The sequence below is a fragment of the Numida meleagris genome, chromosome 6, assembly GCF_002078875.1.
Source record: "Numida meleagris isolate 19003 breed g44 Domestic line chromosome 6, NumMel1.0, whole genome shotgun sequence".
Taxonomy (NCBI): Eukaryota; Metazoa; Chordata; class Aves; order Galliformes; family Numididae; genus Numida; species Numida meleagris.
In genome coordinates this window covers 13855674-13926191 of record NC_034414.1, presented here as the reverse complement: position 1 = coordinate 13926191, position 70518 = coordinate 13855674, and the positions used below count along the sequence as shown (strand labels likewise).

At 46.3% G+C, this 70518-nt stretch overlaps 2 protein-coding genes and 2 long non-coding RNA genes across 7 annotated transcripts in view; 2 read left to right on the top strand and 2 right to left on the bottom strand.

Moving 5' to 3' along the window:
* LOC110400780 overlaps nt 1–1602 on the top strand; it is a 13805-nt gene extending 12203 nt beyond the window's left edge. For both annotated transcript variants that reach the window (XR_002440065.1, XR_002440064.1), the window contains one exon: nt 1–1602. This exon is cut by the window's left edge and continues 3216 nt beyond it. This is a non-coding gene — a long non-coding RNA (uncharacterized LOC110400780).
* On the bottom strand, nt 1747–11764 carry INS (insulin). Of its 2 annotated transcripts, XM_021400969.1 has the most exons (3): nt 6322–11764; nt 5372–5575; nt 1747–1962 (listed from the first exon to the last, which is right to left on the bottom strand). In XM_021400969.1, the coding sequence occupies exons 2-3, from the start codon at nt 5556–5558 to the stop codon at nt 1826–1828; spliced, it is 324 nt and encodes a 107-aa protein (XP_021256644.1). In that variant the 5' UTR covers nt 5559–5575; nt 6322–11764; the 3' UTR covers nt 1747–1825. The 2 variants fall into 2 exon arrangements, with proteins under 2 accessions (XP_021256644.1, XP_021256643.1); XM_021400968.1 differs by lacking the exon at nt 6322–11764 and having other exon boundaries at nt 5372–5595.
* LOC110401821 lies at nt 17945–46674 on the top strand. 2 transcript variants are annotated; one of them, XR_002440633.1, is made up of 4 exons: nt 17945–20810; nt 22247–22411; nt 36599–36798; nt 43998–46674. It is a non-coding gene; the product is annotated as an uncharacterized LOC110401821 (long non-coding RNA). The 2 variants fall into 2 exon arrangements; XR_002440632.1 differs by lacking the exon at nt 36599–36798 and having other exon boundaries at nt 17962–20810.
* TH (tyrosine hydroxylase) lies at nt 20818–37848 on the bottom strand. Its single transcript, XM_021403323.1, has 13 exons — nt 37751–37848; nt 33485–33688; nt 29772–29946; nt 29460–29548; nt 29192–29259; nt 27457–27507; nt 26831–26976; nt 26349–26484; nt 26171–26240; nt 25065–25121; nt 24377–24472; nt 24080–24213; nt 20818–21667 (listed from the first exon to the last, which is right to left on the bottom strand). The coding sequence occupies exons 1-13, from the start codon at nt 37838–37840 to the stop codon at nt 21508–21510; spliced, it is 1476 nt and encodes a 491-aa protein (XP_021258998.1). The 5' UTR covers nt 37841–37848; the 3' UTR covers nt 20818–21507.

The window sequence follows — 70518 nt, the reverse complement described above, 5'->3', positions numbered from 1 at the left end:
TCTTCTTGTCTTGGCTAGGAAATTATGTAGCAACAGGTGGCACTGTAGACACGCTCATGCAACCTCCCTTTTACTCCCACTGACTGGTAGTAAGGATCACAGCAAAATATGTAGCGCTCTTGAGAACATGAAGAGGATTGGATGTGGTGCATGCTTTCCAATAAAAGCTGCTAGGTTATTCACTAAATACAATTACAAAAAATTTTCCATCCATAGACTGATCTTCCATTCAATCATGCTGAGACAAAGTGGTTTCATTACAAATTTCTGGTGTTTGAAGACAGTGGGATAAGTGGGTGGAAAGTCCATGGTAGGAAGAAAGTATGGTCCACCTACCACCGCTGGAAAGGAAGAGGTATCTCCATGGACTTTGCTCCTGTTTCTGTCCCCAGAGTGCAGCACTTGGGCAAGTGCTGGACCAGCAGAGCAGTCACAGAGACAATGTTATCTCCTACACCACCTCTTCAATTTTTCTTACTCCCATCTTTTGTCATCATTAGACCTGTACAGTTTTGGCAGGGCTTAGTGATGGAAATCTCAGATTTCCAGTAGCAAGTCTCAGTCTCATCACAAAATAACCTCTTTGCTTACTTGCTTTCTACAGACCCTGGCTACTTAGTCCAGGATCTTGGTCCTATGTGATGCAGGACAAATCCCAGTGACTCCACCAAGTCTCGGGTTTTCAGCTGTAAAGGGGAACAGTGCCTCATGATCCACAGCAAGTGCTAGTTCTCTTGGATCTGCTTTCCCTCCAGACCTTGCAAGCAGGCCGAACCACAGAATTTCTTCTCTGCCTATGAGCTCAGAGTGGCTTTTCCTTGGGATGGATGTGCAAAAAGTTGGGATTGCAGGTGCAAAAGCAGGAAAGGAGTTTGAAGCAGCATGTGTCAGCATCTCAATAATCCTGCCTGTCTGACTGCCTGGAGGTGCTTTGTTTCTGACAAATTTCAGGCTTCTGCAAATATCTGGTTAAATGAGGAATGAAATTTGCAGCGTGAAGTGATGGTTGGCAGCAAGGGAAAGCAGAAGGCAGTCACGGAGGGCAAGCATCTGGTCCAGGACCAATACACTCAAAGCACAGCCCCGAGCATCAACAGTGATGGATGTTGCACTGGTGGCAGACAGCTCAGGGAAACTCTTTATGGTCAAAATCTGCTTTCTGCGTCTGATTTGTCAAATACTTGTGGATAGCAGGCACGTCCCATAGTAAGGACTATGCCTGGGCCTCTGACAAGCAGAAGGGAGAATTGGACACACTTTATAAATTGGTTGTGGCACTTGGCCATGATTCTTCTTGTTACAGCTAATGGGTGACTTAATTCTTTGCTTAATCAGGACTGTTTCCATTACACAACTGAGGAAGTTCCATCTCCCAGCCGCCTCGCTATATTTAGGCGGTGAACTGCAGGAAGCTGACCAGCATGTTGCTTTCGCATGTGTTCCCCAGTAACATTTCCCTAGAAAGTGAAGTCTCTCTCAATGCTTTCCTCCCATTCTGCCTCGTCCACCAGGCACCGAGGGTAGGGGATGCTCTGTGGGTCCCCCCAGACTGTGCAACCTGCCTCCCTCCCTCGCAGCCACTTTGGATGTTTAGTGATGAGTTGCTCCAGGACAATTTAAAACTGCCTCCTCTGAGCACAGCCAGCCAGCCCCTAAAGCAAACGGTGGTGTCCCTTCCCCAAGAAATGGACACAGAAACAACGGACACACAAACCATGGACACATGAAATGGCGCGAGTCTTCCCATAGATCAACAAGGTTTATTCAAATGCTTTGAAGGTGCAATAGAGTAAGTGCATGTCTGTGCCCACCGCCAGCCTCTTGGCTAGTTGCAGTAGTTCTCCAGTTGGTAGAGAGAGCACGTGTTATGGCAGCATTGCTCAACAATCCCTCTCTTGACCTTCTCGTATTCCTCCTGCTGGAAGGGCAGCACTCCTACCTCACCACGCAGGGGACTGCTCACTGCCAAGGGAGAAGAAAGTAAGTCATGGTTCATCCTACACCAGCCCTAGCTGTTGAGCCCCATGGAGACCCCCTCATCAGATACCAGGTGCGTGAGCCAAGAGCTGCCTGGGAAATGGGGAGCACTTGCAAAGGTTTCCCAAAGCTGATGCTCTCAGAGCGTTTTAGGCTCCAAGTTGCCTCTCCCCACATAACCCCCTAGTGTACAGGGAAGCCACATGGAGTGGACAAAGGGGTACAGGGGCTTTAATGGGGTAGGCATGTGGAGAAAAGGAGAAACGCTGTGTGCTCCCTGTGTTGAGCAGCTCGTAAATAAGATGATAGTTATTCTGCTCAAAGTGATGAGCTTGAAAATGTGAGCAGAGCTGTTCAAGTTTTAGATGCCCAATGAAAATACAGAAAATGGCAAATAAAACAGTGATTTTTTCCTATAGGAAGAAAAGATCCACTAACAACCAAAAGCAAGAGTCTGGAAAGCAAGACTGAAATGTGGTTTCTAGGGCAGCAGAAAAGCATAGCACAAGATGCAAAATCCCACAGCACCCAAAGTGTGATACAATGAACAAGGCACATGAGTAACAAGAAATCATTATGCTCATTTGCTAAAGGGAAAATTTAGAAAAGATTTAGCCCAATATTAAGTAGAAGAGGAAATAGCTAGTCAATGTTTTGTGATTTATTTGTTTTCATCCTTCAAGCCAGCTGCAAGCAGACTGCAAACACAACAAACTTGTGTGACAGAGAGGTAGTGGCTCTATAAAAAGAGGTAGAAAATCCTCACATATTTTCAGACAGGTTGGCCCTGATGAAATTCTCCATACAACATTTAAAGAGACCAACTCATTCATCATGGACTTCAGAAGCAAATCATCAAACGAGTAAGAAACTAGCAGCCTGCCTTGCCTTTCAAAGTAAATCATGGCAAACTCTCTGCTTGCCTTATGTGACATTACCTTGCTTCACCTCCCAGAAACCACTGAGACTGTATTTCACAGGGCAGTCATGTATGCAGGAGAAGGATGCAGATGCAAATGAAATCAATCTGTGTTTGGAAGAGGACTGGTGGAAGAGCTGTACCATAGTTAGGGGAGGTTGTTCTATCATGAAACTGGAGAGTTAAAATGATTGGGACTTGGCAGGAGTCTCTTCTCCATCTATTCAAAATCTCCACTAGAGGCTCAGAAGATGGAGGAGAGAGTGTTTTTGCTGGTTATAGAGGACCCAAAGCTGAGAGGAATTGCAAATACTTATCTCCAGGAGAAACAACACTCGTGCATTACAGCTGGTGCATTACAGGTCCTGGCCCCATCTGGATACTAACAGCATGCTCAAGGACTTGCTGGACTACCTCATCCCACCTGCTTGAGAAGTTGCAAAGCTTGCTGTTGCGCTTAGCTGAACAATGCTAGGTTGTGTTGCTGCATATTTCCAGATTTCCCTCTTCCTAAGAGCAGTTTTTATGAAAGTTAGTGGAGTGTGGGACATGGCTGGTGGCAATGAGTGGATGTAGCAGGTGGGAGAGATCTCTGCCTTGGCAGAAGCTGTGGTAGCCAGATAAGAGTTGGACTTCCCAGCCATAAGAATGGCTGTGGTCCTTACACAATGCTCCCGCCTCTGGTGTTCCCACACCTGCACCTCTCAGTGATCACAATGCTGAGGAGAGGCAGCATTTCCAGTGGGTCTCTGTGTGGCACACTGCTCCCCACACCATTCCTAAGTGACAGCTCAGGAAGGAGATTAGCAGCAAACAGAGAGCAGAGAAGTTGTGCTTTTTAATGTTATGCCTCTCTTTTGCAAGTCTGTTTCCAATCTTGCAGTTTAACTGCTGATAGGAGCTATTCACTTTGCCCACAGCTCTGCTGGATCTTGGGCTGGATCACAAATGAATGCGAGAAGCATAGGACAGGCTCTTTCCCCAAAGAAAATGTTCAGACAAAGAGTTCGAGACAAGTTCAGGAGTTTCCAGAGCCTGTTGGAGCCTGGTAGCTTCCAAAGCCGGATCAGAAATGCCTCCTTTGGTGGGAATGAGCTGCCTCATCTGGGGGCAGGGCAGGTGGCAGGGAGCTGAGTAGCTCTGAGCTGATAAAAGTGTTTCCTGTGTTACCGATTTACAGAAGAACTGCTCTGCTAAAACAAAGGGCAAAGCAAGGAAACCAACCTACCGCATTGCTGTGGGGGCTGCAGAATGTCAGCTTTTTGTCCTCTTAATCTGCTGTACAAAATAAGGTAAAGATGGACACTGGCTGCATCACAACTTACTCTGGCTAATCCATTTACCACCATGAAATAAGAGACAATATAAAGCTGTGGGGGGCTCCAAGCCTGCTGAAGGGCAAGATTAGTACTCAAAATTACCTAGGAAACTATAGAAACCCTTTGAAAAGATGGGATGCTGTTCATCAAGGAGTGGGAAAGATGCTAGAGGAAGGCAGGAAGACAGTGTTGTGCAATCAAGACAAGGGGTAGATGGGGTGGATTGCTAGTAGTGCTCTTGCAAGGACTGCTCATTCAACTAAGGGGTGGCCAAGGCATCCAAGGGAGACAGTGAAAGCAAGTGTGGTGCTGCTTTGAAAATGATAACACCCCTGTATAGGAACACGGTGTGAAAAACATACAATGCTCTTCTTCCAGTTTGCTTGCTCTGCTTGTAGTTGGCAAGACTTCTCCAGCCATCCCCATTCCGTAAGGGTGTGGGCCAAATGCAAAATAGTTTGCATGGACAGAGATCTAGAATATACGATCTAAAAATGAATTCTGGGGCTGTTGAGTACTTTTGGGTCACAGTAGGTTTAAACAAGTCATGGAAGCAGCCTTTAAACAGTTCGAAAATAACCCATAAAGGAGAAATGGTAGACTCTTCTTTTTGTCCACTATGGAGAAGATGAGGAATAATTTATGGCAAGAAACATTCAGGTTAAATATTAGGAGGAAACATTAATGAAAAAGTCAGCTAAGCACAAGAACAGTTAGTTTCAGAAGACAAGTTTTTATGACCATACTTGACATAGTCATAGAACAGGAAAGAGGTAGTGTGGGTCAAGAAGAGGTGCAGAGAGAGTCTTCTTGATTTTCTTCCACCTTTGTTTTTCATGATCACTCCCAGGTCAGTGTAATTGCCACACAAATTTTGGGATAACACTGTTCTCAGCATCTCCCTACCAAGAGAGAAGCAAAAAATTTGGAGCTTTCTGTGACAATTCCTTCTGCCTCGTAAATCCCCTTCCCTGCTTGCCCTCCTGCCTGCCTTTTTAGCCTGAAGATCTTTCCATGGGCGATATGATTCTGTTGGTATGTTAAAGGTATTCCTGGCATTCCCCATCAAGGACATTCCTTGTGTCACCATCAAAGATAGGCTGTTGCCTTTTGCATCACATAGTGTATGACTGTAGTCATGGTCAACCTGACTTACCTAGAGGCTGCTCGACATCCCGTCGGGCTTTGGGGGAGTAGAAGAAGCCACGCTCTCCACACACCAGGTAGAGAGCCTCCACCAAGTGGGAGCCACAGAGGTGCTGGTTGGCAGCTGCATAGCTGGTCCCGGGGCCAGAAAAAACAAGGAGGGCCAGAAGAGGCAGTGATCGAATCCAGAGAGCCATGGTGAGCTGGGGGAGGCCTGGAGGTAGGAAAGAGAGGAGACACGTGGAGGGTTGCAAGGGAGGAATAACCTGTCATCAGGCATTTTATGTCCCTCAGCTCCTTTGACATGAAAACAAGACTACAGAAGCAAATGGACCTTCTAAAGAGGAAAGGAGTACTTTATGCATCAGGCTTTGAGTCATATTAAAAGACCAATTATAACCAGAAGCCTGTCTCCATCCACACACTCACACCAGTGCTGGCCTCCCTGCTGTTTTCTCATAAAGAGACAAACCAGACTCCAAAATCTATGTATGGAATGGCTTTTCATAGCACAGCCTTCAACTCTTGAAGACATTTAAATGTTTAGGGTTTAAATCCACGGGCTTTTATTAGTCAGACTCAGTGGATGCAGAGGACCCCTCTCAGGCTGAGCAGCAGAGGCTGCAGTGTGAAAATCTGTCTTGGACATAAGAGCTCTTGAAAACAGAGCTCACCCTGGAGCAGGGGTATTTGTGTTGGACATCATCTTACTGAGCCCTGAGGCATACCTGCCCAGGAGAGCAGAGATCAACTGGCACTTTCAGAGAAGAAACCCACTCTGCCAAAGCAGAAGGGGCTGTTCTTTATGCCGACCCCAAACAAGAGTAATGTGCTCAAAGGCCTGAGGAGAACTCATTTTCCTGGACTATCAAGCCAGCTTTTGTTACCAACAGCTACATCCACTTAAGAAAACAGCTACACAAACCGGTTAGAAGATAAAAGGAAGGCAACTGGACTTACCCAAAGAAGAGACAGCAAGAGACGGAGAGAAGTTTGCTCTCAATGATGAAGACTGGTAGAAATTTCCCCATTCTCTTTCCCATATTTATATGATTCACACTAGCACAACTGACACAAGAGCTAGGACAAGCCCCACCTTCTCAGTGACGTTCTAGCCAAAATTTTTGCTGTTTGTGCACATTAATTTCCCTAAATGTAGCATCAACAGGTCTTTAGGCAAGTTAAGAGAGAAGCATCACTTTGCAGTTTCCATCTCATTTCAGCTGACCTGCTTTTCCTTACCCGGAGATCTGTCCTGAGCCATCAGTGACCCTTTTAGCAGGAGATAATAGTGCTATTACAGCCGCAATGATTACTAACGACACTAATGCTGGCAATAGGCACTGCTGGCATTGAGGTGGCCAGCAGATGTTTCTGAAATGTAAAATTAAAGGCAAACATCTTAATATGTTTGATTAATATCACCTTGGAAAGTATGCAGCAATGGGATGGAGTTGTCAGTGCGACCATGCTGCTGTCAGGTGCTAGAGGAAGGAAAACACATTACTGCATGAAGGCTATCCAAAGCCTCGCTTGCTGCACACGTGGCGGGTGGTGAGACACGTGCCCTGGGCTTGGGCTGAAGGAGACAACATCTGCATTTTGCAGGAGGCCTTGGATGACTGTGTTAGCTCAGTGTGGGGCCAAAATCAGACCATTTGAAATTTGGTACTTTGCTGTTGAGTGCAACCAGAGCAGCCTCCATATTTAGTGAGAGCAATTGCAGTGTGCTCGCGTTTTCTCGTGTTCATGGAAGTTAAAGCTGGCTCATGAGAGCTGGTTCTGTGATACTGATATATTTTCTGAGTGCATTTGCTGTGGTGGGCTATTGAAATTCAATATCCTGTTGGGGAAATTGGAGGTGGTTAACAGAAACCAGGAGATAGCTGGTTATCTCCATTCTGTCTGCTCCTTCTCAGGGAAACAAATTCTTATGGCCATGACCTCATAAATTCTCTGTCATTTCACCTTTCCTTCAGAAATTAAATTACAAGCATAATTTGCATGGTCAGCACTCATCACTGTGAAGGAGAGCTTAGAAAAATGACTTGAGTATTAATCAGTGCAGCAATGTCTCCTGGTAGTTCACCAAAGCAGGGCTCCAGTGGAGTGAGGACATCATTGGTTTGTCAAGTCAACAGTCCTGATGGACACGAGTCCCAGATTCTGGAGGTGTTTTATGGGAAGGGACCACATCTCTAGCGATGGTGGCTATGAACGAAAAGACAAAGCAGATTCTGAGGCTATGTCTACCTTAGCTTGCAAAGAGCCTGAAACAGCTGAGGTTTGTGATTCTTCATGATTTCAGTGTGTCTGAACTCAGACACAACCTGTCCGAACTCCACTGCCTGCTTAACCTAGAACATGCCTGATTCTCCACACAGAGTATAAATCAGAAGTAATTTCACCGAAGTCAGCAAAATGCTATGAGATTTGATCCAGACTCTCCATTTCTTTCATCACCAAAGCAATTCCTCCCAATTACTTCCACCAGCATGTAGGAGGTAGGAAGTCCCATTTACCTCTGCCATGTCTTTGAGCGTGAAGTATCGTATGTTTGCTAAAAGGACTGTGCCTGCAAAAAGGCAAGTGAAAAGTGCTAAATCTCTGATGAGCACAAAGGGAGGGGACTCATCTCCTCAAATGGATGTGACAGAAGGTTATCAGTTACATCCCCTGCCATGTAGGTCTTTCATCCTCATGCTAATAAATCCAACTTGTGATGCTCAACTACAGTTAATAGCATCTGCGCAATGTGTAACACTATCTCTGTCTCCCTTCCCCTCAAAAAAGATACTTGATGTACTTGAATGACCTAGTGCTATATCCATGAAGAGGGTCTCAAGTTTCAGGGAGATAGGAGTACTCAGACCTTCTCTGTACTAGGAAAAGATGGCAAATTAGTGGCTACACAGGATGAAACTCAACATGTTATCAAGTTACCCTCAGAGCACTGAGCCCCCAGTCAGAATCTAAGGGGATCATTTGCAAAATTACCCTATGAATCGCATCACCAATCAATTGTATGTGTCCACGATAAGCTGTAAGACCTCTTTCTGTAGAAAGAAACCTCAGTCCATGGCTGCCTTGGGAAGGCTCTGAAGCAGGGTGTTCCCCGGGTTAATCATACACTGAGATTTACCATTTAGGGTTTTCCTTCTTGCATTTTTGAGTGTTACCAGAGCATACCTTAACTTGTATTTATGTTACTGACAGTGGGAGTTTGTAAGGAGGCTTTTTGTCCACTATCTTCTCACTTTTAGATAACTTCCCTGCTGGGCTTCCCTCTTCCCAGGGGCAAGGCTTACCCCATTGACATAGAAAAACCTATTGTCTTTTGTTCTGAGAGGATCAAGTTATTAGTCTGTCACTCTCCTTGTTCTTGGCCAACCAAATTCTGAAGGCAGCTTTGAAAAGCTCAGCCCATTTCCACAGCATGCCCAAGCAGAGGAAGGTCTGGTGGTACCTGAGTGCTCAGGAATCCTTCTCTGCTTGCTGTAGTGTGGGTGCAAAAATAAGGATGAAGGAAGGAAAAAAAGATACTGCACTGGATCAAGCTTCAACTTTGCTGCAGATATTTCCTACTAGGAATTTTTTTCCTTTCCAAAATATGATAACTTTGATTATTTATTGGAAACTGTATTTTTTTTTACCGTAAATGGGCCTTTGGAATACAAAAAAAATGCTAGCAGTGATATAAACAGATATGAAATGGATATAAACTGTGGAAAGTTTTGTCTCAGAAGGAAAGCTCCCATGCCAGCAATGAATTCAGAGAGAGGGGCAACAGGGGAGCCCATTTTCCAATGGAAAATCTATTTCTGTAGCAAAATCTCAGCCCACTCCTTCCAGGATGGGATTTCCAGTGGTTTTCACATGATGAAGCGGAGATGGGACAAACATTTGTCCATTGCTTTGGCTGACTGGATGACCCCTGCTCAACTCCTGCTCCTCAGCTCCACATGGGGCTCACTTGGCTGAAGAGTGGAAGTGGGCTGCTCCCAGCTCTTGTCCATCGTGCTAAACCACCTCTGGACGTGACTTGAAGCCACCTCCCTTGCTCACATCCCCTCAACCCCAGGCAGCTGCACCAGTGGGAACAAGGTTTAGGCAATCCCCAGTGTCATGTAATCAAGTTTTACAGTCTGCTTCCAGCACAATAAAATCTTTACTACTGTAGATGTCTTGCATTTTCGAACCCTGTCCAGCAAAAATAACAAGCCCGTTATGGGGGAACTAGTTAACGATTACAAGTTTGTGCAAGTTTTACTGAAAGCAAAGGTCAAGTTTGGAGGTGTACAAGTGCTCAGCCAGTACCCAGCATCCCCAAAACACTGGCTACTACTGCTGGGGGTGGCTTTGCCTTGTCCTCATTGGTAGTTCCTTTGCAGCTCCCATCTGTAAGATGAAGGAAGTGGGGATCCCAGCACTGGTGATAGTGCGTAATCACATGAATTCTTGCAGCTGAGCCCTGTGATGCCTGCAGAGATATATGGTGGCCCCACCAGACAGGTGGGGCAGCTGCCATGGGCTTGGCAGGAGAGGGGGGCTGCTATAGCAAAGGGTGAGGCTAATCTGGAGCCACACAATGAGAGGTGCCCTTGCTTCAAAAGAGGCATTGTGCAAGCAGGCAAGAGGGTTGCTCATGAGGATAAAAGTAATCTGTCATCTCCTTCTATAAACTAATCTAGGTGGTTGTCTGGGTGCAGGACGTGTGAGCTGTCCTCATCTCCCCTCCAGCCACGGGCCCCAAGGGTGATGCTTCTGTCGGACTGCAGATTTCACAATTTTCTGGGCTCTCCTTGTCCCACAAACATTATCTCTCTGCTTAGAACACCGCTGAATCATGGTCTGGAGGGTATAACCCAAAGCCCAGTGTAACCAACCAGGTTTGTCCCATTGGCATCTGTCATCTTTGGGTTAACCTTTAACAGCCAAGAGGCTCCAAAAGAACATGGAGAGGGTCATGAGTATATCCACACTTCTGGAGATACAGCTTGCTGGTAGAAGATGTTCCAGGGAGCCTCTCTAAGTGCCTGTAGCTTTCATTAGAAGACAAGAGAGTTTTCCAGCTGTGCTGAGGCTCTGAGAACAGACACAAACCTTCTGTCCACTCTTCCTGAGCACTTCGCACCTCTCAGCAGTGAAACCCTGATTCAAGGCAGCCTCACTCACCTGGGATCCCCATCCCTGGAAATCGGTTTGTCTGCATCTTGCCCAAGCTCCTTTGGACTCTGCCAACTCAAACCTCTACAGAAGTGCAGCCATTGAGCAAAACAGACAGAATTTAATGCCCTTTAGAATAAAACTCCCATCCATCTTGGGAAAAGCAAATGCAAGGTTATATATAGAGATGGATAAAAAAAAAAGGTATGCCCCTTTTAACCTGGTAAAATATTACTGGACACAGACTTTTTGAGAAGTTAGAGGCTGAAATAGAAGCTAAGAGCTGCTAATAGTTCCTAGACACAGCTATTAGCAGATGCAGCAGAATAAATTGGTTTGTTTATCAATGAGGAGAAGATGAAATCTGTGGCTATTAATGGCCCAAAAGTAATCCTTGGTTTAGATAGAGAAACATTAGAAGAGGCAATGACACCCTGCTAGAGGACAAGTAATGAACAGCAAAAGCAGCAAATAACTTCCACAGAGTTGAGAAGCCTGAAAAGGGAGCCTGGTCAGCACCAAAGCAAGAACACATATTTTCAGAACTGTTACCACATCTGTCCACAACTGTAGGCAGTAAAGATTCATGGTGCTACTACCATGGCTTCCACAGCAGGTGGCAATAGGCACAATTTGGAAAGCGAAAACAAGGACATAACATGGAGAAGCCTTTGGTAAAGCAAAGAAAGAGAAGACCTGGTCCTTTGCCACCACACTGGGCAGGCCACCAGAGAGCAGCAGACGTAGCAGAAAGTGATAAGAGCTATAGCCAGCCCATGCAGCAAGGCGGTAAGAGATAAATAAACAATGAAGGGATGGTTTTTGCTTGCTCAGACTGGATTTGTCCCTTGCTGTAAAGTGGTCTCACAAATTGAAAATAAATTACCTTGTCAGATATTTCTGTTTTCTGCTGCTGCTCTTCTCTGTATGTGTTGGTGCACTGTGGACATCTGCCATGATTTTCCCCATGATAAAACTGGGGACTGTACTTGACACCATAAGAGGACATTGAGGCAGAATGTACTGTTCTCACACAGCACTTCCTGCTGAGTTCCAACAGGAAGCTTGGAAACCCCATTTTCTGGAATTAACTTCCTCCTTCCCCCTTGCTTCCACTTTGGGGCTCCTGGCTCTGATGCTGTTAATTATCCCTGGCTAAGTGGATCATTTCGAGCACTTAAAGCCACTTTCAGGATTTGGAGGCACACCGGTAACCAGTCCATGGGTTTGCCTAGGGGCTCCTAGACAAGGAGGTGCAAATCCTACCGATAAGACTTGTTAGTGTTATGGGGCTTGGGAAGGGGGGGGTTGGAGACAGGCACATGGATCGCGGGGCCAGGAGGGGCGAGCAGCCCCCCCTCCTGTGGGGAGCCCTGCGGGCAGTCGGGGTCACACTGATTTACGGCAGCAGAGGAACTGGGGCCGTTAATTCAAAGTTGCCGCTTATCGGTGTTTGGAAAGCAAGCTCCGATCTGTTCGTTAGCGATTTGGCCTTTGCTGTAAATAGAGGGGCCCTTGTGCTTTGCTCTGACATTTTTGTTCTTATTATCTTGTCTCGGCCTCAGAGGGAGGTGGGAGAGTTATTTAAGGTTGACCTTAGTGGAAGGAAAATGAACAACTCCCTCTCCCCACCCTGTTTTTCTCTCCAAAGTCCCGGGTAACAACTGTTGCGTTGAACTATCTGTGTGAGATACTTAATCCTCCACCATCCCTGCAAATATTTTGTAGATCAATTCACCCTGCTGTGCCCAGAGAGCTGACAGAGAAAATAATCACAAAGAGACTGAGCAGAACTAATGCCAGGAGTGAAAAATGGATTTTGCATCATTATCCCTTCAGGAAAATCAATGAGGATGGACCATGACCACATTGGCCATGGAGCTCACTGCTGAACCTGTCCAGGCTTGCATCCCTGTGGCTGACATTGAATTCAAAACTGTTATGAACAAGTTTCAAAACCAGTTGCTCCATCCCAAAGTAAACCCATGAACATAACCTGTAGGAGCACACGATAGAGGTTGGTCAGAACAGGAGGGAGTACAGGACTTACCTACTGGAAATTTAGACCAGGATCCAAACCTTGCACAGTTCTGGGATAGAGGACTTGGGGGATGTTGGTTCAAGGTGGAAATATGCCCAAGCTCAAAACACTCGTGTTCTTGATCTGCCACCATGAACCAAACCAGCTGTGTGATGGGAGCTCCGCTAAGCTGCCTGAGCACAGACCCTGGGGTGCGATCTCATGCTTACCTGAGCATTGTAAACTTCTCTGCTTTATGAAAAATCTTCCAAACAGTTTTCAAGAGATTTCAGACCCTTTCTTATTTTGCTCATGCCAGAAAAGTTTCAAAATACTGGATTTCCTCTAGAAAACTTTGAATTTTCCTGAACATTGCCATTAACAAGTGTAGGAAAAAAATAATTTTTTTTTAAAAGAAAACACTGAAAAGTGCAGTATTTTGTCTGGTCCTTGGGGAAAAAAATTATTTGAGCTGGATTAGAAGTACGAATGACAGTTCGGGTCAGCAGCAGTCTTATCAAAATCGATTCCCATCTCTGGGGGACGGGGATGTGTCTGCATACCTGCCACTATAGGATCTGTAAATAATTGAGTTTTGATCCATGGCATCACGGCACAAGAAGAAAGATTGGGTCCTGAGGGAGCTGACAGAGGTTCAAGCCCCAGATCTGCCACTTAGACACTTTTTCCCAAAGCTGTTTAGGCATGTAATTACTTTTCAGGCTCTGCGCCTGGTCTGCGTCTCTCTGATTCTCTGCTTCCTTTTATCTGTCAGCCTTTTACAGGGACAAGAGCACTCCTCTACCTCCCAGGCGTGTAATGAAGATGAATTCATTACAGCTGTAACACTTTAATGAGCGCTATGAAGATACGGGGTATCCTTACAAGTCCTAAATGAGGGAACTCCCTCTCAGATGGTGCTGGAGTGTCTGGATGCATGGTCCAGACCTGTGTCAGCAAGGCATTAATCCACCTCTGTCAGCTATTCTGGATGGGATATAACCAGAAAAAGATCCTGGCTTTCCTGTAAAAGCTGAACTGGTAGCACTGGGTGGATTTTATTTCCTTAGACATAGGAATTGCTCTGGAGTAGGAAACATTTACTAGTCCTTAGGCATTTCTTAAGATCTCCAGGGGCCATTGTGGTCCCTAAGCACTCTGTGTCTCATCTTCTGCTCCCACATGGATGCAGCAGGTAGTTCAGGTCATCTTAAATAATCCCTGTGCTTTAGAAAGCAGGATCCACCCCCTAATGACACTTAGGAGGATGTTCAACACATTTAGGACCGAGGTTGCCTAACTCAGTCACTTGCAATCCTGACTGTTTAATGCCTGGGAAAATCATGAGTACCCCCACTGCCTGAGGGCATATCAGTTAAGTATTTTTGTGGTCACAGAGGATTGCTGACAATTTTATTCCGTTATTTTCCTCGAGTGACTTTTTTTTTGTAGCAAATCACATAAAGAACTAGGTGCTCACATCTCTGTATAATCTCCTGGAGCTGGGGACCCTCAGTCTAAGGGAAGCTTCTAAGAGGGTTGCCCTGAGTGGACTACAGGAAGAGGGATCTGGCATAGGCAGAATACCCATTTGCAATCTTCACTAAAGGCATCTTCCCAGTGTTGAAATATATCCTCCTCATTTCACATTACTGGAACTAAGCAGAAATAGTGGGAAACACTGGGAGAGAAAGCATGTAGTGAAGGCAAGACTCCTGTTGTGTTACTATTTTAAAAGGAAAAAGACCTCCCAACTACTGTTCCATGCATAATTTCACAATTAGTAACAGACCGGCAAAGAAAGGCTTAGATCAGCTCGACCACAAACAAGGGATCATTTTCCATCTCAGAGTTCATATTTTGCACGAGTGCAAGTTGCAGCTCTCCTGCCCTTATGGGCCTCGGGCTGTATTTTGCCTGCAGGCAGGATGGCAGACCAGGACCTAGGAAGCAGAAGGATACAAGAGCCAAACTCAGGGTGCTAGACCAGAAATATAGTTTTTATTCTTAATATCATGTCAGCAGCAGCACGATTCCAAGATGAAAAATAATTCTGTTTTGTATTTCTTTATGCAGAGAGACAGAAAGACAGATCCATCCACAGCAGCAGCAGTGACAACAGCAGAGACCGCTCAGCAAGGCACTGGGACGCACTGGGACACACTGGGAGGGTATGCCAGGGCTGGCTCAGAGGAAAGATTTTGTCTTGTCTTCCTCCCTTGCCTGCCCAGACCATGCTTCATGTACTATTACATCAGCTTTCTCCTGGTCACCTTTCATAGAGCTCACATTTCATGAAGTCTAGGAGAGTGGCACAAAGGCTCCCATGGAATCATTAAGGTTGGAAAGACCTCTAAGATCATCCAGTCCAACCATCAACCCACTACCATGCCCACTAACCACATCCCCCATGTTACATCTTCACAGTTCTTGAACACCTCCAGTGATGGTGACTCCACCACCTCCCTGGGCAGCCTGTTGCAATGCCTTGCCACCCTTTCTGGGAAGAAACGTTTCCTAATATCCACCTGAACCTCCCTTGGTGCTACTTAAGGCCACTCCCTCTCATCCCATCTCTGTTACTTGGGAGAAGAGGCTGACCCCCACTGTGCCATAAACTCCTTTCAGGTCGCTGTAGAGAGCCATAAGATCACCGCTGAGCCTCCTCCTCTCCAGACTGAACAATCCCAGTTTCCTCATAAGACTTGTAATGACCCATAACCCAACCCAAAGGACATGAGCTCATTCTTAGTTCTGAGAAGCCACATCATCCTACACATCTGTTCCACTGTCAGAAAAAGGGACTTTATTATAGCATCTTTTGGTGGAGAGTGTGACTGGGGGACACATAGGTGCTCACCAAAGTCCTTACTTTGGAGCGACGTTCCTCAGTGCTGCCATTATGCTCCCAGAGCAACTCTCTGAATCCAACCAGCCTCATGCACTGAATGTAAGGGATACGTTAAGATGAAATTGAAAGCTTGGGAAAATTCTGACAAGACTCAGGAAAAGCTTGAAAATGGAAATAGCGGAGGGCTGCAGGAAATCCCAACAATACCAGAGATTACAGCCCGGGCTGCAATGCCTCTCCTGGTGTCGCTTCAGCCCACAGGAAACTGATGGGTGATACAAGCCAAATGTTCCCCGACATGGGAGAGCAAGACTCAAGGATACACCATCTCTGTTAGGGGGCTGTTATAGGAAACAGTAACAATAATCTGAGTTGGCTGAGACAAGGTAACGCCAGGATATCAAATGCTCCAGTGTTAAAATTGTGCCTTTAAAAGGGTCTATCAAGTGACTTAAAATAAGTTGTCTTTAGAAAAGGAATACCATCTAGTGGCCCAAGAAGGCAATAAGGCGATGCAATGGCAATTAGAGAAGCAGATGAGTTTAGAAAAAGGGAGAGAAACTGCAAAAGGAAGGGATTAATGTATATAGTGCAGTGAACCACCCTGGAGCAAGGGAGAGCTCAAAAGGGACCTGATCATAGTGAACGTGAAGCTAAAATTAGACGCTTGCAAAAGCAGATTGGGATATAAAGATTAAAAATAACTGCTGGATCTGCAGGAAGTGATGGAGAGAACTGGACTGGGAACCATCCAAGGAAGATGATTTCAGGGATGATATGAACAAATGGGAAAAGCACAAGAAGATGAGAATAGCAGCATATCCCTCAACAAAAATGACTGCCATCCTGGGACAGGCAGGTACAGCAGAACAAACTGCCACAGCAGATGTGTCAACATTAATCAGTACTCTGGGAAATATGGAGAGCTTTTGAAGAACTGACGAAAAGTTGCTCGTATATCAGCAGCACCATGTGTCCACTGCCCAATCCCAGCAGAGCACTGGTGTCTCCATTCCCCTGGCAGCCGCAGTGCAGAGTCAGGCTCCTTGGACAGGGGATAAATTAGGAGAACTAGCGGCACAATTGCACTCCATGATTCACATATGGCAAAATGAAAGAGAAGAACCAAATTATAGAGCTGCTTTCACATTAAGAGACAAACAATAATTATTTGCATCTCACAGGGCCAAGCACCTGCCCTGCTGCACGCGCTTTTGTTCAGAAAGTGTTTGAATGATGGTCTCTGGAGGACACAGAAAAGATATTATGTAGATGATATTCTGGGGACCACAGCTACAGAAGAAGAGTTACAAGAAAGAGGTATCTGAGCTTTAAAATTAATAGACCAAGAGGGATTCAAAGTCAATTTGAATACGGCACATTTAATGCAATCCCAGGTTAACTGCTGGGGAATTGGAACTGGCAAAACAAGATAGATGTGAGGAAGCTTAAACTTTCTGTGAAATAAAGACTCCCATTACTCAGACTGAACTCTGGAGAGTGCTGGGAGGATTGAATTGTGGTACCATATCCGTAACTTTGCTAGTATTATCAAAGCATTATGAAAATTACAGAAGAAACAGGAATGGAGCTGAAGTAGGAGTGCAATGACAATTTACCTATAGCGAAAGAAGCTGCTTGAAAAGCTCCTACAATAGGACACGCAGTTGAAGGGAAGTCCTTCATAGTAAGAATTTCAGCATGAGCTCATTCTGTGGGAGCAGTACTGTTACAGAAAAACAATGAAGAAAAATGGATACCAGTAGAGTATGTATTTCCCCTTCTCCAGGGGCCAGACCAAAATTTCCCTGACAATGAGCAAGCATGGTCTGGTCTGTGACGGTCCTTCTAGCTTTCACCATTGATACTTTGATTATACCCCAATCTACTCATACTCTGCTCTTAAGCACAAAGAGAAGAAATGGGTTAAAATGTGGATGTTCTTTGAAAGGAAACCAGCAATGAACCGAAGGTGCTGTGCACCCATAGGAGTGCTAAGCTTGTGCAGAGAGGAAAAATAATTGAGGATAGTGTTATTAGTGGAACGAGAGAACTAGAGAAAGGATCTTGACAAGGAGCAAAAGCACAAGCTGTCATAGAAAGCAGTAAAAGACATAAATCCAGTATCTCTTTACAGATAGCTACTTTGTTGATACTAGAGTGAAATACAGGTTGTCTTATAATGAGAAGGGTGATGGTAAGCAGATAATGGGACACCCACAAAGAAAACTGGATGTTTATTTTGCATGCCTAGAGAGTGGGAATAAAATATATGTGAAGGAAGCTAAAGCATGTAAGAAGACTGAACACAATGCTAAGATACAACTTAATGAACAAGTATATAAATCGACTCTGGGTTTATTTATGGCAGCTCCAACCAGGAATCGGCTAGAAGAGAAGGGATGGATACTGTGGCTGGCTGAATGAGATCAAATCATCTCAGACTGTTATAACATTACAAAAAAAAAAAAAAAAAGAGAGAGAGTGAGAACAGGGTACTATAAAAGGAATGCAAGGAATTTATATGTGGCCCCAAATGAAACAAATAAAAATGGCATGAGGTGTGCAATTTACTCAGAGGGCAGTGAGGCACTGGTACAGGCTGCCCAGAGGAGCTGTGGGTGCCCCATCCCTGGTCTCTTTCAATCCAAGCAGTTCTGTGATAGTATGATGCAAAAGTGAAGTAATAGAAGAAATATGCCAACACAACTGCATTAGCTAAACCAAGGATATTGACAGATACTGCAAAGGGATCATGCACTTAAACTGCCACAAGCAAAGGAAAGATGTCTCTATCTGACACCATGAACATCTTTTCAGGATAGGTTGGGGCTTTTCCCACTAGGAGGAATACAGCCACTGTAACTGTAAATGTGCTATTGAAGGAGATTGTCCATAGATTTGGAACAGCAGTTGAGATAGGATGAGATAAAGGAGTTTTTTATAAGTGAAGTAACTCAAGTCTTATGAGTAACCAGGAGATTAAACAAAGTCTCAATATACACTACCACTTGCAATCTTCCAGACTGGCAAAAAAAAATGAGTCAGAGTATCAAAAATAGGATAAAGTTAATTGTAGGGCAATATCCAAAATGATGGACTGAAAAATTACTCTTGATCTTAGTAGGATTGAGAAGCAGTGACAAATGAGGGACTGGTTTACAACAGTACCATGTTTTGTTTGGCTAGTGTGTTCCTTGGTGGCTCAGTGTCCAAGACTCTAAAATACTGAGGCAAGATAAGGCAGAAATAAGGCTCAAAAGCAAGGTGAGAAGAATAGGGAAGCTGAGAATGAATAATAAAATTCATACATTGATTATGAAGGGTCAAATAATATATCTGAAATTGGATAGAAAGAAACAAGCCTTAGAGACAAAGTGGAAGGGGACCTATTATGTTACTAATAGGATAAATCCTCTAAGATATTAAGTAGATGAGGGCAATGGTAAATACAAATGGGTTCATGTTTCTCCAGTGTCTCCCTAAGAGGCCAAGTCATTCTGGAATTTGACATGGATTTGCCAAGAGCACGGACACGGAAAGCCCCCCCAGCACTCAGCCTGCTCGGTGAGCCCAACCCTGTCCCAGTTCAGGAGTAAGGGACTGCCACTCACTTGTGCTGGCGTGCGTAGCTGCAGCAAATCTGTTTATGTGCTTGCGTACGAACAGTGCTGGTTTATGCCTTGAGCTTTGCTTATTTTCTATTTTTGTAGGGCAACAGATTTTACTACAGCCCCACGAGCAAGCAGCAGCTGAGAGAGTCATGGTGCAGCGATGCAAACTCCGAAGCAAAGCGGAGGAGTTGAGGTCTCCGGCAGTTTGCAAGAATTTTTAACTTGGCTCCTCACTCCATATTAACAGCTTTGTTCTTTTTATATATTGCATTAATTATAGACATTTAACAAGGCAGAAAATGACTGTGAAGTGCCTTGGAGAATCCAAGGCGATCACCCTCAGACCTTTATGGGCTTTGAGGCCAAACCAGCGTCCTTTTCTTAGTGATATGTCTAACCTGTGACCTAGCCTGCCTTAGCGTCGATTACCTTGCTGCAGCTTCTTAATGTGATAGTAATAACTTAAGATCCCAAATTAAAAATTGTTACAGCTCTTAAGGGAACCTTGAGAGTTACAGCTCAAAGATCTGGATCCACCCAGATTGGGAAATCATAGCTGAAGCTTTGGAAAAATGTTCTAAAATTACAACAGCTGAATGAAGTAGGTAGTTTTGTTCATTTACGGGACAATTCTCCAAGGAGGACTAACTCGAGGAGAAACAGATTTCTGTAATGCTCTTTTGAGCAAGTGCCTGAGTGTGGAGGAATTCAGGAGGGGGTCAAATAAGAGAGGAAGCAGAAAGGATGCTTGAAGCGAATGGGAGACTGTGCTGTTAGCAGCTAACTAGATACAATTTGAGAGAACTGAGGGTTAAATATACCTATACAAAAATCTGAAATGGGAAATATGTATTGAATTGTAAGGTATTATGACTGAGCGACAGCAGAGGTAACACAGAAGGGTGATAGCATTTGTAAGTAGTGGAACATACCTAGCCAATAACCAAAATTATCCACTGGGCCATGAATTTCTTTAAAGAATAAATGATAAAAATCCATATACAGAGGATAAGAATGCTAGAAGTCTGTACATAAATGTTACTATTGATTGTGCAAACAACTACTCTTACTTTCCCAACCTGTTGTCCCCCTAACTGTTGTGCTGCCTCCGCACATCCCAAGCCTAGCTCTGATACTGCCCAGCTGCATAACCTTGGGCCACATTCTGAGCAAACTGCTCAGCCATGAGACAGCTGGCAAGAAGATAAGAAGGGCAGAAACAGAGGGAGTAAAACTGAGAGCTTTGAGCCAGAGCAAGTGATTTATATCAACAGTGAAAGCTAGATGAGACCGGACTTGAGGACCCTAATTGCATGCTACCTTCCTCAGAAGTGAACAGTAATAGAATTAGTCATGCTTCTGAGCCACATCAGGTGACAATGATATTGGGCTATGTAAGAACAAGGTGATGCTGTATTTGTGCAATACTGGAGAAGTGAAAGCCTGTGAAATTCTCCCACAGGACTTGAGTGCCAGAACCGATAAACTCAAGCACCAAGGCTGCCCAAGGCCACCAGCACACATGAGCATCAACAGCTGTGGCTGTAAGCTGCAGTAGCTGAGCTACTGAACACCAACAGCCCAGCTGGTTGTGATCTGTGTCCCTCCCCTCATCAAGAAAATTGCTGCCCAGGTGGGGCTAGGAGGGTGAGAAGTGGGAGGCATTAGGAGTCAATTGAAGCTGACAAAAGGGGCTGCCACAGTCTCAGGTGTGGGAGCTTTTAAAAGAGTGTTTGGAGGCTCTGCTTCTGGTCTTGGGATTGTCCTATGATGCTTGAGTTGGGGGGGGAGAATGCAGGTAGGTTGGGGGTTCCTCTATGCTAGGTAGATACAGTTGGTTTAGGTCAGTGTAGAGCTTTAAGGATATTCCAGTGCTCCTTACGTCCTGATGGGGTGGTGAGCACATGGACTCATGTGCAAGAAGCTGTGGGGAGGCTGGAGCTGATATCTTGAATCTCGTGATCTTGGTTCCAGCATAAGTGCTCCTGAGCAGCTCTGCTTTTCCCGAGTGCAAGGGACTGTAACAGGCAGGAGGTGGTGGAGACTGACTGTCCTTTGTGGAATTGCTGTAAGGAGTTGCTTTGGAGCTAAAAAGGCAGGCTAATTCTCTCAAACTACAAAGAATAGCTTTTTACTTTCTTCTTATTCTTTTCCTTTTAATGAATCTGGTTTTCAATAAAGCAGTTTTCTCCTATTCCTTGCATCCAGGGGCCTAGTACACAACTCTTGACTTCAAGTTTGTAGCCTGGCCCATGTCTTTGGACTGTGTTAAGCCTCTCCCAGCAGTCAGAGGCAAAGCCACCCAAGATGCCAGCAGGCCTTGGGTTTATCCCTCTGCCTTCCTCTGAGCTGGCCCTACATTCCAGTGTGGCAAACTGTTGGGGTAGCACGGGGACAGGCAGCAGTGCAAATGTTTGTAGACAACAGGTAGAAGTTATGGGCTAGGAACGGGGGGTGGAGGGGGCAGAGGGGAATGGAGGAGCCCAGTTCTCTTATTAACTGATCACATTAAGAGCATTAATCAGTGAATGAAGCTCGTCCCTTACACTCTCCAGGGAGTGGCAGATGGTCTGGGGGCTGTCCAGGAGCTCGATGCTGTGGGTATAGGGCTCATATTTCACTGAGAAGGGCCGCTTGATATGTGCTGCGTAGTTCCTGTAAGGAAAGGATACAGGGTCTTGGTAAAAGAGACAGGTCCTGAGCCTGGCTCCTACCGTCCTCCTCCCCATCACCGTTCACCCAGATCACAACAGACAAATGCCTCTCTTAGTCAGAACATCCAACTTAATGCAAAAGCTTTGGTTTCTCATCTTCCCAGCTGCACAGGTCTATAGAGGTCACTGAGACCGCTCCATCCAGCAAGGAGGACACTGGGTTTGACAACAAGTTTCTTGGGGCTGAAAATATGGGCTTGTATCAAACTGGAGAGTGCACTGAACTTGTCACCCCTGTGGCTATCTCCAGACACTTTCTACTTAAATTGCTTTTCTTTTTCTTTCAAAAATACCAAGGAGATTTAGACACTAATTGCAGGGGAAACCTCTGGCATTATAGTATTACATTCCTAAATCCTTTCTGTCATTCACTTGTTTACTAATCTCTGCTTGGGAAGGAGATGGCTAGCTGCAGGCCATGTTAGGGTAGTACTGAGAGGCAGCAGATCAGACCTGTGCATGGGGATGGGAATAGCATCACCAGGGTGAACTGAGTAAAGCTGCACTATTTCATACCCAGGGCCAACTGGAGCCTGAACCTGAGTGACAACCCTGACTTCTCCTGGCACAGACTTTATCACCAGATGTACATGGCTAAGTGCTCATGAAGGTCATGGTGAAAACACAGCAAGAGGAAGGTTTCTCTTATTCGGATCCAAGCCCTTATGTCTGTACACCTGACAAGGTAGGTTTGTGGGTTTTTCTTCTTTGACTTTTGATATTGAGTTGGGAATCTACATTTGTGCACTCAAGGCTAAAATCTCAAAATGAAAAGACCTGTGATGATTGAGGGAGAAACAAGCACTGGGGCAGGCGTGCTGATTGCCAAGGCTTCACCCTTCTCCTCCTGAATTGCTTAGCTTAGGGTACCCTCTTGTGGCTACCGCGGGTCTGCACGGACTGGAGAGTGCATCGCTTCCTCTAATGCTCCCTGGGCTGATTCTGCGTGCTGCGGGTAGTCTGATTACTGGGATATGGGGCAGAAGCACCCCTGACTTTGGAGAAGACCAGGGGTCACATGGCCAAAGCTTCAGCCTGGTGGAGGATTTTTTAAAGTGCCTGTCACTGTCAACATTTTCTAGCGAAAGCTTGAATAAGTAGTGTATTTTTCCCCTTTTAAATGCAAGGAAATGAGCCGTGAGCCAACAGCTGGGTGATTTTTTTTTTTAAAGCAGTGTGTGTGAGAGGAAGAGTGCTAGGTGCTTGCTTTTGAGCAGCTGGACCCTGGGTTATATGAGTGGTGCAAGTGAGTGCCATAGAAGCAGAAACTGAAATATGACAATCCTTGCTGTGTTACTTATGTGAAATACCTCATTTGTGGGATCTGCAAAGTCATGCATGTTGTGTGATGCTTTGTCTCAACATACACCCTATCTATGCTAAGACAAAATGGTATAGGCAAAAGTTTTCTCTTGCAACTAAATGTGACAGGACTGAGTTTTCCTCCTATAAATTACTGTATGGCCAAGATGATGTTATTCTGAACTGCCATTTGTGAGTAGAGCTACCCCTGCAGTCTCAACCTGTTTGCGGTTGCATGCAGCATGAAAACCAAATTAATACTAGCGAGATATTGCGTGGGGTCTGTTAACCATGCTATAGGAAGAAAAACTTCCTTTTTCCAATGGATCCACATTGTGCAATTGTTTTTCCTTGTGACTAAGCTACTAATATTGCTGAGATTTTTGCTGGTTGAAAGATGTGTAAGTTGCCCAAGTTCTACTCTGACAGACAAACACTTCTTCTGCCTCCTAAATTCAGAGATAAAAAAAATATTTTGAATAGCTCTTCACATCTCTCCTAAAACTTTTATATGACACAACTGATGTGTTCCAGAGGGGCACATGCTTGTGGGGGACTACTGTTTTGGTTGGCTAGTGCCTGACATGGCTTTCCTTTGGCAAGGAAGCAGAGGAAGTCCTGAAGAGTTCTTTGAGACTCTGTCTTCTGGACTTCCCACCAGTGCTCTACTATGTTTCTCAGCCTCTCTTGGGAACTGGAGATGGTCCTTAACTCCTTCTTCTGAGAATTAGGGAGATATGCTAGATTTGTCCCCTCTTTCACTCCCTCAGCCTTGCCTCGATGAGTGCTTCTCTCTCTGTCCCACTCCTCTCCATCCAAACCTTCCAGCCCGCCTTTTGCTGGATAGTTTGTGTGCCAGTCAGAGAGAAGCTGGGACCTGTAGGAACTGATAAATCACTTTACTCCATGTGAAAAAATGGGTGAATGTTGAACTCTTTCCAGAGCTTTTCTGAGATTATATACTGGAAGCAGAATATGGTGCCAACCTCTGTTTTGAAATAATATAGCTTTGTGTTCCTCTGTTTGGGTCTCCCTCAGTGCCCAGTCCTACCTCAGCTTGTTTTTGGCATCACTGAAGCTCTCAGACACAAAATACACAGGCTGGTAGTTCTGGTCCTGGTAGGGCTGAACAGCAGCAGCGTCGGGGTCAAAGTCCCGAACCTCTGGTTCATCAGACAAGGAGTGCTGTGGACACAGTGAGAAAAGTGCTAGCGTGAAATGAAGGAATCCAGAGAAAACATGCTAAAAATGGAGAATAGATCTGCAAAAATTATTGCAGCTATTCAGAAGAAGAAGGGTTTTGCAGTAAAAAGTCTGGAGCAGCGAGGTAATTTGTGCTGGGACTTACTATAAGCTCCCCATAGGAAGACAGGAGCCCTGCCCCATAGGCTTTGACTATCCCATTCTGTCTGCAGAGTCCAAACTCCACTGTGAACCAGTAAAGCTGTAAAACAAAAAGGAAAACATGTGGTGGACACAACTCCTCATGTTCATTTCCCTGTCCATGCGCTGTGGTGAGGGTTTGGAGATGTTTGAATGAAAGGGTGCCTGGCATGGCCACCAAACTGCATGCAGGATAATCCTCTGCCTCCTTACCCTGCAGCCAGCCCTGCCAGAGTAGAGTGCTAAACTAAACCACTGCCATGCCAGGACAAACTGTGCCCCTGCACTGGTTCCCTCTATGCTTGGCCACTGCATGGTGCTACCATTGGGTGCCCTTGGAGCAGGCCAGTCACCTTGCTGAGGTAGAGCCAGAGGAAATGAATGCAATTTAATCCTGTCCCAAAGAATCCCAGTGATGCTGTTGTTAGAAATATGATGCTCGTTGATACTCTGGTGCCTCTGAAAACTGGGTTAATGTGCAAGTGAGCTCTGCTGTTCAGCTGATCTCTGTTCTGCACGGTCACCTGGAGGCAGCTTGTTTGGGGACCCTAAACCTGCAAATGCAGGGTTACCAGCCTGTACCATTACCTCTAGCACCACAGACATTCTAATGGAGAACCTGGGGCCCCTGTGGTGCTGACAGAAAAGCTTACCGTTGACAGTTTCTCAATTTCTTCATCAGTTGCTCCCAGAGATGCAAGCCCAATGTCCTGGGAATGTAAGAGAGACATCAGGACAGATTTGAGGCAAGATCCATTCTAAACACATAGGGCTTGGTTAATTATCCAATTCTCTCACAGTACAGATATCCAGTCAGCAGTTATGAAAACTCATAGAGCGTTTTTTTTTTTTTTTTGGATGACAAGAGGATAAAAGGAAATATTAAGATGTTGCTGTTGGAAATTCCTGTCTATCTCATAGCCTGTAGCTGATGTCAGGGAATTCACATTAGCCAGTGTTTCTACTGGAACGATTTGTTTGAAATGCTTGTTTTGCTCGTCCTTTTTTGCTCTCTTCTTCTCCCTTCCCTGCTGCCCATGTCCCCTGCCTGGTGGCTCCTGCTGCAGTCATTCTCCATCTGCCCCACTGCACCTCCAGGCTGGTACTCCCATATTGCCACTCCTGGGGTCTCCCTTCCTTCGTCACCATCAAATATGACCATCTTTTCCCTAAACCCGCCTTTTTCTTGATGACTACCAAAAGACAATTAGTGATGCTCTTACACACAAATTGCCATGTTTTTATTGCCTGGAAACAAAAGATATAGTCTACTGAAACTGTCGAGCATTTTCTGTGGCTTAGTTGCACTCAGATTAAAAGGCTCCCAAGTATTCTTCAATTTATAGCATAGAATAAGGGTGTAAGATTAGTAAGAAAAGGCAAGACTGAAAGCAAAGAGGTATCAGCCAAGGCTGGAGCTGAGGCAGTCACGTCATATGTTGAAGGAATGAGTACCAAACCCAGATGTGCTCATATATTGCAAAATCTGTCCCTAGTTGACATCTTCATCACAAATAAGTGCTGGATGTGCTATCATGATAGCAATTGATTTGGAGTACATTGTTATGTCCGGTAGAAGCACCTTTTAGCAAAGCAATGCTCAACTGCAGGTGTGGTGCAGCAAAAACCTAGGAGAAGGATGGAGAGGAGAAAATCTCCTCCAGGCAACATCCTTGCCAGGAGTGTGACAATCAGGCCTGTTTGGGTTCTCACCTACTCCCTTATGCTCCTGGGGAGAAGCAGCAGAAAACTACCTTACCTGAGAGAACTGGGCAAACGTCTTGTCAGCCAGCATTGGTACGTGCCCCAGTAGCTCATGACAGCAGTCCCTGCCATTGCCCAGGGGAAGGAGGAAAATGCAGTCAGCAGCAGATAGCTTGCCCATTAGGGAAAATGCCAAATGTTCCTTGCTGGCCACCAGGGCCAGCACTACTCACGGCTCAGGGGAATGCATGGGCGAAGATGCGTGGCGGATGTACTGCGTGCACTGGAACACACGGAAGGCCAGGCTGGCGAGGAAGTCGCGTGCAGACAGTAGGCCGGCCACGGGCCGGAGCTGGAAGCCAGTCCTCTCTGAAACAGTGCACAAGACTTGGCGTGAGAGGTCAGCTCACAGGCTGTGCTGTCTTATGGTTCCAGCAACAAAAGAGGAAATATTCAGTGCTGGAAGCTAAACAGCTCCTTCACTGCCAAAACAAATGTTTCTGCTTCTACTAAGGAGGTCATTAGGTTTTCAGTGGGGTTGATGATGGTCTTGACCTTGAGTTGTACTAACCCTGTTTAGTTGTGAGTTCAAACACCTCACCTCCTCCATATTTAGATTTCTCCATTGCAGCTGCCACCACTGTGCTGGAGCCCTGGCAGCCCCAGATCCGGGTCCCCTGGGCTTTTCTCTGCTCCATCTGGGACTTGCACTCACCTTTCAGGAAGCGAGAGACCTCCTCCAGCTGGGGGATGTTGTTCTCATTATAGCCGCAGAATTTCTCCAGTAGATTAAATGCTTCGAGGTACTCCTTGCAGGCATGGGTTGGATACAGGCTCTTCAGAGTGCTGTACACCTCCTTCCTTCAGGACAAGAGGTGACACAGTCAATGACTTGGCCACTTCTTCCTCTAGATGTATGCTACCAGGTTCTCATGTCTCTAGATTTCTGGTCCTTTGCTTTCTGCTGGACTAAGTCTGTCTCTTTGCATGTTTATAGGGGTATACAAATGTACATATTCATAGAAGCATGTAGCATCAGTCGTATCTGCACCGACCTTCAAGGTCAGAAGATGGTATTTAAGGCATTAACTGAAATTCAAGTATTTCCTGTATGTCAGTTCCTGGAGCTGCACTATAAAGACAGTCAATATAAACAAAATGTGACCTTGTTTAGGAGTCAGAGTGCTCAGTGGTACCCCTAAGCTGATATAACTTCCTCTCTGGGGAAACTCTCTTTGAGGAAACTCCTAGGGTATTTTGCAAATCACTACAACAATCTAGGTTTTGATTCCCAGCTTCTAGTCTTCTGAAGCCCTGAGATAAGATTAAATCAGCACTCACCAGGTAGCAGTCTCCTCTGCTGTGTACTCCACATGAGGGATTGGGTCCCCACTGCAAGGCAAATGCACCGTTACTGACAGCAGCAGAGCACAAGCCAAGCTCCTCTCCCTGTTGAGAAGGAAGCCCTTTGGAGAAGCTCTGTATGATGGTGATCAAACTTCTTTAAACCAAACATGGTGACAGGAAAGGCCAAGTTTTAATACTAGGTCACTTTCACAGGTGCAAAAACAGAGAAAGGCATTAGTCTCACTGGAAGTTATAAATAAGCAAAGGATGAGCAGAAGCTTAGCAGGCATAGTATTTCCAGTCAAAATGGTTTTCACTGAGAAAATAGGAAGCCTTGTCTGAGAATAAATTAATTTCATGTGCCTAAGCTGCAGGGAACTGATGGTTGTTAGAATGAATCAGTGGCTGGGAAATAAAAGCTGATAGCAAGGACCACTAAACACGTTTGAGCTGCAGGAAAAAGGTGTATTGTCTGCGAGATTAAGGACAGCAAGAAAAGCCATTCTGACGATAAGTGGGAACTGAAGACTGCTCTTGCTATTTCTGCATTGCAACAATTGTATTTTCTAAATCATTCTGATCTGTATTTTTGAACAAATGAGATATTCACATATTACAGTGATAAAGCATAGTTCCTGTTCCATTAACAGCCTGAAGGGATGTTAAACAGCAGCCTATAAATGCTAACCTGAAAGGCAGGAGAAGACATTCTGAATGGGTGCATCATCTTAGTAGAGTATTTCTACTCAGTCCCTTGGGACTCTCTTGCTGGCACAGTGATTTTCTATGCATTTCGTATTAGTACAAGACAAAAACGATCATAGTATATATTCCGAGCTTTGAATGTGCATCAAACATGAAATTTAACAGAGCAGTCAGTAAGCCATGGTGGGACCACATCAAGTGCATAGACAGCTCAAGACGGTGACCCAGATAATTTCCACAGCCTGCTTTCAGCATGGCTCACTAAGGGAATCTACATTTAAGTGCTTCTTAAAGAGGCACTATGGTGGAAGGCAACATTACTGAATAGGATCTAGGGAGTGTTTTCTTAACCCAGCTGAACACTGGAGCTCTGATTGATGTTGTAGTGAAGAGATTTAGTGCTATCGCTACTTACATCAGAATGAAAGTATTAAGTAGGAGTATAAGAGATAGTCTTAATTCTATATAAGACAGTTATGAGACCATTGTTGGAATCTATTTAATTTATCAGAAAGAGTTAGGAGTCTTTAAGTACCATAATGGGGTGGAAAAAGTGATAAAACTCTATGAAAGACATGTGTGATCCACTGGGCAAAAGCAAAATCTACTGATGTTTTGTTTTGAAATTAAACATCTTTTTCAGTCAGCATAATGAACTATTGGAATAAGTTTTCCAGGCATATGGTAATTTTTTTCAGTATATGAAACTTTAAAGTTGAGACTAGATGTCATTCTAAAAGAGTTGCGATAGTTCAAAATGAAGTTAGAGATCTGTTGGAATTATAAGTAGCTTTTGTTATGTGGGGAGTTTATTCTGGCTTTATCAATATATGAATAAATGACCACAGGGATTTTTGAATTAGGAAGAAACTGAAATGCATGGAGAGAAGCATACGAAAGGAGCTGGCAAGGCTAAATGGGAGAAAACATTTTAAAAAGTATCATGCAAGTAGCATTAATTACTTCTCAATAGGCTGTTTTGACACGGTATTATTCCTGTGTGAATGTAAGGGAAGATACTTACTGCTTATAGTGAAAAGCGATTTCTGCTATTGATTTCCTCCTCTGGCGATATACCTGGTCAGAGTAGCCCTAGGATGACAAATAGGAACATAAACACAATGCTTTTAATCAGTTACTGAATTTCTAACCCCATAAAGTTCATTGCTGGCTGGAGCAACTGGTGGTTCCAGTACAATTCTCTGACCAGCTGCATGAGTTGCTGTTCTCTAGCTCCTTGTTTCTGAGGGCTGGCTCAGGTCTCAAATGCAGGGATGTATCCATACACTCACCGGGTGATCCAAGTCCAAGTCAGGGTCAAACTTGGTGACCAAATGGTGGCACTTGTCCAGTTCACATATTTTTCTGGGAAACCAGTGAACTGTGGGGAGATAGAAGAAGAGAAGCTGGTTGTGGAAGCAAAGGATGGATGTGAGACTTTGTGGAGAAACGTGCAAGGAGGTGACCCTGAGACAGTCTTCTCTTTTGGTCACAGTCAGCATCCAGTATCGCTTCCCCTTTTCTGTGACTATTGAAATCTTTGACCCATTCCTATCTCAACCACTCCACACAAAAAAAAATCGAGTAATTTATAATTTTCTTACATTTGTCTTCCTTAGTGGTCCTCACATCTTCTGCTACCCTCTTGATGGAGCTAATAAAAGTATTGAGGTCAGAGCTGTGCACTTCACAGCGCACAAAATATTCCAGTTCAGCAGTCCCTTCACGGGGCTTTCGGCTGAGCCTTGTCTCCAAGTGGTGGATTTTAGCTTCAAATGTCTTGTAGAACATGGGAAAGAAGAACAAAAGCATTAAATGAGTCTGTAACACTTGAAACAACTATTGGTGCTTTCCAAAAATGTCCACACGCTTATGTTTGGGGGGAGGTCCCAGTTAAAAATTATTTTGACTGAGGTAAACTTGCGTATCCATTATGTAGGTTCTGCTTCTGAGAGGGGAAATTGCTAGGACGGAAAGCCACCTCCTGTGCCCCCCTCCCTTTTCTTGGTTAAATTTTTGGGGATGTTGTAGGAGGGGCAGGACTTGCCCGAGAACAGGCGGGCGGCGCTGGCCGTGGTGCTGAACGTGAGGAAACGATGTCGCTGGGCACGACTCAGGACGAGCCGTAGGTCCCCTTGCCTGCCATCACAAGTGTTAGATATCCATAGAAAAACAGCAGTTTAACTTACCCACTGTACACGCAATCACAGATGAATACCTACACTCGAGCATAAAATCTGAAGTGGCCATTTAGTTGCTGGTTTACAGCTGAAAGAAACCTGCAAATGCTTTACTTTGTTTTTAAGCCAACCGTTGAAAAAATGCAGGTAGATGGGTTGACTAGTTATTTGTCTGAGAAACAGGATTTCATCCCCATTTCACATGTTTATGATAGCCCTCCTGAGGGAGCCGTGGCAAAGATTTAACAGCCACCTTATTGCTACTTAATGTCATTTGAAGAACGTGGTCTCATTCTTGTCAACGGTGACTGATGTAAAGACTCCTATAAGACTTGGACCCCATCATTTTCCTCAAAGTGGTAAGAGAGATTGATTTATTTTGTTTTGTTTTGTGAGGGTTCTTGAGGAGCAGAGGAAGAGGTTTAAGAGGAACGTTTGCTCTGCCTACATCCAGCAGATTGCTAAATTCTGCTCAGACTCTAATAGTTATTTGGAGCTCATCATTAGAACTGAATTCACACAAAGAATAAGAAGGAGACAAAATAGAGTCTACAGTCTTCAAAAAGGTCTTGGTAGATTTTTGGATGCTTTCTTTATCTCTGTGAAAACCTGGAGTACAAGCATAGGTCCATGGACAATGACACAACCTTTCCAATGTCTCTGAGATATCTTTAGTAGAAGAAAGAACATGATTTCTTTTGTTAATCTGAGGCAGATGAGAAGGAACAGATGCGATGCCACAGGTAAATTGAATTTAGGACTGTGTTTTGAATGTACCTACCAACTTCACTATTACATTGTCCCCTCAACAATCAATACCTTTGCATTAATCTGACAGCTGTGATTGCATTACCTATGCTTTGACTGCATGTAACACATACAGCAGAGTGAAACCAGCTTCCCTGCAGCCTGGTTTATGATGAGGCAAATGTCATTATGCCCGTCTGCTTTCATATCTTGTACCTGCATTGCCAGAGGGATCTGGGAAATGAATCTTTCTCTCTCGTGGCTTGACATGTTTGTCTTTTTATTATCTTTAAAGCTCTCTCTGTGACAAGATCAAAAAGCTTGTGGTTTTTTTTTTTTTTTTTTTTTTTTTTTTAACCAGAGCAGATCTTGATGCTGCAAGTAATTTGCTCTGGAAAGCAACAAATATTTGGAGGTAAACTGCCCCTGCTTCTTGCTTGATGTTTAAAAGTTGTTTAAATTAGGGACTTAAAATGCACTGTAACATACAGTCTGCCAAATACAAGTGCCTACACCTCTATGTTTCATACCTGCTAAGCATTTGAAATGTTACACCGACAGATTTTTTTATGCCTTTCCTGGCAGCTGTACACTTCTCTCAGGAAGGAGACACGGTCATGGTGACACAAAATGCACTGGTGGAGAAGTGTGACACTTTTGCCTGGCAGGTGTGTTTGAGGGATTCTTTTGGTGTTGAACAAAATGTTGCCCAGAAAACATTTTTTCTAACAACCATCCTTTTAGAGAAGATGCAAGATGTTTTGTAAGTGTTAATAATCTGAAACACTTTTCAGAAGATTATCAGAGATGGTGCTGCATGGGCTGTAGCTATGATGCCTTCTAATTTCAGGGAAATACTTATCCCCCAAATAGACTTTTTATGTTTATGGCTGTTAGGTAGCAGTTTTGTGATGTAGTGTTGCTGATGATCTGGTTTACCCCACAAAGGGTTGAATATTGTAGGGAAGAGTGTATTATGTAGTAATAGAGAATATTAATATATGAGCCAGCATCATCCTCTTGTGACAATGAAGGGGAGTCACATACTAAATTGTAGTTACTGGGCTGTAGACAACAGGTCAAGGGAAGTGATTTCTCCTCTCTGTCTGGGATGAAAGAGACCACATGTGGTGTTCCGTGTCCCTTAGAATAAAGATATTGATGTACTGTAGCAGATAAAGTGGAGGGCTGGCAACGTGTACGGGTGGCTGGAGCACACTGTATGAGGAAGAAGAGAGGGAACTGGATTTGCTAAGCCTTAAGAGGTGAAGGGGAGATCAGGTTGCTTTAACCTATTACCTGGTGGGAGGGTATAAAGAAGGCAGAGCTAAGATCATCTTAAAAGTGCTCAGTGGGAGGCCAAGAGGCAATGGGCATAAACTGGAAGCAAGGACATTTAAAAAAAAAAAAACAAAACTTTTTTTTCTTTACCATGAAGGCAGTCAAACGCTACACAAGTGGTCCAAAGAGACTGTAGAATCTCTGCTTTGGTGATATTCAAAATGCAACTAACAGGGCCATGAGCAGCGTGCTGCAACTAGACCTGCTATGAGCAGAAGGTTGGACTAGAGACCTCTGCAGGTCCCTTACAGTTCATGTGACTGATTAATAGGAACAAATTGTCCTCTCCTCTCACTGATGAAGTTAATGAGATTAAACTACTGTAGATAAAACATAGCACAGATCCTCAGTTTGCAAAACACTTTTGAATCCTTCTGGATGAGAATGTACTACATAAATGCAAGTTATCATGTTTTGATTACTGTTTAAATAGCCAGTGCTTATCTCAGTCTTTCCATTCATGGTACAGAGACCCTAGATAATACAAGATTATATTGCTGGCTGGGGACAAAAGTGCAATCAGATATGAATTTCCCTTGATTTTAAAGCCATTTATAGAATGCACCTCTGTGGAGGAACCAGCACAACCTTTAACACTCAAATCTTAGACTATCAAGGCTGATTCTTAGACTATCCAGTAGCTGATCAGTTCTGTGGAAAGGGAATTTGTTCTGTAGCCATGTGGGGCACATGGTGTCTTTTGAATGTTTGATCAGAACCCAGTGCACAGAGGACTGAGCAGTAGAGGGTGCTGTCAGAGTATGCTACAAATAATATGGGCGTGGATTGTGGGTGTGAAATTGCGAGGCTGACTTCAGTAATTAAGCAAAGTCAAACCCGGAGTGTTATAAAAGCACATTCCTAGTGTGGGCATGTTAGGGCATGAGCAAAGCATGACTGTGGGGAGATCATGCAGACTGTTAACTCTTAACTTGCAGTAGTCAGACCTAGTCTGAATATTCCTTGGTAGGTTCAAGTGATATTTCTCCTCAAACCACTCTGAAAAGCATAGTGTTCCTTGAGCCCAGTGAAACAGGTTAGAGACTCACCTCAAACACCTTAAGTGCTCGGGAGAGTGGAGAGGTCTTGGTACCCTTGAGCATGAAGAAGAGGTTCAGCATGGCTCTTCCATCCTTCTCCTCAAAAACAATTGTCTCTGTGGACTCTGCAGCATCGGTGGCTGCAGCTGCAGCCTCTCGTTCCTTCCTGGCATCTTCAATGAGGCTTTGACGTCTACCAATGAACCGTGGAGACTAAAGGCAGAATAGAAATAAGTAATGCTTCTTAGGGAGCTGTGGGGGGTGAGTCAGAGGCAACCTAGGTAGCTGCATGGGGTGTGACTGGTGTGCCCCATCAGAGGAAGACCGGGAAGGCTAGGCTGACTTGCTCAGGTTTGCAAAGGAAGATCTGGTGTTCAGGACTAAGGCTTTAAAATTAAACTTTCAGATATGTGAACTTCTGGGAAAAATCTGTGCAAAATGTGCTCAGAGTATGACTTAAGTGGGCTTTTCTCCCATACCTTCACCAGCAAAAAAAAAAAAAAATTCAAAAAACTGAAAATCAGAAATGATCTTCTTGCACAGTTTTAAGGAGTCTTCTAAAATCAAGGAGTGAGGTGCTAGATAAACATGAAATCACTTAAGAAAAAGACATGCTATGAGGTGGATCTGAAGCCCATAGCTGTGCCCTGGCTAGGAAATATGAAGTGTTTACTGGTGTGTTAGTACAGTAGCTCATCTGCTCCCCGGGCCTGATGCAACCACCAGCCTAAGCACACCATGTCCCTTTGTGTTCTCTTCACAGCCCTGTGCCCATATGTCTCCAGACACACTGAAACACTAAAAACGTATCCTACAGCCATCTTCTTCTGACTTTAAGTGGACGCTTGCCCGCTGATTTATAATTGGAGCCACATCCTTACAAACCTGAAAATAAATTCCTCCTACTGCTCTGGAGGTTTGTTTTGTCCCAACTAAGCCCTACAGTTACTTGGAATTGCAGCTAAACTGCTGCACCTCTGTGCCTCGAGCCATGTTAGGTCGTTCTTTTATATTTGCAGTGAGCTATGAACCATTTCTTCACTGCTGCTTCTTTTATTATGCTAACAGCTCATATGCTAACTCATTTGTTCCTGGTCTTTCAGCAATAAGCCTTCCACTTCGAGGCAGGTCAGGTGGTTCCAATTTTCTGTGTTCAGCACTCAAACCAGATGACAGAGCCTCAGAACTTGCTAAAAGAAACCAAGGGCATCATTGGAGGGGGATAGCTTATAAAGCCACTCGGCACCCACTTACAGAGATGGACTGGCTGTATATTTTTTGTCCTTCAATTCTACTGAAAATCATTGGTAAATAGATGCTAAGCAAACAATGCCTTCCCTACCCTGTGAAACTCCGGAGAATATTTCTCTTTGAAAAACATAGCCTGCTCAACTACTAAGCCTACTTTCTCTTTAAGTTTCAAAGCCCGCCGTGATGTTTCCTCTGAGAACCTTCTTGGATGCTTCAGCAGCACAGAGCTTCAGGGCTTCCCTCTGACATTTGAAATGCAACCTGAAAAACACTGCACCTATAGACACCAGCCCACGTGCTTCTTCCTTGTCCTTTTTTTTTATTAATAAAGACCCCTCTGAAATGATATTTGCTGATCCTCAACCTCTTTATTCCTAGGGGCACCAAAAATACCATCTAACAAATAAGCACATATTGCCATTTGCCAAATTTGGTGGTATTTGGGCCCAAAGAGAGAAGACCTCTAATAAATATCCTGGCCTTAACTTTTAAGAACTTGCGAGCACATGCTTGGCTTTCAGCATGTATTTTATATTGCTACTATATTTAAAGCTAAGCTGGTGTTTGCTTTCAGGTACCTGCAATAAGCAGGGCAAACAGACTTAGGCTAGCCACAGGGTCCGTGCTCTGCAGCAGTACAAAGTGTTTCAGCTAAAGAAGTTTTATCGCATTATGCCCTGAGGTGCAAAAGTGCAATAGGGGTTTTCTTCTGGAATGGAGAGGGTGAGAGGAGGGGAGCCAGACTCCCATAAATCAAGTTAAATTTCCACTGGAAGGAGTTGTGATAGTATAACCATAACAGCAACAGGCAGGAGAAGGGGGTTTGGTCTATGTCTAGATGGGGGGCTCTGGGAGATGCTTAGATCTGCACTGGCATGGTTTGAGTGGGGAAGTTTATAAAAAAGAGCAAGGCTGGATTTTGTTTAGGAGAAGAACATCAGGAAGGGTCTGCTTGCTTGCTGTGTGCTTGTCCTCTCAGCGTCATCTCTCCTGTTTCTCATATTTATGCTTGTCAGGGCATTGTCTCCTTTTTCTGGAAATTAGGCACTGTTTTTTATATAAAGTAACCAAAATGATCTCTTGTGATAAATGACATCCATTCTTTGGAAGGCGCTCTTACACAGTATTTCTGACTTTCCCTGTGGACTAACTCCCTCAGTGCCTATCTAGCTAAAGTGAGAAGTTTAATTTTGCAAAACACTTATTTAACTATCTGGGATCTGAGTCTAACTTGGTCATTCACCTCATACAAAGGATCAATTTTTCTTTCTTTGAAATTGCTGCAGCTCTGCATGCCTAGCCATTAAAAATCTGATGCTTTGAATTAAAGCATTTAGGCTCGTTATTTGTAGCAATCCCAGGCAATCCTTCCTGCTGTTTGGCTTCCAGCTGCCATTTCCTGATTAAACACTCTGTAACCAGATCATTGTTACAGATACAAGATATCTTGGGAAAAAAAAAAAAAAAAACCTATAAGCAGAAAATCTAAATATACAACCTGAAGGATTTCGCACGGGGGTTTATCTCTGGCTGGCACAACTGGTGTGTGAAACACCTTCTGGTGTGAATGAGACTTGGGATTGCAAAGCTCAGAGGGGATGCCTCCGACCTGCTGGAGCTGGTATGGTGGTGGTAGGGGCTGGGTTGCTGGTAGCCTGAGGACACCATGAGGGCTGGGGGTGTGTACTGCCACACACAAATGCAGAGTCATGCCTCTCACTTCATGCAAGCCCGCAAAATAAGCCATGGGATTGTGGAGCTCTCCTGCACAAGGTAGGAGGGCTATTTTTTCATTTATTTTTGCTTTTCTGAGATTTTCTATTCCAAGAAGGGATGCAGAGGTGGTCTGAGGTCTTATATCTGCTCTTGCAGGTTGCACACTCCTTTCCAGCACATCCAGTGGACCCAAATTCCCGCAACCCTTTCACCCAAGGTCCCGCTTCCCATCAAACACAACACAGCAGCCCTGCCTGCCCAATTGCCAAACTCTCACCCCTTTGCCAGGCAGAGCCAGCATCCCAAGTACTGATCTGACAAAGCAGCCTGGAAAATCCCTGTTTTTGAAGAACCACGTAAGTGTTCATTATTTTGCCAGGGTGAAAATGCCTGTGCAAGAGGAAAGCTTTCCCTGGCTTTCATTTACTAGAGAAAGTGAGCTTAGCTCTTTGTTTGCTAATTGTTTCCCTTGCTTTCTGTCATGCTGCATGCTCCAAAACACCTTTCATGCCTCTGCCACATTTCCTCCTACTAAGTATCTCAAGGGTGTCCCCTCCCCATGCCATCGGGGTCATCCAGAGCCTGGCCACATCCCTGACAGAACTGTCCCATGCCCATGGTCTCTAGCCTTTTTCTGGCTGCCCTGCCACTTGGGTTAGTGCCCCATTCCTACAGCCTACCCAATGAGTTTACCAGAGTGTGCTTTCTAAAGGCACTTGATAGCCCAGCGGGAAGTTTCTTTCTCCTTTCCCTTACATCTGCAGCTTTAGTGTGTGCAGAAGTGTTCCTCAAAGTAAAAACGGGGTCCTAAATGATGATGAGGGGGTAGGAACAGAAATGTGGAAAGGATGTACAGGGAGAGCAACAGCAAACTGAGTGAATTGCCTGCAGCGTGCATGTTGTCTGAAGTGAAATTCACACTTTTCCATTATGCTATAGCAGATGAAACCTCTGCAGTTTAATGTCTTGCAGTGAAGGACATCATTAAGGTTTTCAAATTACATTAAATGCTGGGAATGCCTTGTTACTCCTGCCCTAGGTCTATGGGTTATTTTAGTTGCTTTTGGCTGCAGGGGGTTGAGGGTGCATTTATTTTAGTTTTCATCCCCCTAATTCTTTGCATTTCACACATATCAGTATGTAGAGATGAGTGTGGGGATCATTTTCTTGCCCTGGCCTGGAGCCGGGGCTGGGAAACACCCCTAGAGACAGTCTTAGACCCTCTATGCCTGTCTGCCACTGCCTGTAGCTGGAGGAGAGGCTGCATTTTTCAGGGGAGGGGGAAGAAGTGGGGTAGAGTTGTCTTACCATGATGGCCTCAGCTTGCTTGGAGTCCAGTTCTGACACCGCCCTGCGGAAGCCTTTGGCTGCAGAGGTGGAGATGTTGGGGGTTGGCATCTTCACTCTTCCACGAGCTCTGCTCTCCGCTTTTCAGCTCCTTGCCAGCTTTTTATAGGGTGAGGCTGACGTCAAAGATTCTTTCAAAGCTTCTCCCCTCCTGCCGCCCCCCCATCACCACCTCCCTCCTTTCCCCCCTCAGGCTGAGAGGAGGAGGGGACGTGAAGGAGAGAAGCGTTTCTGTCCCATTAAATCTAATCGCCACAAAGATTGCATACACCCTGCCTTTGCAGACCTGCCACTCCCCCCCACTTGTTTGCCTGCGCCCAAAAGATTTCTTCTCTGTTTTTCACCCCCCTATTTTCTTCTTGATAGAGTTCATTCTCTCACAGTTTTTCAATCTGGTACATTCACTTTCCTGGATTGGGTGCTGCATGAAAGGATTTTGATCCATTAAAGGACAAAATAAACAGAAGATAGAGATTCAGCCTTTTATTTCCCCCTTGTTTGCCATGTCACTGAGGCAGTAAAGGAACAGGAAAGTAGCACCAATTCCCCCAGCTCAGCCGTAGGACCAGTTGCTGTTCTTGTGCATATACCTCCTGAGTTGAGTTGGCTATGGCATGCTGACAGCAAGCCAGCAGGATTAGGCCCTTTGTGTCCTCAGAGGAGAAAAAGGCTGTGAAGAAAATAACATGGGGGAAATCCCACCTCTGCATCCTGACATCCAAGGGCTTTGCTATTCTTGCTGCAGTGCCTCAGAGGCCAAATGCCTCTGAGATGTTAGGAAAAATCTCTTCTCAGAAAGAGTGGTGATGCATTGGCACAGGCTGCCCGGGGAGGTGGTGGAGTCACCATCCCTGGAGGCGTTCAAGAACTATGGAGATGTGGCACTGAGGGTTGTGGTCTAGAGTGGTTACAGACATGGGTTGATGATTGGACTCAATGACCTTAGCCATCTCTCCAACCTTTCTGATTCTATGATTCTATGACTGGCAGCAGCTTCCAGCACCAAGCTAGTGCTTTTCAAGACTGGGAGAACTTCCCTGGGATTTTGTATAGGAAAGAAAGGCAGATTTGGGAAGGAGGAGAGTTACAGCAATCATATTTGAATATCAAATAAACTTTTCATTCTGGATGAATTGTCCTATCTTTTAAAGCAACAAGTAGAATACAGAATTTCAACACTTTTGGTCTGAGCTTTTCAGTTCGATCTCAGGACAAAAGTTTTCTTCATTCTGTTTTCTTACAATCAAAAAGCGCAACCATTTTGATAGATCTTTTATTTGTAGTAATTAATTTAGTTTAAAGGTCTTTTTAGAACACCATTTGCCAAGGATGATGAACCTAAAATCAGCCATCAAAGCAAATTCCTCTTATTCAAATCTGTAATCAAGTTACTGAAAGGATAGCCTTAAAATGTCAGTTCACATGAGGAACTGAGAAAATGGATAAAGTACTTTAATAAATATGGGAACAGAACAAGCCACCCAGCCTTCCTGCAGGCTGTAACATATTCAGAGATCACATGTGAGGGCTCTTCTGACAAATGCAGGCTTTAAAAGGAGCTGATAACATCAGGAAAGTTTTCAAGATTATTGTACAAATAGGTGGGATTGCTTTGAGTATGTATTCTGATTTCCTTTTTTTCATTACATATTGTTTCTCTCCTTGTAAAATCCAGCACTCTATTTAAGCTCATCAGCTCTTCTTAGTTCATCACAAAGCCCTTGATTTTTAATTCCTCTTCTTTATAGGGATGATAAATTAGGCATACAACTCCTACCTTCTTTTAAGCCCTGCTAATCTGTCACCCCATGTCTGTCTGGTGACGAGAGTCCCACATTGTACCGAAATGCTGTCAAGCACAGAGGCTCTGCAGAGCCAAAATGCAGTCCTGCTTCCTATGAAAGCAAGGGCAAAGCATCTGCATCTCTGTAAACCTCCTGCTTAGGTTTATGTGCAAGTTCTGCTGATATCGGACACAACTTCCCTTACTGCAAAAAGACACTGAGGCCCTGGGGTGTTTCTAAATAAGGGCAACAAAGCTGTGAAGGATCTGGAGCACAGGTCTTATGGGGAGCAGCTGAGGGAACTGGGATTGTTCAGTCTGGAGAAGAGGAGGCTCAGAAGAGACCTTATCGCTCTCTACAATAACCTGAAAAGAGGTTGTGGCGAGGTGATGGTCGGCCTTTTCTCCCATGTAACTAGCAATAGGATTAGAGGGAATGGCCTCAAGTTGTGCCAGAGAAGGTTCAGACTGGGTGTTAGGAAAAATTTCTTCTCAGAAAGTGGTGATGCATCGGAACATGCTGCCCAGGGAAGTGGTGGAGTAAATGTCCCTGGAGGTGTTCAAGAAACATGGAGATGTGGCACTGGTTAGTGGGGATGGGTTGGGGCTGGACTAAATGGTGACTTAGTGGTCTTTTCCAACTTCTGTGATTCTATGACTTTTAGGAGTGCGAGCCTATTTGGTTAAACTATGGCTCTGCTCCCACACCAAGGCTTTTGTATGTTGACTAAATACTGACTTTTTCTAATGAAAGAGGGGCATTTAGGAAGCTTTATGAAGTAAATACAACGGATGGATGGGTCTTCATTAGTGCTTTGTTCCTCAGGCTCCAACCATATGACTGTCTGTGAATGTGTGAGTGCTTTGTGTAACCAGCTGCGTGTTTTAGGGGATTTATCTGACATAAAGCACAAACAGCAAACACTGTTGTACACTGCACTTTGGGTGCATAGACCAAGAGAAAAACCTCCATCTGCCAGACTGCCATCCATCATCATGGGTGCTGGAGCGATGTTCATGCAACAGTCTGTGGCCTTGATAAGAATTCCAGGGGGAATCAGTGACAGAGGTGATGCCATCCCAGTGACGATGGGGAGCTCTCTATTGGCCCAGGTTGCTTCAGGGACAGGCTTTGAGCTGCAGTGTCCCACCGAGGGCCAAAGAAAGGGACTGTGTCCACCATTCTGAAAGTGAGCTGCCATCTCCCATCACAATTGGGGAAAATCCTGATGGTTTTGTGGGGTGACCAGGTCCACTTGTTGCTCTTTGTCCCACCTACTCACACCCTCTCCCTCTTTCCTTCCATAGCCTGAATAATTACAGTCTGCTACATGAAGTAATTACAGCAGTGGTTAGCCAGCTCCATCAAGAGATGGTTTTTGTCCTCATCTTTTTTCAACACTCCTGAGTGTCTCAAAGTTTAATAACCCATAATGACACCTTAGACTTCCACGTCATTGCAGCCTCTACAGCTGGGGCATCAGCAGTACAAAAAAAAGATAATTAAAATCCACATCTACCTCTTAACTTTGCAGTATTCTATCATCTGGAAAACACTAGCCTTTGTGCTCAAACTCACAACAGATGAGCCTAAGGAAAGGGGAACTGCAAGGAATAGAGCTGTGTATTTCCTTGGTAAGGGTTCCAAGATGCATTCTGAAACCTGGGCATAAAAGCACTGCTGGATCAGGTGAGGTTTAACAGCTTCAGATCTGGCCTGGTGGATGGATCAGGTGTGGGGTCTGCTGTTCCCCAAGTTGCAGAGGTGGCCCCTGGGAGATGAAGAGCCCCACTGTAGGATTTGTTATTCCAACCCGTGGATGAATCCCAGGGCAAAATGAAAACACACACACACACAAGTACACACACACATGCAAGTGGCAGAAAATAATTTGCTATAGGAGATGGAGTAGGGCTGTGAAACCTCCAGTGCCTTTTTGCCATGATATGTATTACTGTATTTTTAAAGTATGATGTCCAGGATTGCTCTGCCCACAGACGCAAATCCAATGACTTAAGGGTCACAACCAACACCCTTTCAGCAACTAAGTGCAAACCTCTGCATCTGAAATTTCACATTTCAGATGGCCAGCTCAGTTTTTAACTGAATCTGAAAATATTCCTATAACATGTCAAAAATGCTCCCTTATCTTTGGCTTTGGACCCTGGGGCTCACTGATCTCACAGCTCTACGTTCAGTGTCAGTTTCTGTTTGTGTTGCTCATATTTTGCTTCCAAATCAAATCTCCTCTCTTTGGTCAATATTGAAATTGCAATCCTGAAAAATTTTTACAGAAATCAACTTTCCAGAGGAAAATAACATGATTTCAGGCAAAACTTATTGAGGAATAAGTTTTCAGAGGGAAGGAAGGTTGCTTGAATGGAGAAAAACTCAGCACTTCCCTCTCCCTAGGAACGGTTATTTAGCCCTCAGTTTTCAGAAACAAAAGCAGCAGCAATCCCTCCATTTCTGCATCAGGAAATGGGTCTGGAACATACAAGTGTAAATTCAAAAACATTGTATTGATGATTCACCCGCCACTGCAGAATCCAAAATAACCATCTTGTCTCGGATCAATGGGGAAGCACTTAGGAGCAATTTTCTCTTTGGAAACGTGGGCAGCAAACAGACAGCCAGGAGCAGGGGGGTGGAATGAAATGCACTGTCTCTTGGAGCGTGCCATGTTAAATGGTCATAAAAATAATGGCTGACACCTCCGTCCCTCCATATTTCAACTTGTGGACAAATTGTTTAACAAAGTCTTTAGGGAATTTCATCTTTGTGTGGAAAGTTGCCTCCTACATGTGTTGGAGCAGGTTTCCTCCTACATGGCCAGCCTTTGTGATTTTAATTTATATCTGTGATACCCAAGGTTTTTCTCCTAGCTCTGGAGTCAACTTTCTTTTAAAATATATGAAGTTGCAGCCTTTTGAGAGGAGAGGAAAGGAGGGAGTCTAGGAATTCCCAGACTGGGGAAAAAATCCTGCAGAATCAGTAATTACTGTATGGAAATCTGGCACAGAATTATTGAACATTGAGTTTGACAGTGAATTTGCTTTTCTGGGGAAAAAAAAAAAAAAGTGTTGTATGAGTAAACAAGAGCCCGAGAGCATCAGAAACATTATGGCAAGAAAAATCAAACGTCTGGTGCTAATTCTATTGCCGACAAGCAGCGCTGAAAACGTGGCAGTGCATTTCTGACTGCTCGCTGTATGGCTGGGGGCAAGTCATTTAACTCTTCCTTCTGTTTTAAGGCTGCTTGTAGCTGTAGCTACCACTCTTGTCAGCACAACTGTGAAGAAACAGTTAATAGTGGGCAATGGATGTAGAAATCAATGGAAGCATTTGCTCCAGATTGCTTTCAGAAGGATGAGCCCCAAAAAGGTGAGGCAGGGCTACTGGGCCACGCTGCTGGTTCCAAGGCAGTCACCTGATTTGCTGCCCATTGTGTTTGTCTGCTCCAGTCCTGTGTCCCACCACAGCTCTTCACCTTTGGCTTCACACTACACATTTTCCAAAGCGTTTTGATTTTCAGATCTGTGTCCTCCGGCTGAAGGCAGATCCACACCTCTTTGTCACCCTCAGGCATCTTCATCTTCTGACCTCACCTTTGGGAGCAATGTTCCCATTTCAACGCTAAAAGAAAGCCATCCTCTGTGATGCCTTCCTTAGGCCAACTTGACCAGAAGAGGTTTCAGGGCAGTGGAGGATTCAGCTTGCTTTCTGAAACCTGAGAAATGACTCCTATTGCCTGTAGTTTGATTTCCAGTTGAGCTTTTGCCTTGTTAAATACATACAGAGAAGGAAGTGATGTTATTGATTGTTTTCTCTCCAAGTCCTTTGAAGTCCCAGCACTAAGAGGTCTGCGGGGACCTGGATTCTGCATCTTTCTCTAGACAAAAGGAGAAAGTTGGGATCATGCCCCTCTTGCTCATCCACCCATGCCATGCAGTAAGACGTAATTTATCTAACTCATTAGAACAAGTGGACTTGTGCAATACAGTTCAGTGAGCCTACCACATGTACGTAAAATCATTCACTTCTAACTCCCTCTTTCCTCTGGCACTGGAGGATAAAAGCCATCTGCCTGTCAGACAAAAGGTCTGATGTGATTTTAGCATTAGGAGTCACACAGAGGGTCTCAGACCTATGAAAATGTCACCATATTGACTTCATACAAATGTTTATTCATAGTTCTGTTTATAGGCAAAACAGCGCCTTGCATTCAGCATCAGATGGATGAGATCTATTACGTAGACACAACCAGTTCAAAACAGGAAATTGGCACCAGCATTTCACAGTGAAGCCACTGCCTTTCTGTCATTTCATAGCTGTTCAGGATCTTGTCTGTCATTCCTGACAAGCAGCCATCAAGCAAGTGCACTGGGAAAAGGATGAGAAAACATTTTCCTTTTCTTTTTTAGAGGAAGAATGCAAATGTATCACCCATGGCAAGATTCATGTCTCCCGGCAGGCTTAAGAGGATGACTCATCAAAGCCTTGTGCTTGTCTTCTGGATCTTCAAAGTGTATCAACAGTGTTTTATTGATCCATAGTCATGGAAAGTAAAGAAAGAAGAGTCTGAGATCTACACTGGTACGATATGTCTGACTTCAGTAATTCTACCATTAAGCTACTGGGTTGACACCGTGGAACAAAGGGTCTACAGTATGGTATTTCCTGTTCTCCCAGTGGTAGGACAGTTCTCTACAAATACAGATACTTTAATCCATTGGAGAAGAGAATACATCAGTAGCTGAAAGTTAGGTAAAGAATAAAAGTTCAAGTTAGTAGTAAGAGATGGATTTTTTTAATAGTGAGAGTGAGCAAACCCGCTGAGCATTCAGGAAGCCATATTCCCCCTTGTTTAAAGTTTCCTGAGCAGAATGGGTTATTTCACTTGAAGATAGTGCCTATCAGACACAGAGACAGGACAGTAAGACTAATGGGGATTGTACACCAACATGCTGCAGGAGATATGGAGGAGATACAGTTGTGACATCTGTGACCCGCAACCACAAAGCACAGAGCTGGAGCAGCAGTGCCTGCTGTCCCCAGTCAGGATGGCATGACAGACCCCTGCTATTTCCCACCATCACAGGATGGCTGAGGTTCTTCTGCCCTCCACCTAAACAAGAGCTGGCCTTTGAAACGTGACATTTTTATTGAGAAAAGATGGGTTCAAACAACCCCACACCATCCCTGCAGAGGAAGACTAACTTTCTCACATGTACCTACTGGGAAAATGTGTGTTTCTGCATCACGTAATGCAGTGGAAATTATGAGATTTAAGTGCTCATCCTTTCCCCTTTCTCACGCTCGTGGGGGCAGTGTCTGTGTCAAGAGAGTTAACAGTATGTTCACTGATTTAATTTACATTAAGGACGTGCTAGATTGCAACAAGCTGTGCTTTTAAAAGAGGAAAGGAGTCAGAGACAGAATAGGAACCTAGAAAAAACCTCCTCATTCTTACACCCCAAACAGCACCAGAAGCAAATAAATGCCTTCTGGGGGACGAGCTTACATTCAATTTTCTCCTTTTTCTCATATTGCTTCCCTGCTTCTCCCATTGGTTTGCCTTTGCCTGCTTACGTCTGACCTGCAGTCCCAGAAGCCTGGCTGTAGCCTGAGGGGATTTGCCTTGTGCCTTAAGTGGGATAGCATTTGGTTTTCCTTATCAGTCACCAGTAGGGCCATGTGTTTTGTCTCTGCTCCCCCTCCCTGCAAATGTGTGGTTGAGGGCAACAAGAGACAAGGGGTCCTTGTAAGTGACTTATGATAATTGCAGAGCAGCAACTGCTCTGAAAATCTAAATTCCTCCCTGACATTTCCAGTCTAAAGCTCCCACTGACTCAGCTGCTGCTTGTGATATTTAAACAAGGATTATCTCCTTTTTTATTCTTTTCTTTTTGATAATGGGATGGCAGAAGGTTATTTTAACACTTTCCTACAGTTTGTTTGGCTGATACAGAACCAGCAGTCTTCAGGATGTAACCACATCTCCGCTTCCCAAGTCACTCATTTAGCATGACTGGGATGAATGAAGGCTCCCATGATTTAAAAAAAAATAAAAGAAGAAGAAGGATCTTTCCCCGAATTGTCATCTTTTCCATTTTTTTCCTTTAGCATAAGTTTGTTATGCTGGAAAATTTACTACTTTGGGTGTAAAAAGATTTATCCCTTTGGCTTCAGCACAACTGCTCCAGGCTCATCCTATCTAAGACCTCAGGTATTGCACTTAATGGTAGTTTTTTGCTACAAATATTGATTATATTTTGTAGGAATGCTGAACAGCATCTCCAAAAACGAACCCTATAGAAAGCTCAGGGCGTTTTTTGATTCCTGAGAAAATAAGTGCATAAGCATGGGGGGAGAACATCTGCTAAAGGAAGCTGAAATGTGGTCTTCAAGACTGCATCAAAATAACTGGCAAATGTCCTTCTCACCCTGTCTCCAAGTGCCTTAACATTCTCTCTAGCTGGGAGAAACATGAGGGAAGGCACAGGCAGATAAGAGAACCAGAGCAGAAGGAGACACAGAAAGCTGAGGGATGTGTGCTGGGAAAGAGAAAAGAAGGAGAGATGCAGATGGGGGAGAAAACAAGGAAAGTCATAAAAAGTTACCAGAGCAAAAAACCTTTGAATATTTGAGTTTGTGAGCTGATGAGCTGAAGGACCTTCAAAATGCACAATTTTCATCCACTTCCCAAGACAAATGACTCCTGTATGACATTCTCTGCCTATGTACTTTTCTATGACCAAGTATCCTTGAGAAATTTCTTTTTCCTCCGTGTTTATCCCTTATGTCTAGCTGCTGTCTCTACTGCAGATTTGGCAGCTCTGTGAGAAAGGGACCAAGGCTCTCCATCATTTCAGAAGCCGCCTGACAAGCAAGGGACAGCACTGCAATCAAGGAAAATCAAAGAGCAGAAACTCACATCTGCTATTCTAGACTTCAAAAGGGCATCCAAAATGCAGAAAGTCAGTCCCCATCATGACATAACAAGCATCCAGTCCCAAGTGTTGGCTCATCCAGAGCAAGGTCACCATGCCCTGGAAGCTGATCCAAGGTGGCCACCCAGGACACATAGGCTCTGGGATGGGGCTGTGGGGCTTCAGGATGCTGAAGCCTCTTTGCTCAGAAATGTGAGTGGGATCAATGTGCTTGATAACCTGATAACTATGGCTGAGCCAGATCAGCCCTTCCAGTGCCCTACCCTTGGAAAGTCATTTATTCCTGAAATTGGCCAAGAAGTTGCTGGGGATGGGGTGAGGGGAGCTGAGGCTGGGGACAATCCCAGCTTCTCACCCCAGCGTTCTGTGTTTTGCAAATGGCTGAGGGAAATCTGAGCAGTTCTTTTTGCTTTTCAGAGAGATGGCAGGATTAGGAAGTGGGAAGGGGGCTTTCAGGTGGATCTTCACATGGGGGTGGCCCGAGCAAATTTAAGCAGGACAGACCCATATGAAAGCACAGAGAAGGAAGGCAGCTGGCCTTGCGCTGGACCAGTGGAGGTTTGGGGTGGGAGCGACATCTATAGCACTGACATTGGCAGTGGATGCCTCAGTCCCTATCTCACTGCCACAGTCAGACAAAGCAAATACATCCCTAACTGGAGCCACTCACTGCCCTGCCGATAAGCAGCACAGAGTGGGCACAGAGACAGCTGCCTGTTGTTCCCCATGACGTAACTCTGCTTTTCAGCCTGGCCGTGCATGGAGAAAGTCTCTGCCTAGACACTGTTTGATCAGAGACAGCAATGTTTGGATTAAATCCCCTCTTCTTAAATGAGTAAAGGTTGCAGAGCTGGTGTGGCCCCACTGCATATTTCAGGTCACCACCCCACTCGTGTCCCACACGATGTGGCAGCCCTCAAGGACATCATCCAGGACAAGGGAGACGCAGGGTCACTGCAGACCTCAGATGGGCAGACAATCCAGTCTCCATCTTCACCTCATGGTGCTCCCAATTTGGAGTGCTCATGTCCATTCCTGAGGCATCCACAGATAGTGGAGACCAGAGGTGAAAATTCAACGGGACAGGATAGGGTAGGAAAAATTAATCAGGTGCTTTTGAAAAAGATGCTCTTGCAGAAACTACCTAAAAAATCTCCAAAATGAAGGGGAAAAGAAAAAAAGACAAAAACAGAAAGAAAAGAAAAAGAAGCGTTTCCCTCTCTCCAACTTGTCTATGCACTTTCAAATTGCTAGGGCAACTTTTGTATAGTGACCACTTTGTGCTTTTGTCTCAGTTTTCTTTTAATTGCCATTGCCATTACAGATCAGCTTTGTTACCAAATCAACAGTATCACTCCTCTCTTGGGGCCGACTGCTCAGGTTGTGTCTGAAACTTTCTCCAAGTTTGAGATGCCTGTATCTCAAGGAGCCCTGAAACATCCCACCAGGGATCAGTGGAGTAGATCAGCCTCCCACCTCCCACCCAGGTCCCCAGTGCCCTCAGGGCAGCCCTGAGCCCAGGGATGGAGTGGTGGCAGGGTTTGATGAGCGTGGGGCCAAGCAACAAGCTGTTGCTTGTGACATGCCAGGTGGCCTGTTAGCTCTGCTGGTGGTGACACAGAGTGAGTCAGTGATCCAAGTTGGGCCCTGCACTGAGTCATAACGGAGAAGCATCTCACCCCATCCTCTGGGCACGCCTGTCTGATGCTGTCTTCCAGCAGCGCTCTTCCCCCTCCTTCCATAGTCTTGTGGGGCCTCTCGAGAGGATGGCTGATATTTGTTCATTTCTGCAAGGTGCTTTGGAGGTCCAAGAACAGGAAGATACTGAGGTTTTTTTTTAACAGCAGCAGGAGATGTCATATTCACAGCCTTTCTAAGGTACTTCTGTAGTTATGGTCCCCTGTGCTTCTCCCTGTCCTATGTCCTGTGTTGCTCAATCAGGGCTCCAATATGCAGTAAGCAAAACAGGTTGTTCCCCACTGATGCCCCAACATGTCTTGTCATCTCTTGGTTATTCTCTGGTCTCGCTGTAGCTGAGACTGACTGGAGATAGGTCTGTCTCTGGGCTTTTATTCTTGCTAGTGAGACCTGACAAGCAGAATCCCTTCTCTCATAGGCCACAGCTGTGCATGATGCTGGAAGTGTTTTGTTTCTTCCCACTTCCCCACTCGCATAGCTGAAAGAAACACTATTCTTGTGTTTTCAAGTGGTGCCTGGGAGAGGTGTGCAAGATGGTCTTAACCTGAAACCTCCTTCAGAGGGATGGGTTGCCTTAAAATAGGATCTGAAGCTGGTCTAGAAACCAATGGTACCTACTTTGGATGCAAAGCAGATATAAAGCCCCTTTGCCAGCTCCACCCTACCTTATGATCAATGACATCAAAACTCTGCCAAGACTCAAAGAACTCTGATTAGAGGCATTTCCAGTAAGAATAGACTTATCCAAGCCATCCTCTCACTCCCTGTTTTACCATGGCTCACTGCCCGTAGAAGGAATTTCTCATAAATGTGCTTGATCTTGCAAGTTTCCCTCACTTTCTGACCTCTCTTAAGGCTTCCCTCTGCCCAAGCATGGGATGCTGATGGTCAGCAGGGGTTGAAGTGGGAGGCAGAAAAGCAGAGCTGCTCACATGGGCAAGCCGTGCCTCAGTCCAAGGAAGATTACAAAACCCAGCAGCTCTCAGGTTGGCTGCTGTCCTCTGTGCTGCCAATCCCTTGTACCAGGAGATGTCCGTAAGGAAGAAACAGGTTCCTGAAATGAGAAGGACTTGGAACAGCTCTCCTCCTTTCAGTAAACATTCATTCATTTAATGGGAGGAAATGGGCATAAGGGAGCCTGAAATCTCATTCTCCTACCAAATTTCCAGGAAGATGAGCATGCTGATTCCAGCTGGACGCAGAGCCCCAGCCCACAGAGGCACCCTGTCCCTTGTTTGCTCTTGACATCATGCTCTCTTGCCCCCTTTTTCCTCTTTCATTTTTTCCGTTTCATTTGGATCATGCATTGCCTCAGGGTGACCGCCGATAATCTCTGCAGCTGGCCACCTGCCCCTGTACCAGCCCTGGGATCTGTCGTGATGGGGGACAGGGAGCAGCTCCAAAGCTCCACATGCTGCCTTTCTCCAGGGCTTTCTCAAAGCCCACGCCACCAAAAAAGGCGTTCACTTTTAGACACCTGTGTGCACCAAGTGCCCAAAATTTTGGAAAAGCAGGACACTTGTGTAACTTTTGAAAAAGTACCCATCTGCAGTGAGAAATGCCATTGAAAGCTTCACCTGAAACGTTCTTTCTAAAACATCTTAAACCTCCTTTTAATGCATTTGTTTAAAACTGCCTTTTCATTTTATTTTCTCGTATTTTCCCTCTCATAACTGGGGGCACTTTCCCTTCGCCACGTTTCTTCTCAGCACTGAGTAGTGCCCTTCTGAAGTGTAGCAGGGATGTGCTGGCATTCTGTATGATTTTATTAGGCACCAGTCCACTCCAAGGCACTGAAGAGGGCTTGAGCATGGTGATTGTCAGGAGACAGGGAGAGGCAAGGGAAGGGTAATTGAGGGTTTAGACAGCACTTAGCTCCTCCAGACACCTACTATCAAAACCAGGCGAGCGTATCGATCGTCCTTTCAATTGGTCTGCCTCTCCTGTTAGCCCTTTCCTGGGCGATGCTTGTCGTGTTGAAGAGGTATGGATTTTTAATCACACCAGAGGCTGCTGGAATTGGGAGGCTCAGGAAAATGGGAAGGTGTGATTTTTTTTAATGGGGAAAAGACAGCCTTGATGTCCCCAGGCGAGGGTACGTCTCCACGTTGTACCATCATCTTGTGGGTAGCAGCGCATCCAAGCTGGTCTGAGTCCAGCTCAGCAGCCCTGTAGCAAATCCCTGCCAGACAGTGCAGGAAGTGCTCCTCCCGCACGGCAGCGGGCGGCGCTGCGGGGCCGGCTTTGCCGAAATCCCGTCCTTCTGCATCCTTCTGCGCTGCAGGGTGAGAGGAGGGAGCCGGTCTCCTGGAAGGAGAGCCCAGGCAGGTTCGCTGCTAAGCTGTCCCAGCATCTTGGTAATGACACACAAACGAGAAGCATTTCTCCTCGAAGAGAGATGCTGTATGCAAGGTTAGGACAAACCTGTATGGGACTCAATGCAAGCAGCAAAAAGCACAGGAGGGATTTTCCAGCCCAAGATACACTGCTCGTATCATCGCTGCTTGAAATGTCCCTTTGGAGGATCTCACTAGCAGTGGCAGATGTGCCAGAGTAGCTAAGTTCTAGGGATCACTCAAGCAGATGGTGGAGGTAAAGGCATTCTCTCCTTGCCCCAGGCTTGTCAGTAAGGACTCCTGCTCCCAGCCCACCCTGAGGACCTCTGGGCTTCAAGAATTTCTGCTGATTACAAAGGGATTGCACAAGGACAGATCCAGCTGGGTGCTAGGAGCTGGATGCTGCTTGCTGAGGCTTCTGGTACCTGCTACCCAATAGCCAGAAAGTGCATGGCACCAAGCCCATTTTGGCTTTCTCTTCCATGACACCACTACCACCCTTTTTTCTAGAGACCTGCTAGAACAGCAAAGATTTGAGGACATTTAACTTTTTCTTCCCCTACCCCTAGGTCTGAGCTGAATTGGGAGCTGCAACGGGGTGTCCTCAAGGGCTGCTTTGCTTGCTTCCCCAGATGCTTGCCTTGCCCCATCACAGAGATCTTGCTGCAGCCGAATGGCAGCTGTGGCACCAGCTTCAGCAGCCTCAGAAATGAAAGGGGAAAGGAGGCAGGATCCATCCTATGGGAAGGAGATGGGCTCCTCAACATGCCTTCCAGCCTCAGAATGGTTAAGTTTTCAGAGAGCTCACAAGAAGCACACATGTAAAATACAATTAAAAGAGCAAAATGATAGCTTGTCACTGGAGGGCTTCTTCGGCTGGAAGAAGTGATTTTTGTTTGTTTGTTTTTGTGTAGATTCACGGGCTCCAAGGATGACAGGAAGTGAAAATGTGATTTGCTTGTGGATGGGGGGTTCCCAACTGCTGTCATCTCTATCCCCCCTCCTCTGTTACTCTCCATCCATCCCACAAGGCATGGTGCCCTCTGAAGCACTGCAGGGCACCAGGGGCTTGGCAGATCCTTGGCTCTGCTGAGAAGTGACATGTGGAGACAGTAGGAGAAGGGGAAATGTCACAGTGTCAGATCCCGGGACTTGAGGGTACGTCAGCTTGGCTGGGCACAGCTCACCCGAGGGGCAGCAGGGGGAGATCCAGTGTAGGAAGGGACAAATCACAGCTATGGGCCAAGAATATCAGGAGAGCACTTGGGGACAGCCAGTGTTTGGAGAGTGGGACTGATCAGGCAATTGCAACAGTGCTGTATCCTGAAGGCACCTCGCTGCTAGCTTTGCAACAGTGCTGGGACACTGCAAGTGTTCTAGCCCTGAGCTTCAGCAGGCAACAGCTCGCATCATTGGTCCCCTACATCCCCATCCCCTGCTAGCATCTCAAAGGGCAGGAGGGGCGGCTGCAGCCCTTGGGGCTTTCCTTCTGCATGCCCTTACACTGAGCATGGGGACGATGCACCTGTCCCATACCTATGTCTTTCCTGATACTGTGCACTTTTGCACCATAAACTGGTGGAAACACCCTGTTCCCTTGTAAAGCTGCACAATAAATCCCATGGGAGTGCTCCTATCGGTTTTAAGGAAATTCTGTAGCTTGCAAAAGGCACGTGCCTAGTGGTTGCTCTCATCTCAAAAAGCTGCTTTTCCCCCTCTCTCTCACTCCCAGGCAGCACAAGTCATTACCAAGCTGCTTGCTAACAGCAGCTAACTGCTTGGATGCTGCTGATCCTAAGGACATCTCCTAGAGGGTGTTTTGGACACTAAAAATCTTTTAGGTATGTTGCCTGATCCATGGCTCAGTTCATACCATGCAAGAAAAGTTTTCTCCTTCTCTAAAACCCATTGCAGTGCCCTAAACCTCCTAAAACAATAAGGATTTAAGAACAGCATATCCACTCCTCCCACAGCCCTGAGGCTTGCCTGCAGCCCTCCTATGAGTAATAAAACCAAAACTTGCTTGTGCACAGCAGCGTTCAACCTGAAAGCATCCCCTCCCCTTCTCCAGGGGCTTAAAGTGCCCCTGCCTTAACCTTTCCTGCTTAAGGATCCCCCCACATTTGGAAGCTTTAATGTCATAACCTGTTTGTCCTGTTTAAAGCACAGGGCAGGGCTGGGGAGCTGACAGATCCCAAGTAAGCTCAGCCTCCAGCTACCCTGCACCTTTATGGCTCAGCGAGGGAGAAAGAGGCGGAAAAACAGCCCTTGGAGCCTTGCATTTTTCTGTCTTATCTTTTTTTTTTTCCTTCAAAAGGTAGCAGCGTGGAGCTTTGGCTGTGTGTTGGTGTGCAGACAGGGCTCAGGAAGTGCAGCGCAGTGATTCTTTCACTAGTGAGCATCTGAAGTGTTTTCTCCCTGATCTGATCCCCTGAATGAGGGATGCTTACAGGCAGTCTCTAAGCTAAAAATGTTCCTTCCTTATTTCCAAAATCAGGTTCTCACCTCTTTTCTTAATCCACGCTGGCCACTGATGTTCCATGCAACTGCAAAGGCACTGTGCCACACTGTGCACTGGGTTCCAAAAATCCCACCCTTGCTTCACCCACCTGCTTTGTGCCCTCAGAACTTGATGAAGGAAATACACAGTGCTAGGAAACTCTTGTGCATGGGTGTGACGTGTGAAGACGTGTTTTTCTTAAAAACAGTATTTTCATCTGTTTAAGGCATTAATTGGCCAAGAATACTAGAATATAACTTGACGTTCTACATGTGCACATATATCCTGACACTCAAGGTCAGGCTGGACAGGGCTCCAAGTACCTGACTGAGCTGTAGGTGTCCGTGTTCATTGCAAGGGAGTTGGACTAGATGGCCTTTCAGGGTCCCTTCCAACTCAAACCATTTTGAGTTTATGTACTTATAGAAATCAGTGGTTTATGGTGGCAGCTCAGTGTTTTGTGCCCGGGTGCTGTAAATGCCATGCCAGGCAAAGAGACAAACGAAGCCAGGAGTGGGACCACACTGAGTTCTGGGCAGGTGTATGGGCTTCCAAGTGGCAGCACTTTGAGAGCCCGTGGCTGAGGTCAAGCACAACCTTCAGCCTACTCCCTGCCTCAGATCCAGCCCAAATCTGGGATGAATAAGACATCTGAGCCAAAAGTTATTAAAAAAACCTCTCGAAGCAGCAGCGGGCAGTTGCATGTTGCCACACCTTGCTTTCATCCCTTTGTCCCCACGTCTCCTTTTGGAAACACTGTTTCAGCCTGAGTACAGGTAGGAAAGTCCTTCTGCACACAGGCACGCCAGTGGAGAGGTGAGGCTGTGGGACAGCACCTCCTGGGCAGGCGGCGTGCAGGGTTCCGTGGCTCAACTGTTGCATGACACGTGCCTCAGAGCAGTGCCAAACACCTTCGCCTTTCGGTAGTTGCAAACAGAAAGCCGAGCTCCCTGGCCACCCGACAGGAAACATCTGCAATCAGGAGATCATAAAGCAAGCCGGCGGTTTTTTATCCCTTCTTCTTTTTTTTCTTTCTTTTTTTTTTTTATGACAAAAATAAAATGATAAGTTCACTTTGAAACTTGTTCTTGACTTTAGTGTATAAGAACTTAAAACAAACTGGTTTATGGCCCCCTTTGCGATATCTCTGCTTGCAGGTGGCAGAGGCGGGCTCAGCCTGATAAGATTACTGATAGGGAGCAAAACTGCTGCACTGAGAGAATGTGCTCATTAAGCAGGAATCTTAAGAAGTTGGGGATATTTGCCTGATGCCCTCCTCCTCCTCCTCACTGTCTTATGGAGCAGAGGGTCCAAGGTGAGAGCCAGCCTGCCCTTGCTTTGGGCTCACTCAAAATTTTGGGGCATCACGGGAAGACCAAGACTCACTGGGTTCCTTGCTGTCAGGCTGGACATCTGAGGGAAGCCCTGGTTGGTGAGGGTTCCAAAACACCTTCAGGACCAATTTGGTGAGCCAAAGCTGAGCAGTATCTCAGGCTGGATTTGGGGCTGTGGGTCTAAGGGAGCCGCCTCAGCATACCTTCAGATTTAGGGTCATCTTTGCTTATACAGACTGATACCTCGTTCTGGGGTTAGTGGATGATAAACACCTTAGTCATCATGTATAAAGATAGGGGAACAAGCTTGCAACAAGTATGGCTCTGTTCTGCCTGTATTTGAAGACCAGATGTTAAGCAACCAATATTTCTTGGCCTTTTTAGTGGTTTAGTGGTTGCGTTAGGCATGTTTCACTCCTGTCTTTTTCTTTTCAGGAGGGGATAAAACTGTCACCATGAAAGGAAATTAGTTCCTCGAACTCATTTCACCATGCTTTCTGCTTTTTGGCCAAGCATTTTTACATGCTTAGATTCAGAACTTCCTTCTTCCTTATTTATTGTTAATTAAAATAATGGTAACTGCCATTTCAAGGGGTGGAAATAAGAGGGGGGCGGGCACAAAATGACTGCCTGTCATGGATGGGTGTCCTTTCCCTCCTCACTCTGTGCCTTCCCACCTCTGATGGAGCAGGTCAGAAGCCCAGGCACACAGTTTAGGGTTGGCGTTTTGAGTCACATTTGTAAGATATAGTCCTAATGAGCTTAAATGTGGTCACAGAGGGCACAGGTTTAGGAAAATGAACATCTTTCACCACAGAGTTCTGATGCTGACAGGAGCTTATTGACTACCCAACAGAGGTGATATCACCTAGAAAGTAACACCTGGAAATTTTAAGTGGGGCTGTTATAATTTGGTTTATGTATAACTTGATTTGATTGTATTTCTTAGCTCGGCTCCAAAATGCCTTTGGGAATGTATTGAAGGATAAAGATGTATTCCCAGCTCCGTGGCTGCTCCCTTCCCATGCAGCACATCCTCTCTCCAGGGAGCTTTCTCTCACCATGCCTCATCTGTCAGATCCATTGCAATTACTTAGGGCGAAAGATAACATGCAAACACACTGTTAGTATTCAAAGCACTCTGAAATATCAGCACGCATTACCGCTATATAACAAAGCACAAAGACCACAGATTACAGCCCGTGACACCGGGCATTGCCCAACCCTGTGGCTCGCCCTAAGAAGTAATACCAGATGTAAACACAAAGGCAGTGTGATTTCTTTTGCATGTTAACTGAGCAGCCAGGGCAATCATAGACCCAGGCATGCTGGATGTACTTTGGTGGTGAGCTTCCTACTTTGCTCCCACCTCTCATGCTCAGAGATGCTTCACTCTTGCCCTCTTGGAATTCTTCCATTCTTAGGCTTCCTGCTTTCTTGGATTTCTTGCCCACACAGTCAAAACATCACCAAACTCCCTGTGCAATGCACACCACCCCCCAACCAGCAGGACGTGGCTCGTATGGAAAGGAGTGATCTTCACAGAACTCTTGCTGAGATACAGTTGTCACCTCTTTACATGCCATGCTAGAGGGTTTCATAACCAAACTGCAAGGTTATATGGCATCTCGCATATGAAGCACAACCCTGCAGAGAAAGGAAGTAAAGGTGGGAACAGAAAGCACAGGAGGTTGATGGGGAAAGGGGCTGGTGTGGCCTAGAGGGGTCAAGGAGCAGGCTGAGATGGGTAGGGGAGGGCAAGATAGGGCAGAATAGAAAGTACAAGGAGGAAAGCACAGTATGGAGCAGTTCCTTCCCTTGCTCAAGCTTCAGTCATTGCCTCTGCATACAAGGGCTGGTGGCAGAAGTGAGGTACCTCCTAGAGCAGCCCCGAGTGGCTGATAGCACTGCAGAAACAGCTTTGTTTTACCCCAGAGGACATGTTGTGCAGGCTGTAAGCACGGGAAGAGTTGGGCCCTTCCAGAAAACAAACAAAAACCCACCCCAAAGTGAAACTCTCTGACATTCCAGAAATAACAAATCTGCATCCCTCAGTATCTAAATCACAAAGCAGGAGCTCAAGCTGTAACATGCCAGCTGCTTTCTGCCCGGTGCTGCATTTTAGCCAGCTCTCCAAAGCGAACCGAAAGGCCTGGCTCCTCCTCTCGGGGAGATGAACATCCAGCAATAAAGACGCCCTAAATTACTGCGAGCAGAAGAAGTCTTGCTCAAGGCTGTGCAGTGCCTCGGCGGGGATCCATGTAAAGCAGCCAGCGTAAGAGGACGTGACACGACCTGCCGCAGGAATTGTACTGAAACTCCAAGCATGTCAGAGCAGGAGAGCATCAGGGCAGTGACTGATGAAGATTAGCCTAGATAGCGAGGAGGAATGGTATGTCAAAGAGGAGGGGGGAAGCGATATGGCTACAGGGAAGGAAAGGCAGGGTGGAGCCAGCGATCCGAGCTGGTGGCCTGCCAAGGTACATATATGTTAATTGAGCAATCCTGTTCTCTGCTCGCCTGGCAGGTAACAAAAGGTGTGCGGGGTCTGCGGGGAGGGCAGAGGAGGAATGCTGTGCTGCAGCGAGGGAAGGTTCCCTGCAGCCCCATAGGACGGGGCCCCTGCCCAGGAGGGCTGCTGCAGGTGCCTCCAGCCTGCTGGGAGCTGCCCAGCATCAAGTGAAATAAAGTAATAGGAGATACTGGTAAGCCACCAGCTGTGCACAAGAAATACTACCCCTTCAGAGGTTGAATATGTCTACTCACCGCCCCGCAAACCCAGTGCCATTGCTGAAATATCTGGCAGTGCTCTAGTGGTCCTTCACAGCGGTTTATCGAGCCACAGATTTCAAAGCTGATTATTGCCTTAGGTTCATACAAAGAGACACAGAGAAATGAAATGACCTCTCCAGGGTCAGCTGTAACAATCTTCTTGCCTAGGAAACCCATCCAGCTCCTCTCCATCTTAGCTCATCTTACCAGGCTTCCGTGCTCCTCTTCCATCTCAGACTTTCTCTGTAGGCTGGCTGCTGATGTATGGGAGTAAAGAAAAGCTGTCTGAATATCCATATAAGATAAGAAAAAGGAAAGCCTAGGCAAGGGGGAGGACTGCAAGGCACGACCTAATGACAGTCATATTTATGACCCAGCAAGCTCAGGTTCTTGATAAAAATCCAGAGGAGGACCACAAATGTCTCTGGTGTGGCTGAGTTACAGGAAAGGAGATACTTCTGGGATAAACTATACCGTGGAGATGACTTTACTGGCCATCAAAGAGACCCAAACTCCTACTTCAGGTTATTTGGTTAGGTGGAATGTGGATAGCCTTTGTTCCGCTAGCATGTCCTTGCCAAGTGCTGCTGCATGGGATGTCCGTGTGGAGCTGCATCCCACGACCGTGCCCCAGGCTGTGTGCCAAGCACAGCACAAAGCAGAAAGATACATCATAGCATCACAGATGATCATTTGTGATTGGAAGCCAGGACTGGGGTACATGGGGTGGTCTGGGACAGGTCTCACTGGTCAGTAGATTTAACTACCACAGAAGCAGGGCTGGAGCCAGCCATCAGGTTGGCAGGCACAGGGTGAATCCCTGGGACCAGTACACATCATGCCATGCCACCATCAGGGAAGAACCATGCCACCAAGAACAAATTACTCCCAAATTGCAGGGCTTTGGGTATCATCACCCTCTCCACCTTCCCAGGGATTTCTGCGGGTGTCTGCAAGATGTAATCAGCTCTTAAGAGCACTTAGCAAGTAGGAAGCACTTGTAGCTCTCCACACAAGTACCCATGGAGTAGATACACTCCCTAGCAGAGGTGTGCAGGGATCTGCTTCACTGCTGTTTGGTGTTCCTGGCTTTCAACCATGGCTTTCAAGCAGAGAGGATGCATCCAGCTCAATGTCTGCCAAAGGAGGGCTAAAATACAACACAGTGCCTGGAGATAAGGCACCTGTAGGTTTGTGCTGCTCTGTCCCTAGAAATAGTGTAAATCGCTGCTTTGCTGATGCCTGGGCTTCCACCACAGAGAGATGCATAACACTTTACAGGAGGGCTGTCCTAGACTAAGGATGTGCTGATGTGGGAGACCTCTGACCGCAGTGACACGTTTATGTGGTCCCTCCCTAGTGCTGTCACCTGCCCTGTGTGTATGTAGGTGGCCAGCACTCCTGCACCTCTGAGCTCCCAAAAATGAGGGAACAGGGAGATGGATGTAACAGTGTGAATTACACTCTGAGAATAAGTAATAGGCAACCTGTACGTTGCACGGCAGGGTACTGAGCCCAGGCTGCATGGGGCCATTTACATCTGTTTTCTCTCAGCTTGCCATGTTTGCCCTGAGCAGCACCAACCAGGGGTCACACCGGGACCCAACAGTGGTATTGCCCATTTTCATCAAAGCCCTGTGATATGGGACACCTAAGTAATGCAAAACAAGCCTTCTGCACATGCACTGCAGTTCTAGTGGTTGCCAGTGGGGTGATCCATATGCTATCACACACGGGTGCTCCGGCAAGTTCCTGGCCTTTCCGTGGGACAGTCACTCTTAGATGCAGCTGACGCTTGGCATTTGCATGGATTTGATTACGGGTCAGGGCAGATTTGAGCCTTTCTGTGAGAAGCAGCAGCGAGAACACCTCATTTGCCTTGCGCTCCTGTTCATTTCCTGGCTTTGTGCAAACTAATGTTTTGACATGCAATGAAAGACCCCCTTGGCAAAGCAAGAGTGCAGATTTGGGGAAACAATGAGTTTGTATTCACGCTGTTTCTGTGGGCTGTGCTCAGGCTTCTTGGTGCAAAGCAGTAGCCCAGGCCCACAGGCTGCCTGCCCAGCTACCAGCACTTCCACGTTCTCCTGACCCAAAAAACCAAGTGGTAGAGATGATCTGCCAGGAAATAATCACATGAATTTTCATGAGCCCTATTTTCTTTCTATTCTCGCCTATCTCCATTATTTGACCCCTGGGGAAGAGGCATAAATGAAGATCCCTCAGATATTTCTCTCGTGCTGATGGATCTGTGTTGCCATCTGAATGCAGAAGAGCACTGATGGGGTGAAATGTGCTCCGTTCCTTGAAGGCTGAAGTGAGAGCAGAGCCTCTGAGCTTTCTGTTTTGAACAGCCCTACAATGCCCAGATAAAGTGGAACAGACCCTCCCCATTGTCAGTGTGAATTATGTGATACCAGTAAAATAGAAACAGAGGAAAGACTTTGGCAAGAAACTATAAGCAGGAGAGAGGCTCATTTTCTCTTTAGAAAGCACTGACTATGAGAAATCAGGTGCACTGTTTGATCTCTGCGGCTTTTCAGTCCTGCTCTGTTTTGACACCAGCTCTGCACTTGATGCCTGAACCTCTGATATCTCCCTCACGTCTGTGAGCCCCATGTGCCCTCTAGGCAAAGACATAGAGTGGAGCAAGGTGTTGGCAGGTCCGTAACATGTATTGCTCAAGCAACGCAAGCACTGTGGGCACAGGGCCCAGTTCTTGGTGCGCAGCTCCGTGCTGGGATGTGCATATTTTGTGTCCATGTTTGAGACACCTGTTTTTGAAAACATAGCCCCAGGCCTTTATTTTATAGATGCCGTCAGTGATAAACACTACCTCCAGCCAGCCGAAGAATGCAGCCAGAAGCAAGCGTGGCCGGCTGCAAGCAGAGCAACAGCTCATGAGCTCCACACAGAGTGTGCTCTCCCAGAGATCTCCAGGTACTTTGCAAAAGGAATTCAACCCTATTATCCCAGTTATTGCAGTCTGAACTGAATAATAATTCCAGAGCAGCTATTACAGTAAATCCGCAAATACAGTGGAATTGGGTACTGTGAATGAGTAGCTTACAGTATTTGAGCTGCCATGTTTCCATTTAAAGCTCTTGAGATAGGTTCAGGTCTGGCCATTTTGGAGGGTTCAGACTCCATCATTTTCACAGAGGTTGGCTGTGGGCTTGTAACAAGCTGTTTGGCCGCATTGTTTGGCTGAAGCAAATATTGAATATCTCTGCTGGTGATTGATGGGACCACGGCAGTCCAGCATCACTCCAGCAGAATGCAGCTGAGATGAGGATGGAGAGGAACACCGTGGATGAAGGGGAAAAGTCTGCTGGGTCAGTGGGATGGTGTTTAGCCTTCCTGCTACAAAGTGGAGCCTATCATACGTAGCATGATCCCAAGTGAGAACTCATGCTACCATATGTCTGATTTTCAACGCTGGCTTGGGACAGAGGGGATGTACAAGGCTGGGAAACACTTCCAGCACTAGAGGAGCAACAAGGGACATGGGGACACCAAAGATCACATTTCCCCCATTGAGACAGCGAGGACAAGCTGTTGAGAGGGCCAGTCTAATAAGTTATGAACACACATGCTCTCTCCAGTCTGACTCTGCTTCCTGGAAGAACTTTTATTGCTTTTGAAATGCTTAAAGCTCTGTGAAGCTTTTGCCAGCTGGAATAGTCTCTCTGCACCTGTCTTTTTGTTGACACAAATCCCTTCTCTAATAGAGCTAATCACTCCGCTTTGATAAATCTACCAGGCCCCCGATATGAGCTCCCTTCCAGCCCTTGGTGCTAAACAAATAGACCATTGTCTCCACTGGGCCAGCCAGCCTGTTAATGGTTAAGCTGGGAGCGGGCGGGCTGGGGAAAGGAGGCATCACCGGCTGCAGAGGGATGGGTCTGGACGTCCCCAGAGCACTCACCAGATTCCGCACTGGCAGTGATTCCTCTGCCACCAGAGTCTGCAAAAATCACAGCTGAGGAGCAAATGAGGTTCATTCTTTTTCCAAAATCATCAGGTTCCTGGCTTGGAGACATCCTCTGAGGGAATTCTGTGAGAATCCCTGCCGCATGCTGGGAGCACAAGCATGCTCTCAGCTATGGGGAACATTTCCATAGTATTAAGGCAATAAAAGCACTGGTCTCCATTGACCCTGCTGTCTGGACACCAAGTTCCCAAGTTCTCTTCAGTGCTGAAACAGCACTCCCAAATCCTACATATTAGTAGATCCTTCAGGATGAGGAACCTGAAGCTGAAAAGTGCTCCAGAACCAGGCACCAGGACCCATGCCTCATTCCTGGAGGCAGGACAACAGCCTCCCCATTAGGATGATGTGAGTGAAGTCAGGAATTTATCTAAAAAAAAGATGTCTGCACAATGCAGCGTCCCCCATCTGATCTTTCTGGGGCTGTGCAATTCATGTGGGAACATCTAGCACCAGGGAGTGGGATGGAATGGTCATTCCTGAAAGAGGAGCGATGGGGAGGTGAGAGGGTCTTTTAGGATGTAGAGAAGGACATTAGGCAGAAAAGAAAATAGCTAAGGCTGGCTGAGGAGCAGGGCAAGAAAGTGACCTCTGATTAACACAACAGGAGCATTCCTCCCCGTGCCTTGCTGCATAGCCCTAGCTTAAGATGGGTGGTGCCACTTCGCATTTCCCTCCAGAAGGAAGCAGTGCAAGAATTGCTCTGTGCTACAAGGCTTTTAATAGCAGTTTTTACATGCTTTGTGTTGGTAAATCAGACTTTTTGGCCAATTAACCCCCTCCAGTGAGGCAAGGCTACTCAGACTTCTCCGCATCCACAAGGTGAGCAAATGCAGAGGCTCTGATGTCCTATTTCATAGCAACTGAGTAAAGTCTTCAAAATTCAGCCACACAATCCAGTTCCAAGGCAGAGCAGCAAATAGGCATCAGGTACCTGCCTTTTGCTGCTACAAGCTGCATCTGTAGAAAGATCCCTGAGCATAATACCAGCTCTCTAGAAAGCTGTCATCAGCTCCACAGTGCTCAGCTGAAACCCATAAGCCATTTGCACCAGCTAACAAATCCCTCAGCACCAGCAGATGCTTTCTTAGTGGCTTTGCTCAGGCTTGCTGTGTGCCATAGGTGAGTGCTCTCTGTGCAGCTGAGGAGACAGGCTTGTCAGCTCTGGCTGCACTGGCTGTGCTCCCAGCAGGAGAAAGCATCTAGCCTATGTCTAGGCTGGGTCTCCTCACCCGTCACCATGGCTTTCCATGGCCAGCCCCTGGTGGTGCTTCCCAGATGATTGCTGCTTGGAGATGCTGCACAGAACTGAGGTCCTTAGGGTCTAAAACTGTAAGTGAAGAAATAAAGGTGTTTTCATCTCCCCCAGAGAAGGGCATTGTAGTTAATGATAATCATAGCTACTAAAGACTTTCTGCCCCTCTCCACCTTCCCCCACTGTGACGTTCTGAAGCCCCTTTCATTATATTAAAGCCCTGAGGCCTCCTGGACAGAACAGGTGCCCATCTCCACCCAACTTTTGGAATCCAGCACTGTGGGGCCAGCTGAAGAGACAGGCACAAAGAGATCTCTGCACTTAGCCTGCGGTGGTTTCTGGAGGTGCCAGGCACTTTACACGGGTGAGCGATGCCTCTCGGAGGGGCATGGTGGCTTGAAGGAGATTGCCAAACCGGATGATTAAGGACTTGTTCATGCACAGCCTAATCCTCCTCCACCACTTGTGTGGGTGCAGGAGCCTTCCAGCTGCTCCATACCCACCCGGGGAACAGGAAGAGACTTGCACCCGAGGGACTGGGCACGCGAGGTGGGAGCCTAGCAGCTCCACACCAAGGTTTGCCCTGGGTGCATGGGGAAAAACAATAGTGGGATCACGGAGTGATGTAAAGCACAGAGTACCTGCAACTTCCGAGAGCTTTAGAAAGAATGTGCATCCTCTAGGAAGCAAGAGGGAGGAAGGCAGAGCGGATGCCGACAGGTTTGGCTTCCAGGGCTGTCTCTGCTCCAGCACCCATCAGCGCTGTCCTGTCCCCACACTGCCTCCTCTTCTGCCTCCATTGGGAAAGGCTGAGGCAGAGTGTGGCCGCCTCTTCCTGCATGCACACGTGGCATGGGTAATCCAGTTTTTTTTTTTCCCCCATTTTTTTCTCCTTCCCCAAACAATTAATGTCAACGCAGAGAGGCAGGTGCTCCTGGCGTGATGCCCTCCTTTTTGTTTACAGAACACTCCTTGAAGATTATTTGTATTGAAATCGTTTGGCTTTCCTCTCCTTCTCTTTTTCCCCCCTTTACCACCCCTCCCTCCCTCCCTGCACCATGTTAGCATTCTTCCAGCAGCTTTCATGCCCCATGGGCCACTGGGGAGCACGCATAGCTTTACCAACAAATGATCACAAACCAGCACCAAAAGGTCCTATTGCCTTGAAAATCCCCTCATTCGGTGCACCTTCCTCCCAGGGGGCTGCTGTGTGGATGCTCTGTCCTCCCTCTGAGTCATCCTTGGGGACCATAGGGCCACAGCCACAGGCTGGTGGCATTTCTGCATGAGTCACCCAGGTGAGACAGATTATAGAGCGCTTTATGGCCGTCTTCTCGCCGCTGCAAAACAGAAAGCAGCTGGAACAGGTTTGAGGCAGTGCAGGAAGGTTGCAAAAGATTGAGACAGAAGGCAAAAGTGCACTCTTTTTGAAGGGAAATAACGTTTGGCTGCGCTGAAGTCTGGAGTAAAAAATAAATACGTAGGTCGCTCTGAAGATAATGCCTCCTATTTATTTCTATGGAAACTATAACATGTGCAAAGAGCACAATAACACTGTGGTAGAGCAAATTCCCAGCTAGAAAACACTCTTTTTCAACATAGTCACCAACATTAGTTGTGCATTTTTTGGTAGCAATGAACAAGAGCCTCTGTGCTGTGTTCTTAAAAATCTGCTCTAGCAAAGGTGACCCTCTCTCACTGTCACCACTGCTGAAATGCAACACCCATCACCTCACTGTGCTGTTTGGTCTCTATAGATGTTGGATGTTAATGGGTGCCATTTTTTCTGCGTGGAGGAATTCAGTTCCACACCTTCGCTTCACCTGCACTTCCATGCTTCACCTGCACTTTCATGTCAGACGCCATTCTGTCAGACTGCCCCTCTGCTGCCATCTGTCACACGGCAACAACATGTAATGGAACATTGGTGGGAAGGTTCAACTTCTACTGCCATACCACCAACACCCACCTCTGACACTGTGGGCCAGCATCATAAAATCGGGGGCATTACTTTCAGAGCGGCCCTCATAAAAATTCTGCAAGAATTCACCCCAACCAAAATTTCCCCCCCTGTTTTGGGAGTGGCTCTGCCGCCTCCAGGTCAGTGCTGCCCACCGCCCTGCTCTCATCTGCATAGCATTGCCCCAGCAGTCCCTGCCCTAATACTGCAGAGATGGGTTCTCAGCCAGGACAGGGATGCTGGGGAAGGTGCCCTGCATGCATGTAGGGTGTGCGTTTGCATTTTTGCACACACAAGTCACAGCTGTGTGCTTGAGGAGCATCCTCCAAGCCAGCAAGATGTTGTTACAGAGCTTCACACAACCGTGCAAGCAAGTGAAGTATTCCAGCAGAGGTTTTCTTTAGAAATTAAGACAAAAAGGCAGTAAGCAGCTTGGGCTGATCCTTCCCCTGCATGTGTTGTTGTGTACATGCCTGGCTGGCTCTCCACATGTGCCCAGGGCAATGGCAGCCCCCAGCTTGTGGAGAACAAAGCAGGGCAGAAAACCCATCCCTCAAGGAACAATTGCGATCAGTGGATAGTTGTTGGCCATGTGGTTTTTCCCCCAAGAAAGGCAGCCTCACAAAGGACTTTCTAGCTCACTGTCTGGGCCCAAAGCTCCCTCACAAGAGGCTGCTGGGCTTGTTGCAACAGATCCTAGGTGTGTGAGTGATGCCCTGCCTCACGCCTTTCACAGCAAAGCGCCCGGGGCCCAGGGCAAGCAAGGGGAGAGGAGGGAGCGGTGTGCGTGTTCCAATTAATCAGAGCAGAAAGAGAAAGCCAGGATCCGCAGCGCCTGGGGCGGCACAGATCGAACAGGTTGAACCTGATGGCAGCAAAGAGAGGCAGCAGCGGGGACACTGGCTGTCTGCTGGAGTCCCCAGCATTGCCCACCACCCTGGATGCCCCTGTGCTGGGAGCTACTGGCCTGCCACCTGGGGCAGTAGACAAGCACAGAGTAACAAATCCCATGCCCAGGGGCCAGGGTCTCCCCCCAGCGCATCCTCTGCAAGTGCCAGCTGATGTTGCTTCCTTTCCTTCCCTGGTGGTGGATATTCCCTTTCCAAGGATGTCATTGGAAAGCAGGGGCATGGGGACACCTGATCTGAGGAGGGTCACTGCAATTCTCCTTTCTAGAATCAGGAAAATTCCCATTTTCAAGATTTTTTTTCAAGGTGACCTCAGTACACCGTTGCCTAAGGGCCCAGACATGACTTGAAGACTTGGCCAGAGGGAAAAGAGGAATCCCATGGGACAGAGGTTGCCAGGGGCAGGAGGACATGTTCTAGGGGACAGGGGAAAGCTGGAATCAGCAAGGCACTGGAGGAAACTCCTTTAATTAGTATGCCCAGAAGAGTAGGGAGAGCCTTCTTTTGCAGTAGGAGATCTGGGTGTAGGACAGATGGCTGCCAAGCTTTGCAATGGGATAGAGGGTCATGCCAAACAAACAAGTTATTCCATTTATATGTATATATACGTATATATGTTTTTTTTGCTTCTCCTTCTATGTGGCCTCTGCATCACAATGCAGTGAAAAACAATCTGAGCAGAGAATACATTGCTTTGAGAAGAGGAACCCTTAGCTACTCATGCCTTTGGCAAAAAATTAGTGACAGGGTAAATGAGTGTCCTTTCTGGAGCAGGGCTGAGTTCCACAGGTCTTCCCTGCTGGAGTCACCACGGATGGTCCCACTGGTGGGCTGGGGGATGAAAAGCTGTGCTGACCATGCAGCCTTTTGGCAGGTTAGCTCTGCCCATGTGTGTGCTTGCTCACCATGCAGTGAGCAACTCCACGTGGCTAATTCAGACCTGTAGGCATTACTGCAATGTAAATTATGAATAGTCATAATAGCAATTAATAAACATGCTGAAACAAAACTGTTCTCCTTGTTTAATTAACATTGGTCTTCAGAAGCTTTATCTCGGGTTGAGTGGCTATCTCATCGGAACTGCCTTCACATTGTGCCCTGCCTACCTTGATGGGACGGACACATCTTCCCTCAGTAAATGGGAAAGCCTGTTTTCTGCTTCAGCTCTGACCAAATGTCTTTGAGCCAGCATCTTGCAGTCTGCCTCTCATTCAAGAAAAAGGCCACAGAAATGGAAATTGCAGCCAGAGAAGCCCGGTGGCTTTCTTTGCCTTGCTGGAAGTGAGGAGAGGCTGAATCCAGGGGCAAACTCTAGAGCCAGTGGAGTACAAGAAGTGAAAGACTTTTGGGCAAGCAGTGGCACTGAGCCGTCTGCAGAACTGGGAAAAGATATCACTGCCCACAGGGCAGCTGAGAAGCCCCACTCCCATCACAGTCACTCCCTACCCCCACCACCCAGCCATGTAGCACAGATGTATTCCCCACAGAAATCACACTGGCTGTGCTCAATTCTGCATGGCCATCGGCCAAGCCAAATCAGGTGGCTAGAAGCACACAGTGAGCCCCAGCCTTGCTCATAGCCCTCGTTATCAGGAGGAGGAAGGCTCAGCCCTTGACCCTCTGCAAGCAGATGGGGATGAAAAGCATCCCAGCAGGAGCAGGGTGGGCATTTGCCTTCTCCGCGCTCTGACCTCCGCTGCTTTGAAGAAGAGCATCTGTAATCTTTACGAGGCCTTGGAGATAGGAGTGCTCTGGGCACACACAAGCCATCTGCTCCCATTTTCCTTTGCTTTCCCACCAAATCCCTCCCCACTGACCCAATCCGAGCTGAAGCCCTTGCCTCTGCAGTAATGATTTATAGGGCTGTACCTGCTGACAGTTAAGCCAGGTAAATTCAAGGTCCTGAGCATCTTACAAAATCAGCTGGAGAGGAGGAGACGTGGGGGATGAGAGCAGAGGAACAGCCATGCTCAGAGGTGAGGACAAACAGACAAGTAGGGACAGTGTTGGCCTGACAATCTGCATCTCCATCAAGTGCTCTGCTCCACTATGGGGCTTTAATGAAAATATAAGGACCAGAGGGGTCATAGCTAGTATTTGGGTTTGGGTAAATGCATCATTCCTGGAGTCTTATTTCTGCTAATGCATAAAGGAATGTAAAACACTCATAATGTGCATTGTGGAAAGCAAAATGGGGAATATAAGGGAGAACAGGTGGCTCTTGACACCTGAGCACAGCCTGAAGCACCAGGCCAAGATGGCTCGAGGTCCAAGCTGTATACTGCCATGTCCCACAGTGACTTCCCAGTAAAGCTGAGCCCGGGTTGGGCATGGGCAGCATGATGGGTTTGGGCTTGCTGAAACGGGGAAGCTGGTGCTGGGGCCAGCACGGGGTGGGCAGGCTGCGCCAGCCGTGCCCTCCTGCTCCATCGAGATGCAGGAGATAGGGCTGCAGCCACACCAGGGTACAAACATACATGCAGGCTCTTGCAGGCTCAGGCTTCCTGATGGGGATCTGCTGTACTCCCGCGCTGTTTTTTTTTAATGAGAACTTCTTGTAATCGCCCCTATAAAACTGAGGGTGGGGTGTTGTTACTTATTAACGTCCACTGTTTCCAGAGCGCATGCAACAGGGGATTTGCTGGGAGAATCAGGATCAGATGGGCTGTAACATGCCATTGTGAGGTAGAGAGATGTGCACACACATGTGCATGCACACACACAGGCGTGCACACACACAAGCACACCCATCTTCATGCCTGGTCCCAGATGCCACCACCAACCCACCTCTACCACCATGTCCTGGGCTTTCTGCTGGTCCCTGAAGTGATTTGCACCAACCAGCCTGCAAAGCAGGAGCAATAGCAGAAACGCAAAAGTCCTTTGTGGTGATTAATGCATCATGTGTACAAAGAAGGTCTGTGGTGAACGGAGGCTGGAGCCGGGATTAATTGCATACCTTGAAGTGGAGAGATTTATGTAAGGAAACAGACTTGGCGGGCTGCCCTGCTCCAGGCTGTGTTTACCTGCCTGCGCCTCCACACCTGTCGTGCTGCAGCAGCAAAATATTATTTAATAACATTTGAAGGGAGATCTTAATAGCCACACTCCCTCCCCGCCTTGCCCCACCTCCATGCGTGCTGCACTGAAGCTCAACCTCATTTCTTCAGTGCTTGGCCAACTGGCTGAGGTGCCTATGGCCCTGGGGGTCTCTCCCAGCTGACTGGGCTCCAGCAGTTGGAAATATGGTGGTCTCCATGTGTGCCCATCCCTTAGGGTCTCCTGGCCACCCAGCTTAGAATCACAGAATCAGTAGAATCAGTAAGGCTGGAAAAGACCACCACAATCATCTAGTCCGACTGTCAGCCCATCCCCACCATGCCCGCTAACCATGTCCCTCAGTGCCACATCTATCCTTTGCTTGTCCCACTGGAAGGCGAGCTGGAGAGCCTGTGGCACTCCTCAGCCCAAGCACCCAAGCTACAAAACCCAGAGCAGCCAGGGTTTTGCTCCAGGCATGTCAAGGCTTCTGCACTCCATGCAGGACCCACTGCATGTGTATATATGAACAGCACAGTTCCAAATGTCCTTTGTGTCCATTCAAATAAGAGACAAATATTTAGTACAACCCAGCTCAGAAATGCTTGAGGGCATCTCTTGAAAGGGATTTGGATATTAATTGCACTCCGTTTGTTGATTTGCATGCTTATCAGCAAGGGACAAGACCAAATAGAGCCCCATGAGTCTGGAATGGGAGCACTTAGGGCTTTATTTCTTATCAGCAAAGCCCCTTGGTGATTATAAACAAATGAGTGAGTGCTAAGGCCGGTTAGAGGGGGGAAGCAGAAGTGCTTCCCACCTGCCAGAGCCTAGTCTCTCCAGCCAGAGCTGGATAATGACAATGCCATTAAACTGTGCTGTAACCAATTAAGAAATCACTGTCATCACTACTGGAAAGCAAGGACTGTGCTTCATGCTGTGTTGGTCCAGCACAGACAGAGTGTGCTAATGCCACCCAGACACAAGCATGGCCAGGGAGATGTCCAACACAGTTCTGTCCTCTGTACTAATTGCCCCAAGGTTTGACACTTTCTCTTCTCAGAAGAAAACCTTCCACTAACCCAGTCTGTCGCAAACCTTGTTCCTTGTTCTGTGTTACTGGAGGAAAACATTGTGCTTGTTTGGTTGTATTTTTTTTTTACCCCTGCAGAACAAACTTCAAAGGAGCAATGGGGACCTCCCTATTTCCATAAGAAAAGAGCAGGAGAGCTGTCCTCCAGGGCCCCAGTGCATCCCGCCTCATTTCACAGATAACCTGAGCCAGGGCTCCGGAGGGTCACAGTGGCAGGAGGACAAGACCCCCCAAGGTTAATCACAAACCACCCACCACAATCGTCACGGGGGCTGATTGATAGGCACCAATACTCACTGCCTGGTGAGGCCGGAGGTGACGCAGGAGCTGCAGGGACAAGGAGGTCGTGCCAGGATGGGTGTGGTGACACTTAGAGCCTTTAGAGAATGCACATCATAGGGCTTTTTGAAGGGAAACACATGTGTCTCGCCATGCAGACATGGAGGCTGACAGGAGCAGGTCTCTCCAGCCCTTGGAAAACCCCCCAGCTTTCAGAAGTGACCAGGATTTGGAATTCTGGCAGGAGGAGGGCTCAGGGAGAGGTGGCACTGGATTTGTCTCACAGACAGAAAGAAATTAATAGAGTTCTTATCCTCTTTATGGACTGAAATCCATTTGAGTTTTCTATAGGAACCATGTAATCAGTAAAAGGCACCCGAGTGAGGTCAGATGAGGACCTCATGAATTTACAGGCTGGATACCTGTGCATTTCCTATAGTTCCTGACAACTTAATACATTTTTTCTTTCATTCTGGTCCTAGCTGATGCTCAGACTTCCGGACAGGCTCTGCCCATAGCAATGAAATTTGCATCGGTGTTAATTATCTGGATGCAAATGAGAGTAAGGGCTGTGATGTGCTGTGATTTAACCGCTGTGTTACAGGAGCAATCCATGCCTTCCACTGCCAACTCGTGAGCCTTTCTCGGGTGGCCATGCCAGCAGGCTTCTGACTATGGACTTGTCTCACTGCTTCCAACATGGGCTGCAGAGCAGCTAATGGACATAGAAGATGGTGACATTTGCAGGTTTTCCTCCTGCAGTGCCAAACACGGAATGATTTGAATCCTATGTGACTGCTTGGACATGAACAAAGTGCTACCCAGCT

Bases quoted from the DNA above. Each gene is read 5' to 3' on its own strand.
- TH (XM_021403323.1), bottom strand. From the start codon at position 37,840: ATGCCAACCCCCAACATCTCCACCTCTGCAGCCAAAGGCTTCCGCAGG. The intron at 26,241-26,348 runs GTGAGTAGTGCT...GGGCAATGGCAG, and splicing joins CCCATGCATTCCCCTGAGCC to GGACTGCTGTCATGAGCTAC. The intron at 25,122-26,170 runs GTAAGGTAGTTT...TTACATTCCCAG, and splicing joins CGTTTGCCCAGTTCTCTCAG to GACATTGGGCTTGCATCTCT.
- INS (XM_021400969.1), bottom strand. From the start codon at position 5,558: ATGGCTCTCTGGATTCGATCACTGCCTCTTCTGGCCCTCCTTGTTTTT. The intron at 1,963-5,371 runs GTAAGTCAGGTT...CTCCCTTGGCAG, and splicing joins GGATGTCGAGCAGCCTCTAG to TGAGCAGTCCCCTGCGTGGT.